This window comes from Amborella trichopoda, chromosome 11 (genome assembly GCF_054954075.1).
Source record: "Amborella trichopoda isolate Santa Cruz 75 chromosome 11, AtrichopodaSantaCruz75HAP2 v2.0, whole genome shotgun sequence".
Classification (NCBI taxonomy): Eukaryota; Viridiplantae; Streptophyta; class Magnoliopsida; order Amborellales; family Amborellaceae; genus Amborella; species Amborella trichopoda.
Window position 1 is genome coordinate 32,522,246 of NC_142346.1, and position 72,089 is coordinate 32,594,334.

Here is a 72,089-nt window from a genome sequence, read left to right on the forward strand (position 1 = left end):
TATGAATGGCATCAAGTAGTTGAGATTTATTTTATTGATGTGTTAGTTATTTTTGGAATATCTATTAATAAGACCATCTGTGAGTGATCTTGTTGCCAAAGTTATAAAGGGTGATTATTATTAAAAAAAAAAAAAATTGTATTTCCCGAGCAAAAGATCACATAGGTCTTTCTTTCAGTTTTGAAGGAGTTGTTGTAGGTGTTTAAGATCTCAAAATCATTTCTTTCAATATTGTTATCTCATTTAGTGATTTCATTATGATTCCCGGGTAAAAAGTGTAAAATTTGTTCCAACGTATGTAATTAAGCTAAGTTTTACAATGTATTTGGCATGTGATGGTAAAATTGTGATCTCCCCATCTTTCTTCTCCTTAAACACATACATATTGTCCCTCTTTTAGTCCGAATGGAAAGGTGCGGCAGGGCAGGCAATGGCCCGGGGTGGCCTGACTGGCCCTAAAAGAGTAGGGCATGGGCAACAAATTGTGGCTTGAAGTTCGGGCTAAGGTAAGTGTCAGCTTGGTTCAGCCTGACCTAAACCTTTTTCTTTTTTCTTGTTTTTTCTTTTATTTTTCATTTTTTGCCCTGGTCCAGCCCGTCTCGGCCCTAATAGTACCTGGGACAGACCTATGAAGCAAGGGCCAGCCATACTCGGGCCCGCCCTATCAACAACCCAATCAAGAAAGATTCTCCAAGAAGTGTAATGTTTGGGTTTCAATTCAATGAGGCCGGTGGGTTGGGCATGATCAATTCATTACCTAAATTCCGTGGAGCAATTTTATATCTCATCCAAAACCTTCAATTTGAAGGAATTATTCAATATATCAAATTAAATTCTCACTCAATGTATGGCCCACCTTAAAAACCCCGTCACAAGTAGGAGCGACTTTTGTTTATGGGCGTGCTTTTGGAGAATTGACCTCCCACTTTCAAACCTTCCTCTCTCTCTAAAATCTTCCTATCTTTTTAATTCCGTGCCTGAGTTCGTAAAATTCAACCCGAACGGTTAATCGGAAATAGGTTTGAAAGTGGTTTAATTGGCCTATATCGGTCGATTCAACTGTTCTAATCGAGCAACTCTCAGGCAGTCAAAAAAATGTTGAGAAAAATACAAAAAAAAAATCTACTAAAATATGAAAAGCATATAAAGAATGATTAAAACAAAATACATTCAAATGAAATTGAAAATTAATGAAAAAAATGGATTTTAACCTATTTTATAATTTTAGGCTATTTTTGAATTTTTTTAAAAAATATGTGAAAATATAAAAGTGAGTATTAATAACCAAAATAATTTTTAATCTTTACCATAATATAAAGAATATTTAAAAATACATTACAAATAAAATTCCTTATTTTTATAGAATTTATATATATATATTTTTATATTTTTTTAAAAAATACCGTTTGATCACCCTAATTGTCTAAAATTGGTCGGTTCCGTTCTAACTGAACGGTTAACGGTTCGATCGAACGATTTTGCGAACAATGCATTTAGCATGTGGCCAAGCCTGCACATGTAGAAATGTAGGTTTGGTAATAAATATATTTTTGAAATATAGTTTGATCCTAATTTTTAATAAATTTATAATCTTTAATATAGAGATAATATTAAAAGATTTAGTAAATTTTAAAAATTAAAAATAAAAATTATTTAAAAAAAATATTTAGATCTTTAATTATAATTATTTTTAGATGAACAACCTATTTGTATCAATCTTTAAGATTTGACGCTTTATACCTGGACTGCATGTTATTGTATAAAAACGTAATTGTTCTTTAATTTCTCTCCTTATAATATAGATCTACAAAAGTGAGGAGAAAAAATGTCATGTAAGGTGAAGCTAGAGGCAACATCAGGAATTGGCATTTTCGCTTTGTAAAGTGAGTCCAATATTTCGGCGAGCTTTTTCCGCAATCAAACGAAAGGAACAACGGCAGAAACGGCATTTCGTCCGAGACCGATTCTTATTTGTCGTTACTAACAAACATAAACGAGGAATCACTTTTATATGAAATCATACTAAGAGGGTATTTATGCTCCTGCGGGAGCATTAATTCGGTTCACTGTTTTCCGACCTCTGCAATCTCGAGATAGCATCCTAAATTTGAAGATATATTCAAAATTTAGATGATCGGATATAAGTATTTAATTGTGGATAAGTTTTTTGTAATGGCTAAGATTTATGAAAATGAAAAACAAGCCTCACCTCAAATGCTAGTCTAAAAAGGATAACCAAAATATATGTGATGGTCCTAAAATCAATTTTCAATACCAACAACGAAATTAGACACTAAAAAAATGATACAGATCTTGCAGATATATGAGCACTTATTTTTAGGGTGAAATGGATGGTTCAGATACTTTGTTACAATAATCATATTTTTAAAGCTTGAAATTTTAAGTTTTTTTTCACAACCATAATGTTCAAGTGAAAATGATCGATGTAAATGTTTTCTGCAATTTCCGATGAGTTATAAAATGAGGATTTACTTATTTTGATAGGACTACAGCCTTATCAAACTATTTTCGAGGAATTGGGTTTGTGCTTTTGAGTGGTTTGTAAGTTACGTTTCACAACATATCTGAAATTCGATTCCTAACACTAAACTGCTCAAAAAGATATTTAAATCTGAAACGTTTTCTTCAAAAAGCAAATTAAAAAGTTTACACAAGGTTGATACATTAAAATGTAGAACTAAGGTGGCCCTCTAAAATCCTTCTACAAAAGGTTGTCTTGAAGTTGGAAAAACATCTAACGAATTATCTCGACATCGAGATATATAGATATGGGAAAAAAAAAAATTCCAAGTCATAAAAATAGTGGATCTTGTAACATATTATCTGAACCATATATTTTCAAGATTTTTATGCGTTTATAGATTTTCTTAATTTGAACTATTTTTAAAGTGTAATATTTTATAACAAGTAATAAAAATAGATTATCATGCCATCTTAAGAATTTTCCACATCAAAATTAAATCTCAGGATAAAGTTTTGATGTGCACCTTAATCTGATTGTTTAAGGTTGGAACCTTATGCAAATCACACCCTTTGTGATTTGAAGATTCTTAAATGCAAAAAGTTTATGTAAATTGTCAACCTCATACTGTACAAGTACGGTGCACCCAAAAAAATTATTGAGAAGGTTTCTCCGATGCTGTAAAACCATCAAATTGATCATCTTGGCCTTAAGATTCATAGATATGAATAAAAAAAAAGAAAAGATCTTTCATCTTCTAATATATTATATGGACCGTCCATTTTCAAGTATTCATAGATTTGCTTGATCATTACCATTTATTGAACTTTAAACTTCATAATTAGGAATAGCAATAAATTTTCATACCATCAGAATACATATCAGAATACTTTGTAACGACAAAATTGAATTTTCAGTATAATTTTAAGGTGCACCTTACTTCAATAGTATAAAGTTGACACCATATACAAACCTCACCCTTCTTAATTAGTCCTTAATTAGTACTTACGCCCGAAGGTGTATGTGTACAGTATTCCCCGCACGCGTTTGATGTAGTGGAGTGGCATGAAATTAAGACACTAAAATTTAGGAGGGGTAAATGTTGTCAACTGCCATTTGTGCCTTGGACTCTACGGTTGTTGAGTTTTGACCCCACACTACCCCTATGTCGCTATCAATGTCGGCTTATTTAATTTGTTTAACTCTAAATTCAATTGAATTTCTAAAAGAACTAAAAGTACCCTAATAGAGGGGAACTAAAAATAAAATATATTTTCATATATATATATATATATAGAAATATATTTGCGGTTCATCCATTACGTAGGTCTATAAAATAATATCAAATGGCTTAGATTGAATCCGACATATATAATGGCTGCCAGGTATTGACATTTTTTTTTACTTTCATTTTTTATCCATGCAATAGGTCTCACTTCAAAACATCTCCCTCAAACTTTGAGCATGAAAGGGTTGAGATTATTTTCCAAAGGTCAGTAAAACTTCATCACAAAACTTATTGAAAATTGTAGTTCTAGCTTCAAAAAAAACTTTTAAATCGATTATATCAACCTTGACCATTATGACTGTGAAAAGAAATTTAAGATTTCAAGTCTTAAAACAGTGAATATTATAATATATTATCTAAACTGTCCATTTCAACCTACAAATAAGTGTTCATTGATCCACAAGATCTATACTAGTTTTTGAGCTTCAAATTTCATACTAAGTTGAAAATTGATTTTAGAGCCATCATAAATAATTTTTGATGCCCAAAGTGCTTTTCAAATGAGGATTTGAGATGAGGTTTTAGTTTGTTTTCAGAATGTTTAGGCCATTGTTCGTAAAATCGCCTGATCTAACCGCTAATCGCTAACTGCCCGGTTAGATTGGAACCGGCCATTAGCTGGTTCCGGTTTTGAGCGGTCAGAGTGATCAACTGGTATTTTAAAAAATTAAATAAAAAAGAATGTATATAAATTCTCAAAAACAAAGAAGTTGATTTGTAATGTATTTTTAAATATTCTTTACATTATGGTAAATATTAAAAATTGTTTTGGTTATTAATACTCGCTTTTATATTTTTCCTTCTTTTTAAAATTTTTTAAAAATAGCCTTTGAAAAATATAAAATGGTTTAAAATCCATTTTTTTCATTAATTTTCAAAGTTATTTGAATGTGTTTTGTTTTAATCATTCTTTATATGCTTTTCATGTTTAGTAGAATTGTTATTTATTTTATTTATTTTTTTAACGCTTTTTTGATCGCCTAGGACTTGTCCGGTTAGAGCGATTGAATCGGTCGTTAGGCCGGTTAAACTGTTTTTAGCCTCACTTCTGATTAACCGTTCCTCTGTTCGATTTTACAAAATAAAAAAAAAAAAAAAAAAGCCTTCTAAACTTCATCATTTTTTCAAAATGTAAGGACGATTTTGTCTTTACTTGTACATATGCCTATTTTGAGAATTATTCCAAAAATAAGCACAAATTCAAGATAGAGTGAAAATCATCGACCAAAAGACAAGCGTACAGTTGTAATTATCCAAAATTACTCAGTCATTTCTCATTGTCTAAATACTCTGAGTCCTTAACCCTCCCATTACGGAGTAACCGCTATGTGTTACTGTTAATTTTACAGTACATTATTCGTAATGTGTTTTTGCATTTCTTTTTCAAAATTTCTCGAGGGAGATGAAGTCGTCGACCTTCTGTAAATGGGTCCCACACTGTTTCCTACGCGCTCCCTATTCTTATTTTCCTCTGCACTCCCTCTCTCTTCTTTTCTCTAATCCTTTTTCTCTCTCCTATGCTCTCTCTCTCTCTCTTCTGCTTTCTTCTTCCCTGCCGTGTAGAGCCCGCAGCCTGCAAATGTGTTTTGGAGTTATTCCTTTGAGTGGAGTTCGGTTGATTCCCCGCATTCAATTGGGGGCCTCGAATTCTGGTTGTCTAAGCGGATTTTCCTTTACATGTAAGTCATCCTCTCCTTAAATCGGTTTTTTGGGTTTGTCTCCTTGCTTTCTCTCTCATCCTTTTTTAGTTTGTTCTTCTTTTATTGAAGAAATTTGGATTTCTCTCTCTGCTTTCAGATCCTTTTGCCACTTGGGCTTCATGATTGAAAGCAAAATTTTTCACTACGTTTTGGGTTTGTGAAATTTGTTAGCTTCCTCTCTCTTGGGAGGGGTTACTTTTTGAATTGGGTTTTTGATTTTGAGGGAGGGAAATGGGACAAATTTGTTTAAGCCGTTGAAAAATCTCAGAAGTAAGGTTGTTTTCAAGGATTAAAACTTTCCTGGAATCAAGGGACGAAAGGTTTCGGGTTCATAGTAGCTTCAAAGTTTCACAATCTTCTGTTAGAGACAACGTGAGAAACTTGGTTGTATTATTCATAATTTCAGGAAACAATCAATGATAGTCAAGCTGCTGATTCTTGGGTGAGATTAAATTCGACCAAGTTGTATACTAACATATGAGATGTGTCACGAATGCGGTCCGGATCCATTGAAATCATGTAACATATGCTCTTGTCGAGTTTCCAGGAAAACCATTTGTGGGGACTTCATAATTTCCAGTTTCTCTTCTGAATTTCACTTCAAAGGAGGGCAAACAAGGCTCCGTAAATTTAATTGGTTCCACCCCTTATTCACCACCTTGTGGTATCGGTCCTGCTAGTTCACTTTCAAGCTACTCGAGTTGCTCATCTGACTTTGGTAACATTTGGTCTTGTTTCTTCATCCTTTGTGATTTCATTTTGGACCTTTGGAAATTGAAACAAAATAAGCGATTCTGTTGAATTTCTCTTTTTCTAATTTCAGGAGAGATTCCTGTTGATCTAATGCAGATCAGGTAGTTCTATATGAGCTGCACATCACTTTCTTATGCAGTTTGTTGTGTCCTTTAGTCTTCTTTCGTGTCTGATTTTAATCTCTTTCTATTTTTGGGTCCTAGGGATGATCATGTTGAAGGATCCAACGATACCATGGATGAAGATGGCTCCAACCATAAATTGCCCATTCATCCACAAGACCATGTGGATGGAGGTGCTGTCAAAAGCATTGACGAGCCCATTTCCAATGATACGAATGGGCATGGTGACTTAAGCAACGGTAGGATCTCAATGTACCATACTAGAGAGGCCAGTAATGGTGATAACACAGAGTATAGCTCAGATGGGACTGAAAATGGGGAACTTGGAAAGAAAGACTCAGAGCTTCCTGAGCCCTTTGATATTGAAACCAATGGCATGATATGGATACCCCCCAAACCTGAAGATGAAGAGGATGACATGGAGTGTAGTGTAGCCAATGATGATGATGATGATGATGACAATTACAGTGATGGTGCAAAGTGGGATAAATCAAGCTCTCTAGGAAGCTTTAGCAAGGATAGCTGTAACAGCTTCAGGTTGAAAGAGGAGCGCCACAAGGCCATGGTGGAGGTGATGAATGGGCATTTTAGGGCACTTGTTGGGCAATTACTCTTGTCTGAGGGCATCCCTCTCAACCATGGGGTGGACCAAGATAAGAGCTGGCTCGATATAGTAACTTCGTTGTCATGGGAAGCTGCAGTTCTTGTTAAACCAGATGCGAATGAGGGAAGAGCCATGGATCCCGGATGCTATGTCAAGGTTAAATGTGTTGCATCTGGTACACGAAGCCAAAGGTATTATTTCTTCCTCTGCATTTATGCTTTGTTATTTGTCTCCTCTATGTTGCTCACTTGCTTGAACAATTGGTATCTTAAAGGTTCCATTTTGTATTTCATCTTGTTTTATTGGGTAGTTAGCTTCGGTTAGATGTTAACCTTAGAATTCATTAGTTCCAATGATAGATCATTTTGGTTCCTTTGATTTGTTTGTCTACAGTGAAGTCATCAAAGGCCTTGTCTTCAAGAAGAATGCAGCGCACAAGCATATGGCAACCAAGTATGGACATCCTAGATTGCTACTTGTTCGTGGTGTGCTTGGGCAACGATCAAGTGGGTTAGCATCATTTGATTCTTTGTTGGAACATGTAAGTTGAGGCATGTGTCATGAGTTATGCTTTTCCACATATTATATATGTATGAACTTCCCACTTGTTCAAATCTCTTAATTTATCCTTCATTACTGGACCAGGAGAAAGAAGACCTTAGATTGATACTTGAGAAGATAGAGTTATGCCAGCCAAATGTGGTTCTCGTAGAGAAAAGTGCTTCTCGTGATGTTCAGGAGTCTCTTTTGGGAAAAGGGGTAACATTGGTGTCGGATATGAAGCTCCAGCGTCTAGAGCGCATCGCTCGATGCACTGGTTCACAGATAGTTTCTTCTGCTGAGAACCTGATGAAGTCGAATTTGAAGCAATGTGATCATTTTCATATTGATAGGTTTGTGGAGGAACATGGCAGTGCTGGTGAAGGGGGTAAATGTTTAAACAAGACACTGATGTTCTTTGAGGGTTGTCCAAGACCTCTGGGCTGTACGGTGAGTCTTGATGTTTACCATGGTGGATCTCTCTCTCTCTCTCTCTCTCTCTCTCTCTCTCTCTCTCTCCCCGACCCTTCGTTCCCCAGTTGGTGGTTCAATGCATTCGAGAGTTTTATTTCTCTTTCGCTAGTTCTTCAAGGTCTTTTTTATAAATATTTTAATTAGCACATGACAATCAAAAGATATTTGATCAGTACATGCTATTTCATGGGACTCTGAAAGTGCAATATTGTTTACCTTGGAGGTTTCAAGGTCAACAGTAGTTGATGATCATGATATATCAGATTAGTTGGAATTAATGACTATATTTAATAATAAATATACTTTAAAATGGCGATGCACACATCGGTGATGTCATTCTCGAGTTGATGCTGAAGACGTCAAATAAAATGTGATGAAAATAGTCTGAAGAACTTAGAGATTAAAGTAAGAAGAAATGACCAGCAACCTGACAAAAATACATGCTGAGAACTTTGGCCAACACTGTTTTTGTTATAGTTCCAACAAATGTTGTTCCTCATATGTTAATTTCAAATAATTGAATGACAAGCCCCCTGTGAAGACAGTTTTATGCTAATTGTTTAAGATGGGCCAAAAGCCTTTCCATGAGCACATAGCATGAAGGAATAATTAATAAATGTCTTCGGTGGCCTGAAGTTTTCTAGGAGAGCAAATCTAGGAAGCTCTTACTGCATCGTAAAATTAATCATCTGGTTTAAGTAGCTTCAAGGTTAAAAGCATGGCTTATGATTTGGTTGAAAGACACATGGATTGTGTGCATAATATTCTTCTCAGGGGGTATGATATCGACAATGAAGAGACATTTGCAGCTGATGCGAAGATTATCTCTGAGGACTCTTTTAGCAATTCCAACTAAAATAACTGCTGTTGTGATAACTGATAGAAAATTCTTTATCAAATGAAGACCTCTCTTTTATTTGTTTTATTTTTTAAATTTCATTTTTTATTTTATGTTTATTTTTTTTGTTTGTTACCTTGGGACCTCGGTAGGATTTGAACTCTAGATGTCATGCTGTGGTACCTTACCATCCTGACCACCCAGGCCCAGAGGTCATTCCTATTAGAAGAGAGAGTTACACATGCCAATTACCATGTATAAAAGAACTTTGGTGATTGGTCAAAAGTGTTTCTTATGTACTCAAGAAGTCCTCGTGCATGACCTCTGATTTTACAAGGTTTCATCTGACTGATTATTCTTCATTAAATAATGTAGATATAGTTGTTTGACTTTTTATGGCAATGATTATTCTCTTCTATGTCAATGATATTTTATTTTTTGGGAGCCCTCTAGATATAGCTATTAGGATGTTTAATATGAAAGTTTTTTGGGAATCTGAAGTATTCCTTGGGGATTGAAGTTATTAGGTCTAAAAAATGTGTATTCGCATCCCAGTTTCAATTTACATCGGATTGCTTGGAACGTTTGTGACTTTTGTGTATATAAGGTAAACGTCTCATGCCTGTGTACACACAGAAACATACATATAGTGATTATGAGGTATTTGACTTTTCATTTTTTCCCAACTTGTTTTTCATAAGGATCAAGGCGAAAACAAGTTATCGCCCTAGATATTTTATTTACTGACTAGTAAGAAGGCTTAGAATAGTGCAATGATATCTTATTGATGGCGAGTTGGAAATCTTATTGTGAAAGAGCATTAAGGTCCATGACGAAAGGACAAATAATACAATTTCTGTTAGGTATATAAACTACAGGTTGAAGTGATAAGAAAACTAAATGATCGAATATGAACAATTAATGTAGATACTCAGGTCTTACCTTCTTCAGCAATTCAAATTCTGGAAGAAAACCAGATGGGAGAATGCGGTTAAAGAAATACATTAGAAACCTTAATAGTGGTGGTTTATATTGGAAACCAATTAAGCAAAGAATGGACCATGATGCCATTTCTGTTGAGGAGTGAAATTATTTATTTAATTTATTCATAATAAAAAGTTTCACTAATGTGTAGTTCAAGGGTGCAGGAAAGTGATGCTTGGAAATTGCTGTTGTAATTTGTCTTACTGTTGCAGTTGATGTTATGTATTATTGGTGGCAGTGGTTGTTATATTACTATTGAGATTGTTCTGTTAATTTGTGTTCCATCCAACATTACAAACTTAGCATTTCTGATGTTTCTTTAATGTTATCCTTACAGACTAAAGTTATTTCTTTTTCTCTTGCATTTGTTAATTGAACAATGTTGTTTCTTAGGTAATGGATTTTTGAGAAAAAAGTTTCTATGTAATGTTTAGTTATATATTCACTTGATTTAATCTCTTTGCAGATTCTGCTGAAGGGAGCCCATGGTGATGAGCTGAAAAAGGTAAAACGTGTGATGCAATATGCTGTATTTGCAGCATATCATCTGATCCTGGAGATTTCATTTCTTGTAGATCAAAGGGCAATGTTTTCTAATGTTCTCCCGAGTTCGGCAGCAAGTAATACCTTAGCGGATAAGCAAATGCCTTCTGGTTGCCCTACTTCTGTGTTTAGTTCAAATATCCATGGTCCAGAAGCACTTCAAGAAAAAATTGCTCAAGAAGATGCGGGCCAAGTATGTATATTTCATCCATCTCCTGTTGAATCCAGTGGAACCCATCATTTAGATGAAGGAAAAAAATCTCGCATCACTGCATTTAATCCTTTGGGAGAAGTCAATACTGACGGAAATGCGCTGGACCCACCAATATCTTCATTTGCCCCATCTTTTGATGATGGCTTTGGGCATCCAGATAAAGTTATAGCTTATGAAAATGTGCCCTCCGTTCTTCCAGACCAATTACTGTCCTCATTGTCATCTTCTATTAGGAAATATCTGGGAGAAAGCTTTGTTCCTCCCCCTTCTTACTACTCAATTTCAAAATACTTTGGCTATAATTTACTGGACCTAGAGAGTGTGAGTCCAAGAACATTGTCTGTTTCTCCATCTCGTGAGACCCTTGCAAGCGAATTACCGTTAGAAGGGGGTAGGAAGAATGAAGAGCAATGCCCTGATGAGATTCATGACGGGGAGGTCATTACTGCAGCCATCTCAGGCCAATGCGAGAATTCAGATGGCAATAGCAATAGTAATGGTAATGGTAATGACAATGATGTCGTGGTGTCTATGGATGCAACCAAACCAGTAATGGATCCCCAAAGCATTTTGGTTTTGCTGTCGAGCCGCTGTATCCTTAAAGGGACTGTTTGTGAGAGGGGCCTTCTTTCTCGTATAAAGTACTATGGAAGCTTTGACAAGTCTCTTGGACGGTTCCTGCATGACAATTTACTCAATCAGGTTTTTCTAGAGGGCCCTTCCATCTAAATTCTTTACGATATATGAAATTTTTCTTAAACCGTTGAAGGGAAGGGAAAATAGGCTATGATCCGATCCAGTGAACTATACTAATAGTCCATTTGATTATTACTGTCCATTGAAATGTTGGATTGTAAGGGAGAGGTAGCAAGGGCAATGAACGAGACATTCACTCTCCATTACTGTCCATCACTTTATTGGATTGCGATGACTCAATGGACTATGATTTCTAACTTATATTTATATTTACCAACTTTTGTGTCCCATGTTTTGAAGGGAGACCACGTGGTTCCACCCACATAGAAAACATGTCTGCCAGTCTCAACTGTCTGATTTAAAGGGACTGTTGGGATAGCTTCAATCACATTGTCATGCATAATAGAATTTTGTTTTTAATTGTTTTCCTATAAATCATTTTGAGATGAAATTTGGAGTGTCCCTTTTCTCACAGGGGCACACCCAACAAATATAATAAATTATTATGAAAAATAGAAAGACCAAAATACCTGCAAATTAGAGGGGCATTTTCATCATTGTTTCTTATTGAAAAATATTTTTTCTTATCTTTGCGCCTCCTTTGGGAAGGGGGATGCCCCAAATTTCACTTCAAAATGATTTATAAAAGAAAAGATTAAAATCAAATACTCTGAGCCGCATGATCAAAATCAGACTCTTAAAGGTTAACTTGTGATTGTAGTCATGTCTTTTTTTTGTGGGTGGTGCCACATGTAAAGGTTTCCTTTTTTTTTTGAACTGGACCATTAAGTACTTATTGTTATTATTGTGGTAGAATCATCGCTGCTCAGTCTGTGGAGAGCCACCTGAAGCTCATGTTCTCTGCTACACTCATCAAAATGGTAGGCTCACAATATTTGTCAAACAACTTCCCCAATCACTCAGCTTACCTGGAGAAGCAGATGGCAAGTTATGGATGTGGACTCGATGCTTGAAATGTAAGAGAGAAAATGGGATTCCACAAGCCACTCCGAGGGTGGTAATGTCAGTCGCTGCTCAAAGCCTTTCATTTGGGAAGTTCTTAGAGCTCAGCTTCTCAAATCACACCGCAGCTCGTAGATTAGCTAGTTGCGGACATTCTCTGCACAGGGATTGCCTTCGTTTCTATGGGTACGAGAGTAGCAATAAACTACTTGTGATAAGGAGAAATTCTACTTAACCCACAAAACGACAAGTAATAGCACTGATTATGTTTTCACCAAGACAGTGAGGTTCAGATTCTCATGCATCTAGCATTTTTTGCATACTGCGCAGGCTTGGGTCTAAGGTGGCACTTTTGACTTATTCTGCTGTTGATGTATATGGTGCATACATGCCACCGCTGATGTTGGAGATCTCGAATCCAAATGGCCAAGAGTGGCTGAAAAGCAAAGCCAAAAATGTATGTTGCTAATTTAGTTCTTATTCCATGAGTTCATATATTATTTTGCAAATTGACTGTTTGAACAATTCCTATTCAGGTGATGGAAAAAGAAAATTTGTTGTTTAAGGAAGTTGAGAACTCCATTCAGAAACTGAAGTCTCAGTATTCTTGTTCACAATCAAAGTATGTTGGGGCATGGGCCGGTCCAGTAAAAGGATTCTTGGAGCTAGAGGAAATGTTGAGGCTGGATAAATCTGTTTTTGAGGTGGGGATTGCTCCCTGAATGAATCATTTTGAGGCTTCTGCACCTTTGCAAGCATGATCTGCAATTTCTGGTTCATACTAGCTCTTTAAATTTGATTGACTTTGTTGATTTTGCAGGCATCTTTGCAGAAGGCCATTTCGAGAACTGGACAGCAAGATCGGATTTTACATGAGATTTTCTTTCTAAATCGCTTGGACTGGGAACTTATGCTTCTCCTCTACATTTGGGATCGTCGTTTGATGTTTGTGAAAAAGTCCCTGAGCACTGCTCATAGTGATGCGCGATTCAATATGGGAGCTTCTGTGGTTCAGGAACCTGACGACAGATGCTCTCTTACTGATGATAAAAGTGATTCCCAGAATTGTGTACAGTTCTTTATAGATGGTGAAGCTGCCAAAAGTAATGATGAGAGGAAAACATTAGAAATTGATTGCGTTTCTGGTCCTGATTTCCATGCAAATTTGGAGAAAGATGCATCTCTATCCTCATTTGATAATCAAGTGGTGCATTATAGCCAAAACTTTAACGAGATGGAGGAGGTTGATGTAGAAAGATTGTCAGAAGGCACAACTATTTGCAATGAATTACCTGATGTTCAGACGCATGCAAAATCCACTGGGAAAGAGATGAACCATCCTTCTTTTGAGACTGAAGCTTCCTTGAACCCTAGAGTGCACTACTTGGAAAGTGACAACTCTGTTGAAGTACCTGGAGAAGAGCACAAATTTTCAGCAGAGAGTGGGGAACTGAATGTACCTGATCCTTCTGCGAGCTTGGCTGATACTGCTGCTACAACCCAAATTAGCAGTGGGGATCATCTAGGACCCACTTCTAATGAATTGGAGGTGGAAAGAGTACCTGATTCAGCACCCATGGTTTCATCATCATCTCATTCTTCATTGTCTGAAAATTTAGAGAACTCTGAAAGTTGGGTCTGGCTTCCTTTTTCAGAATCTTGTAAGGTTTATAGTAGAGACCTTCAGAGAGGGTTTTCACCCAAGTTCGAGTTCATTGGTAAGTATTCTCCAGGTTATCTCTCCTTGGCTAGTGAAACAATCACCCATGAAGGATCCAGGTTGCACTTCCCAACTGGTGTCAATGATAGTGTTGTCTCCCTATACGAAGATGAGGTTACAAGCATAATTGCTTGTGCCTTGTCCTTATTGCAGAATCAATATAACCATTCATCTGATAGGGATTCAAATAGAAGCATGGATGGTAATTTGGATAAAGAAACTGAAAACCTGTTTTTGGCTCCAAGTACCATTAGGGTTTCTTCAATTGGGTCTTTAGATAGTTTGGATACATCAGAGATATCATCTGAAAGAAGTACATCTTCTGAAGAAATGTCTACTTCAGGCTCTGATAGGACAGATTCTTTGCTTGCATCAAAGGCCTTGCATCCTGAGATCTCACTTGGTCATGGAAGGGGAGCTGGGAAAGGGAAGTACTCAGTTGTTTGCTTATATGCCAAAGAATTTGATGCTCTTAGAAGGAAGTGCTACCCTGCTGAACTTGATTTTATCTCTTCCTTAAGCCGTTGTAAGAAATGGAATGCTCAAGGGGGAAAGAGTAAAGTTTTCTTTGCAAAGACATTGGATGATAGATTCATCATAAAGCAAGTGAAAAGGACTGAGTTTGATTCTTTTTTGAAGTTCGCTCCAGGGTACTTCAAGCACATTTCTCACTCTTTTAGCGCAGGGAACCCTACTTGCCTTGCAAAAATTTTAGGCATATATCAGGTTTTGCATTTAATCCTTCTTCTTTTACTGATTTGCTTTCATCCTTGCATTCTTTGTAATAGTAGTAATTTTTATTCCAGGTTGGCATTGTTAATCCAAAAAGTGGGAAGGATCTGAAATTAGATGTGATGGTAATGGAGAACCTGCTATTTGGCCGCAATGTTACACGCTTATATGATCTTAAAGGCGTTCTTCATTCTCGATACACTTCGGATGCTAAAGAAAATGGCAAAGTTCTATTAGATCAGAATTTTGTGGAAGATATGTTGACTTCTCCATTATTTATGGATCGAAAAGCCAAGCATCTTCTCGAACGTGCAGTTTGGAATGACACTTCGTTTCTTACTGTGAGTAATGCATCGGAATAGGGCCCTCTAGTCTTCTAGGAATCATATGCAATAACACGGTACACCAGTATAACTTTAGACCGTAGTTCATTGGGGTCATCACCATTCCAAGGAAAAAGGACAGTGTTGGACAATGGCCCCAGCATTGGGGTTATAACTTTAGACCATTGGGTTCATCCCCATCCCAAGGAAAAAGGACAGTGTTGGAGAATGGCCCCATCATTGGGGTCATCTCATTTTCTTGTTGGTCCCACTGTCCATTTCATTGGATGGTGATGATCTCAGTGGATTAAGCATAACAAATGGATGATGCATAACATAGATCATTTGAATTGCACCATACTTTCCCTTCTTCTACTTGTATTGCAACTATTGCGGCCTTTTTTTGACATTTTTGCAACTTTATGTGCAGTCGATCAATGTCATGGATTATTCTTTACTTGTTGGAGTGGATATGGAGCGACGTGAATTTGTATTTGGTATTATTGATTATATGAGACAATATACGTGGGACAAGCATCTTGAGACATGGGTGAAGGCTTCTCTTGTTGTTCCCAAGAATGCATTGCCCACAGTGATATCACCAAAAGAGTACAAGAAGAGATTTCGAAAGGCTATGTCTACATACTTCTTGACAGTTCCGGATATTTGGTGCCCTAACCAGTCCTGGGGTTATTGTGATGGCAGCAAAATTGGTTGTCATCTAAATCAGTCCGAGACATCACAGTAGTGAAACAATTCACCTACCCAAGTTATACCATGTCAGAATACAGGAATTTTCATCAGATATTTATACTTTTTTTTTTTGAATGTCTGATATTTATACTTTCTTCCACATTCTTTTTTCTCATCTGTTCTTTTGAATATTATTTGTTGTAAGGGTTGTACATAAATAGGTGGCAATTTAAAGCCCCTCAAGTATTTTGCCATCTGTTTTGCATAGTCCAGGGGATGTTTTGTTACCCCACTCGGCTATCAAATATTGATATCTGTGTTTGTTCAACTTGTTTCAATGGCTGTGGAAAAATTGTTTTATAAAGATTGTAATATAATCAAGGTGTCAATATTTCTTCTTCTCCTTTCCTTCTTTCTATGGTCTGTTTTCTTGGTTCTATCTCATGAATTGGAAAAGAAGTGAGAGTTCTTGCATCCTTGATGATTATATGAATTTGTTGTTGCATCCTCGATAATTATAGGAATTTACTCTTGGCATTGTTTGCATACAGTCAGCTTCATAGCACCATAAGGTGAGGATTTCATCAGAAAACATGCAACAGATCTCATCATTGATGTATGATTATGAATATATGTATGTATGTATGTGTGTGTAGATGGGAAATCATAGCATGCTTTGGTTGGGTCAATGAAGTTGGCCTCCACCCATCAGGAGAACCACATTTCCATTGTGGGGGAACCCAAAAAATTTCATACACCTTTAGAATCAGTTGATCTTACGTTTTGAGTTAGTTTGGAGCTCCAAAAACCCTTCAAAGATACTCATTTTATCGCAACTGAAATGGATGTTCCCAATCTGATATTTGAATTGAAGAATATTTGAGGCATTTGTGGGGCTCCAAATCCTTCTTTCCATTAATCTGTTTTTTGGGTGTGAGCATTGATATGGAGTTCTTTCAATCCTCTATGACACCTGAAATGCAGTTCTTTCCTGTGTGTGGAGCTCCAATTTTGGTGATGCGGCCTGTATATCCTATCATTTCCCGCGCGCAGGCACACAGTGACACAAAAGCCAAAATTATATCTGGAAGGGAAATCTCTCTAATGACCATTGGGGTTTTCTTATTTCATCAAGTATGCTGCCCACTATGGCAAAGTTGTTTCTTTATATTGTCTTTGACTGGCATGGAAGCCTGCTTAGTTGATATTTGTTATATATCTAAATGTAACCTTGTCTATTTGTGCTTTGTATTAATGTCATTGTCACTTTAGGCTTAATTATCTGCTTCATGACTTTGTTAACCATCATTTCCCTTTAGAAATTAATTCCATTCGTGATTTCCATTAGAAACCATATGGCCACTTGTCTCATAGCCGCCTTCACTTCACTGACTGTTAAAATGTACGAGCAATCAGTCATTCATTATGGAATTAAGTTTTGCTTTTTCATTTATGCTTTCAAATACAATATGTTGTCTATTCTGTCATTGCCATTGAAATCAATAGTGTTGTTTGGCTATGATTTTCATGTAAAGCGGTTAAAAGAGGCTTTGGCTGTGTGCATCTGATGGGCTTTGGCTGTGTGCATCTGATGGGATCTACCCTAGATTAATCATTTGAAGAGGCTTCGCTTCAATAAGATGGCACATGAGAAATTTTCTGTTTTCTCACCATATATATGCAAGGACATTGCTCATTGGTCTCTTGCCAGATGCATAATACTTGGTTGTTCTCTTACACCCCCTCAAGCAAATAGATGTGGGTCCTCTCCTTGTACCCTTGTATCTCTTTTCCCTCTTAATTCAATGTTAACTTTATCAAAATGGATGTAGGTCATGCTTCTGCCTAATCAAATATAAAAAAAGGCCATCTGCTGGTGGGGTCTCCTTTTCTCATGGGTAGCATAACCTTCCCAATGCTTTATCTCGTGATAATTATTAAGAAGTTCTGTAAAAAATGGAGTGAGATATTCTGTCAATGATTTATTATTATATGATGCTGCCCTCTGCTGACAATAAGTAGGATGTTGGCAATCCAATAGTTTTTCCACGATTTATTTGGGTTTTCAATTAAAACAAAAAAAAAAATTGATTGCTTGCTCATCTGAAACAACAATCCGAACTTCTTAAGAATGAAGTTATTATGAATGACCAACTAAGATTCTTAAGAAAGACATTGACCTTACAGTGAAATCATAGATGACAACCTCTCTCTCTCTCTCGATTGAGTATTGATTTGGGAAGAATGAATTTCTCCAATCATGTTCCATTGAATAAGAGGAAAGCATCATAGTGAACCAGTGATTCAAAATTGGAGGCTCAGCTCAACTTGCTCAAGTTGGCTTTGGGTCGGCTGGGTGCCCTAGAGAATCCCCAAGCCCAATGTTTCAAAGAAAATACTAATTTCTTTGTTTAACAATACCCTGTCCTACTTGGGACTCTCCTGAATCAGATTGGGTGAATTGGGCTCAGGACCTTGGCGACTCCCAGCCTGAGCTTATGCTTTCAAATGCATCAGTGAAAAATGCAAATGGTCCATTTGAAACCACCCAGGGGTTTTGTGTTGCAGGGAAAGAGGTGTGTGTAATGTTACTAATGTATGGTGTCATTATCAGGAAGAAATTATTTTATCCTTATGAATAGAAGTTACCGTGAGCATCAATATAAGTTACCATTATTTTATCTGAATAGAAGTTACCATGAGCACCAATATAAGTTTATGAAATACTTTGAACTTGGTGTGAATTCCATCTATGACTTTATTAGGTACAATCAAGTAATTGTAGAAAACTTATCATTTTAAAGTACAAAATACTCGCAATCAAATAGAAATATCATGTGAGCAGGTCTCCAATCATGTCTAAGTTTATCGGTGAAAAAAAAGTTTCTAAAGGAGCCTCTAGGGATAATTTCTTTGGTATCATTCTGTCTGTCTAGTATCTTATGCATCCACTAACATAATTGTGTTTAACAGTTCACATAAAGAAGACTCAAGACAGTTAAAGACACAAGGATGTGAAGGACCGAACATATGGGGCAGCTCATGCCCTGGAGGATCCAGACGAGCACGGTTGACATTAATACAAATAATTAACATCCCAAGCCAGTGGAGTATAGCTCCAGAATTTAAGATCCTAAGAATAGCTCTAGTAACATTGATTGATAATGAGGGTTTTTTTTTTTCGCTTTCCTCCAGAATGGTGTACTCATAATAGTAAATCTAATAATCCATTGATTAGAACTTTAGAAATTCAACATATTTATTAGAAATTGAATGCATGGATCATCACACAAATAATTACGACAGTAGACTTATGTCACAGTAAATTAGTTACAAGACCATACAAGCATGGTGTTAAAAATCTACAGAACAAATCTTGTTTGTTTTTTGAAACTGTTAACATTCTAAGTATAAGAGTTTACAATATACAAAAACCGCCCACTCCTGGGCCACAAAACAGCCACCTAGGATGTGGCCTAAAATAAAAAACTGCTATACAGATGGATCCATTAAATTCTAAAAGTGTGGTTGGTTGTGCAAACAGAGGGTAAAAGATGCACAGCAGCACAGATTAGGTCAATGCACAGAACAATTCTTGTTTGTTTTTTGGTTGAAATATGCGGCCTTGCTCTAGGACCTTATCTACCTTCATGACAAGGCGCACTTTTCTTCGACCCTTCTTCTGATTACAGAAGATCTTGTAGAATGATCTAATTGAACTCTCATATACCTAAGTTGTATCTTAACTACGTTAAACTGTCAACCAATTTCACTAGCAACCCATGGAGATGAACCTCACCAGAAGTCTCCACAAGAGCACATCCCATTTCTGAAATGATGAAAGCGGCTTGTGTCTCGGATGATGATTTCTCGCCCAACAATCTTAGATATCAGCTTTGCCGCATTATGGCAATCCCCACACACACGCAAATTCTTGAACACCTTAATTGTAGTCCCCAATGCCAAACTGATGAGTCCAAATGAAATGGCCAGCTTCTCGCTATGATAACAGATCATATCTTCTTTTCTTTCTTTCTCTGTGTTGTGGAGAACCAAATCTGTATCAGGTTCATATCCCTCTTTCTTCATCTCCTCTACCAGCTCCGCCAATCTTGCATAAATCTCAGTAGCCTGAGGATGCGACCTATCACCAGCAACAAACTCGTGCAATCCATTATGAATCTCAATCCAACTCTTTCCTGGTACTTTCCTTATTCCTTTCTCTCTCATCAATCTTCTAACCCTTTCAACATCCTCCCACTTCCCATAGGCTGCATAGATATTTGAAAGCAACACATAAGCTGCAGAATCACTAGGATCTAGAGCCAGAATCCTTTCCATGCACCTCTCTCCTCTCACCAGATCACCATGAGTCCTACAAGAACTGAGAAGCATTCGCCAAACGAGGGCATCAGGGTCATGAGGCATATTTTGAATGAACTCTTCGGCATCCTCAAGCCTCCCTGCCCGTCCTAGAATATCTACTACACAGGCATAATGCTCATAATCAGGGGTTATTCCATGGTCTGTAACCATAGAATTGAAATACTTCACACCTTGTTCAGTGAGCCCTGCATGACTACAAGCTGTTAAAACCCCAACAAATGTTATGCCATTTGGCTTCACATTAGAACTTTGCATTTCATGGAAGAGTTTGAGTGCCTCCTTAGATTGCCCATTATGGGCATAACCCATTATCATTGCAGTCCATGAAACTAAATTCCTATAAGGTAGCATGAGGAATACTGTTTGTGCTTCATCTATGCTTCCCATTTTTGAGTACATTGTTATTAAAGCATTTCCTACTGCAACATCCATCGGAAACCTAGCTTTTGTGATCAATGCATGGACCTGTTTGCCTTGATGAACTGCCATTATATTGGCACACCCAGCAAGCACCCCAGCAAAGGTGAAGTTATCAGGTTCTATCTTCTCTTCATTCATTTGACACAGGAGTTTCAGAGCTTCGTCTCCCTGGTCATTATTGGCATAGCCCACAACCATTGCATTCCATGTGATTACGTCTCTCTGCTCAATCCTATCAAATACCTCCTTAGCTTCAGATAGAGCCCCAGATTTGGTATACATATTGATTAGTGCACTTCCTATAAAGGAATCTGATGTGAATCCCTTTTTAACTAAGTCACAATGTAATTGTCTGCCCGTTTTAGCCCAAGCTCCATTTGTACAGGCAGCCAAGGCACCAATAAAGCTGAACCCATCAGGTTCCATCCCTGAAAACTTCATTTTCTGGAACAGGAGAAGGGCCTCACTGGGTCTCTGGTTCTGGATATAAGATTGAATTGTGGAGTTCCAAGAGATAATATCTGCTTCCAAAATATCTTTAAATGCTCGCAAAGAGCTGTAGATCTTCCTGTAAGCAGCATACAAGGTAATAAGAGCATTACCTACTGAGGCATCTGTATATAATCCTGATTTGATGGCAAGCACATGGAATTGCTGTCCCTCTTCTTGAATGGAATCCATTGATAGAGCCTTGAGCACACTGGATAAAGCAAATTCACTCAAACCAATACCATTTTCATGCATTTCCACAAAAAGTTGCAGAGCTCCTGTTACATAACCATTCTCCACATAACCTGAAATCATGGCATTCCAAGAAACGATATTTCGATCTGGCATTCGATAAAAAATCAGGCGAGCAGCTCTGAGATCCCCACATTTTGCAAAAACATCCAAAAGAGCACACCCAACAAATAGATGGAACGCAAGTGCTCCCTTGATTATCTGGGCATAGAGCTCTTTGGCTAGTGAAACATTCCTTAAACTAGCACAAGATTTAAGTGCACTTCCAAATGAAAATTCATCGGGTTTCAGGCCTTGTTTTAGCATATTCACAAATAGCGTCAGAGCTTGTTCATTGAAACCATTTTGAGAATAGGCCGTGATGATAGCATTCCATGAGACCTCATCTCTTTGATCTGCCATTTTGTAAAAAACCATCTCAGCATCTTCCAGATTCCCCAATTTGGCATACAATGTGATCAGGGAATTCAAAATGGGCAAGGAGAGAAACCCCTGTTTAATCACACAATTGAGAATCTGATCTCCATAGAATGAATCGTCCAATCTCGCGCAGGCTCGAAGGGCACTTACATATGTTAAATCATTAGGCCTGGGGCCTTTTGAGCACATCTCCTTGAAAATTTTGAAAGCTTCGTAGTATTTTCCATTTGAGCAATAACCAGCAATCATAACATTCCAAGAAACCAAGTTCTTTAGTGGCATCTCTTCAAATGTCTGGTGTGCGATTTCCACGGCCCCACATTTTGCACAGAGATTGAGAAACTGGTTTTCCATGAAGATTCCAGCCTCTACTTTGAATTTGGCCATGTGGGTTCTTATCCTTATGCCCTCTTGTAAAGCTTTCTTCTCAATACAACACGCCAGAAGGCAGGAATAGGAGCTAACATTGAGATAGGTTCCATTCCTTTCAGTTGAGTCCACAATTTCCATGGCTTCTTCGAGATTGAGTTCCTCACACCGTGAAATCAAGTTGTGTGGAGAGATTTGGCTATGTTTCACATGGAGTGCTTGCAAGTATGTCATTTCTGTACAACAGCTTGGCAGATTAGAGAGAGACGGAGAGTTGCAGAGCGAGAGGAGAACCACGTGAGAATAATGGTGAAGAAATGAATTGGGTGGAGAAGATGGCAGAGCTTTTTTTAAAGGAAAATTGTTAATATGTGTGATGGGTATCACCCCTGCAAAAGAAGAAGCCATCTTTTCTCTCTAAAAGAGACTGCTTGATGGTATATTGAGAGTTTCTCAATCGTGGTGATGGCGTTGAGGAAAAATTGTTGGCTCTGCAATTTCGGGGCCACCCGTTATGGGTTAATAGAGTGGTGGACCTTCTTCGGTTTTTAGAGTTTTGGTGGATTAAAAGGATGATTGTCTCAAAAATCGAGCGTTCAACTGCAGTTTCGGAGGGGTTGTGTCATGCGAGCTCAGCACCATGCAAAGTTTGAAGGTATATTGCTCAGTTGTTCTTCAAAAGACACGCTTTTATCCAGACTCAAATGTAGAAATGCGGCCCTCCTTGTAATAATCTGTTTCAAAAATGGATCTTGATTCAGCTTTTTAAAGCAAGGACACGAGCGAGTCACCTTTTAAAAGTCTATTTGTGTGATGGATTTTTGGATTTAATTTTTAATGAAATTATCATAAATATACTTTAATTTTAGTCTAATTGAAAAAAAAAACTTTCATAAACTTCATTCAAACTATTTTTTTTCAATTTTGACTTTTTTTTTTTTAATACCAAAATAGCTTTTATGGTAGTCGTATTATCGTAATGACTATTGCATTATGGTAGTTAATACTTTAACTACCATGATGACTAGGCTAAACATTAGTACTGTAATGATCAAACTAAGTATTACGGTACTTCAAAGACCGTAATGCTCAGATGTGTCTAATTCGGGATAAAGAGACCCAGTGAGCATTACGGTCTTTAAAGTACCGTAATGCTTAGCCATGTCATTACGTAATATAAAATACCGTAATGCTTAACTTGATTATTACGGTACTTAAAGTACCGCAATGCAGTAGTCATTACGGTAATACAACAACCGTGAAGGCTATTTTGATCTAAAAAATATCAAAATTGAAGAAAAAAGAGTGAGAGTGAGGTTTATGAAAGTTGATGGTTTGTTTTCAATTAGGTAAAAATTAATGTATATTTCTGATAATTTTTCTCTAATTTTTAATGACATGTAATTTCTAACATGGAGATCATGAATATGAAAAAATAAATAAAATTTTAAAATTTAAAGTAATAATTTAATAAAAAAACATTTGTACAGATTCAAATGCTTTTAGATAAACCACTTATTTGCATCCATCTTTAAAATGGATGCTTTATACCTTTGGACCACATGTTTTAGAAATACGGTCCCGCATGCATGACACAATTTTCCTTTAAGTGATATATAATCTCTAACACGAGGATCATTAATATGTAAAAAAAATGAATTTTTGATAATAAAAAATGATAACATTTTGAAGAAAATATTTAGACCGATGATTTCAAATTTTTTTTTTGGAGAGATCACCATTGGCATCAATCTTTGGACGGATAGTTTTTGCCTTGGGGGATGCAAATGTACGAATGCATCTCCAACACATGGCTGACACATGATACTTTTCCATGTTTAAAAAAATGGATCTTTGACCTAGATCGTCATCCTAGAAATTGGTTCAGATGGATTGGCATTTTGAATTGGTGGATCAGCCGGAACGTCTTAATCCGGCCTTAAAAAGATTTTAAAATCATTAAAAAATTTTAAAAATCTTATTTTTAGGTTTCTAAAACAAATGAGGGTTTTGGATTATGGATTTTTATTATTTTATTAAAAATTACATAAATATTGAAAACATGTTTTATGTTGGTTTAAAATACAACTCATTGTTATAAATTAGATCTCTCTAACTCTAAGTTTTTAATTTTTGTTTTTTTATAATTTCTAATGCCACAAATGTTTCACAAGGTACAAAAGAACATGCGCACTGTTTTTTCCATATTCAGAATTTCCAAAGATGCATATACAGGTCATAACAAACCAAAGTAAAAAGCATGCTAGCTAAATTAAACTATTGAATTCATAGGCATCCCAAAACCACTAGGAATAAAAACTGTGGCCACGGGCAGAGCCACAAAGTTGCACAACTCCAAACCGTTCCAGTCAAAATAACCGGTTTCACTGTTACCTCTTCATCAGGGTCTGGCTAGGTATCATCTTGTTGAAGGTAAAGGAGCACCCCTCTTTGATTTTGAATTGGACAAGATGTACAAGGATTGGCTTAGGTTCGACAATTCTGCCACCTATCCCATTTGTCAATACTTCATTCCATAACGGCAACCGTTGGGATGCGGAGGATGATCTGGACATGCTAGATGATCCTTATGTTTGGAATCGTTGTCCTTACGGCCTGGATATTTGGGACCACAAGTCCACCATGATTGGGGCTGAGTTCTGCGAATGTTGGTTACATATGACATACAACAAAGATTCGACTTCCATAGGTTAATGAACTGAGAACTGTCAATAGGGCCCTCAACCATAGTTCCCGTAGTAATGGATTCAAGGTCCTTGAGTGCCCTTAACCAGGTTTCCTCGAGTGAGGAAATCAAGGTCATTGCTTGCTTATCCAGGATGCCCCTAATGTTGGGATTGATGTCCTTGTTCTCTTAGTATTAGAAACGAGCTAGCCTAGTATTGAAATTGTGATTTCGCAGGTTATGTTAGAAAATGGTTGGGCGAAAAAACGGGCAAAAAGGTAGTACGTTATTTTAAAAAATAGCTGGGTTCTTTTTTGTTGTCGGGCACGCAAGACCGCTATCTCAAGACGATATTTGCGCCTTTTCAATATTGTAATTGATGTGCATACGAAGGACAAGTCATCATCGGGATACAAGAAAACATAGAGGTCTCTTGTGATATTCCAACGCTCTATGCATCTGAACTTGGAACCCACACATTAGACACTAGAACCTTACGATGTTTTAGAGAGACAATGAGAGAAAAACAAGTAGAAAGCGAGATGAGTCAACTTTTATGCTTTTTGGACTTTCGCATAGAAAGGTGTGTTGAGAGCAACGCAGGAAAAATCGAATCGAAACGATTAACCGGACATGGGGCCGGAAGCGGTTCAACTGGCCTAACCGAGCAAGTCCCGGATGGTCAAAAGAGGGTTAAAAAAATACAAAAACAAAAGCTAATAAAATATGAAATATATATTTTAAACATGATTAAACAAAAGACATCCAAATAAAAATGAAAATTAATTAAAAAAACAGATTTTAAACAACCAGAGAAAAATAATAAACTAAGAAGAAATTTGCAAAAAGAAAGCACAGACATGGAGTCTGAGTTCTTCATAGTGCACATCATAGCATAGAAAGTAAAAAAATTAACGGACATCAAAGCACATAAAAGAAAAACCTACAAAAAGAACCATATCTCTCTCTGTCTACAATTTTTTTTTTTTTTCTTTATTTAACCAAAAATCCATCCCCATTACAATCGGCGTGCATCCATTTTTTTTTATAAATAGTTCTATCTTTCTAAAGATAGTCTTGCTAGAAAAACAAACTTCTTATCGTCTTACTTGTTATACACACTTCAACATAGCTTTTCTATTTCCATATTCTTCTATCCAACTGTTTAAGAAGATAATTACTGCGGTCTAAATCTTTTTTTTTTTTTTCTTTTGGGTACTTCAGTGGGGAAGACAAACCCTACCGGGTTTTTCATATAGAATAGGAAGTTAGCTATTTTGAAAGTGTCAGTAGGTGGTACCACCACAACGTGATAACTAGGCATGTGGGTGCTACCACCACGACCCAGCTTCTTTCCTTCTGAATCACTATTTCTTATCTAAAAGTCTCTCTTGCATATGAATATCTTTGATTAAAGATCCCTCTTCCGAAATCTGACCACCTGTTTTTTCATCTTAAACCTTTAAAATCAGTTTCTCCCCCAATTTTTAAGTACAAATTTAAAATTAGAATATGTTTTTATGTGACTCCAACAATATGTAAGTTATATGTGACCCTACTTCTTAACCGTTCGATCTTACGATTGTTCATACCACAATGTCACCCCAAATATTGGTTTATTTTTTATTTTTTTTACATAAAATTTTTGGATGAAATTTTGGGCATTCATCATAAAATTAGGGTGAACACAGAGAAAAAAAAAAAAGTATTTTCTGTAAAAATAAATGACCAAAATAACCCTGCAATTTTCAGGGGTATTATGGTAATTTTTATCCCCAGAAAATATTTTTATTTTATTTTTATCATGTGCGGATCTATACATGTCCCAACTTTGCTTCAAAATTATTTACAGAATAAGTATAAGAAATAAAATTATTTGAGCTGATCAAGATAAGACGGTTCGACACAAGCCATTTTAGCCATCCACTGAGACCAAAATCAGTTCCCTCTCCCAATTTTCTTTCTATAGATTTAAAACTTCTCTTTCCAGTGATGATTTCTGATGATCCAAGTGTGAACTCTTTTGAAAGAGAGCGGTTCAAGGTTTTCAAACAAGCGAACCCACCCGGATGTAATCATATGTAGTTTGGTTACCACTCACATTAGTATTGTTATACCCAGAAATATTTTTATTTTATTTTCATCATGTACGTCTATGTTAGATCTATGCATGCCTCAACTTTGCTTAAAACTTATTTATAGAATAAATATAAAAATAGATCTATGGATGCCCCAAGTTTGCTTCAAAATTATTTACAGAATAAATATAAAAAAATAAAATAAAAAACGCAAGCCACCTCCTTCGAACATAATCAGTTCCCTCTCCCAATTTTCTTTTTATAGATTTAAAACCTCTCTTTCAAGAGGACGGTTCAGGTTTTGCGTACCCACCCGTTTTGCCCCGTTTGGTAATTGCAAAATTGGAGAAGATAACTTATTTTCTCCGTTACCATGTTTTTCTCGGTTTGAGAATGGAGAAAAGGAAATTGTAGCACAAATATCATTTGATTGTGTTCCCTCACGTGTATGATTTATCAACTAAAAACTCTATTTTGAATTTTTAAATCAAAAATTTATTTTTAAATATTGATATAATCAAATATCCCTAAATTTTAAATTTACTAAATACTATTAAGTTTTTCAACTTCATGTTGGATTAAGAACACAATATATTCCTTAGGGACCATATTAGACAATATTTTCAACCCCTTGGTTTGTGCTGATGCCACCTGCATCGATCGTTAAATGCCTAAGGTACCGTATTGTGAGCTTCTTTTTGCTACTTCCAAAAATAACCCAAACTTTTATTCTAAAGAACTACTACCGATAACACAGTAACATAAGATTATATAAGGATGCAACTTTATAATGTAGAACTACGGATACACCTAAAAAATCCATCGAAAAAGGTAGTTTTAATGGTGAAAAACCCTTTTGATTTATTATCTCGACATCGTGATGTATGATCATGAAAAATAAAAAGATTTTAAGTCTCATAAATAGTGTATTTTACAATATATTATCTACACTGTCCATTTTTCAAGATTTTCATATGTTTATAGATCTACTTGATTTTAGTCATTTTTGAAATTTAAAGTTTTATAATTAGATATAAAAATAGATTTTAAGATAATCCTAAGAACATTTTACATCAAAATTATATACCATGATAAAATTTGGAGGTGCACCTTACCTCTACAGCTACAGATCTGTATGCCAACTGTACCCATACTTTTATAGTATCATAGTATTATATTATAATAAATATTATTATAAAATAAGAATATTGTTATTGTAAATTGCATTATTTTTGGGATTCAAAATCTTTTTTTTTGAATGTTGACATGATCAATTAGACGTTTTTTCAACATTAAAACAACGTTTTCCAATGGATCTTTTAAGTGATTATGTAATTCTACATTTTAATGTTGCAACCTTGTATAAATATTTTTCTAATATTAATGACGTTGATGATAGATAAATATTTTAAATATAAAAATAATAAATATTCATAATAATAATATTAACAATAACAATAATGACAAATATTAAATATCAAATCTAAAAATTTTAAAAAATCATCCATTCGGAAAAGTTTAAGTGTGGAACTGATAGACCATAAGATGAGAGAGAGCAGACTATTAAAAGGGGCGGCATGCAATCACCCATTTACTCTCATCAATTATCTATCTAAAATTTTCAATATATTTCACAAACTATTAAAAGAACAATCTATTGAAAATTTTAAATTTTAAAAATATATAGATAATTTATTCTTAAAATCATGATGCCAATGTATTAAAAATGAATAAAAAGTTTATTTCTTAAAATAAATTTTTTTAATATGAAAATAGATAATTATAGAAAATATAATTTTAAAAATCAAATAGAAAAATAGTGAATTTCTGACATGTTCAATGATGTCGGATAGGAACACAAAATTGGAGAAAAATAAAAAAAGGGTCGTCCACCCAGGGGGTGATCTTCGTGTAACTTTAGGCAAAATATGGATCAAATCGTAGTATTAGAGAAATACGATTTGTATGTAATTTTGCCTTTCCTTTATGCTTGATAATTAAAAAATTGTATGATCTCTATTTAATAGTTGGTCATTGATTTTTTGTTGTTTTTATAAATATGTAAATACAAGTAAAAACTTGAATTTTACTTTTAAGTACTTTTCTCTCTTACTCATGATATTTTTTAATTTTTTGTAAAGAAAATGACTATTACGTTCTCTTAATTGCTACCACAAAATTGATGCCTTTTGCATTTGATTTCCTTAGATTAGTGATTTTTTATATAAATTAGTTGAAATATGATAAAATCTTATTATGAAACTCTTAGGTTTCTCAAGTAACTTTGGAAACATTGAAGGAAATGAGAGAGAAAAAATAAATAAGAAACAAGACAAAAGAGAAACAAAAGAGAACTCCAAGGTTCTAATCTTTGGGGTCACCATTGAGGAGAGAGAGAGAATAATCAAGCAAAAATTGGAAAAAATTATATGTGATAGGTGTGAGAGAGGGAGGGAGAAATAAAAAAAAACAACTCAAAATTAAAAAAATTATCTAAAGTTTCAAAATTTAAGACAAAAGAGAGAGGCAGATAGATAGAAGTTAGAGAAGGGACAGAGAGAAGAAGATGTCATTTTTTGTGGGCAGAGAGACAGAGATGATGTCGGTAGAAAGAACATTAATGGAAATCAAGAAAATAACTCGAAATCAAAAATATTATCTAAATTTACAAAATTGTACCAAAAACTTCTAAAAAATCTCACTATTGTTCAAGCTTAGGTGCACATTTATAAATCATTCTTTAGCTTGACTTAATTCAAAATTGCTTGATTTCAGTAGGTCCATCTATGTTCAAGCCTATGTTTTTTATGTCAAAATTTCAGTAGGTCCATCTATATTATCTTCATTGATGCCACATTCTTATACTAAAGACTAGATTCTCCTCCTTAGTAATCTTAGATTGCTCTGAACAAATACAGTCTTTTTCTTACTATGATAAAGAAAATCATAAATCATTCTTTTAGCTTGACTTAATATGTTCTTGCTTTGAGTGCAGATGTCATCTGTTACATTGTCACCTCTATTCCTTTTGCTTTATTTATTTGTTTCTTCAAAACTCAATATTTGTTCTCTATTGAACTCTTTTGATAGATCTGTTATTTTACTCAATCTAATGCTTAAATGCTCGGACTCGAGGGTTGCACCAATCACCTACAAGTCCCAAGTCAAAGTGACGAATCATTGAGTCGGCTCTCCAGACTTAGTCAAACATTAAAAAAAATACAACACAAAATGAGAAAAAAATGCAAAAAAAAGAAAAAAAGATCAATAAAAGTATTCAGACATCAAAGAATGGGTATCCAAAACCTTGTTTTAGGGTATCCAAAACCATGTTTTATATACCAGGGTATCTTGCATAAAAACATGTTTGGCAACTATTTTGGATACATAATTTGAAAGTTGGACTTCTGTGATCTAGCACAGAGTATATAAATTTTTTTCTTTTTATTTTTCTTCTATTTTACTATTTCTTTTCGGCTATGTTACTAACAAATAGTCCGCTACAATAATTGACTTGAAAGAAATAAAAAAAAACAAGACTAGATCTTTAAACTTGATGTTACTAAAACCACTCTTTTATAAATCAATAAAAAACCACAATACTAAGCTTGGGAATAATAAAAAACAAAAACATTAAATTTGATAAGAAACAATAAATAGGATGCCAGAGATTACATTAACTGGGTTTAATGCATCCCACACCGAGTCACCACTGCCAATGTCGTGAGATTAATGGTCAACCTCAATCTCCAAGATGAGAAAGCATATGAGTCAAACCTCCAATAAAACAAGAACTCTTTATAATGCTTATATCTCAAACCTAAGGTTTACCCATTGATAACCTAAATGAGAGAGATAAGATTCTTAATACTAAACCTTTAACCCAAAAGGCTTTAACCCAAAAGGCATGAGAGAAGAGATATCTTAATTAAGGCTAAGTGGGGTGTGCCCCTTTGGATGAAAGAGAGCTTCTACCAAGTGGGGCATGCCCCTTGTGGGAGACGAAAGAGGGAGATTTCCTACTATATGTGGGGTGTGCCCCTCTATGAGGGATATGAGAGAGGGAAGAGAGAGATCATGTGTGTTTAAATATGTAGGGAACACCCCTTTATATGGTGCTTCAATGAGATTAGGACCTCTTAGGGTTTCCAAACGATTGGTCACTTTAGTGCGATTGAATTTACACAATTAATTGTGATTTGTGGGGTGAGAAATGTGAGCCATCTATTCTATAGATTAGTCATCAAAATCTTATGAAAAATACTAGAACTTTTATCCCTCATTTTCTAAACCAATTTTCCATCAATTAAATTAAATATAAAAATATCAATAATAATATTGTGCTTTCTATTATTAAACACAAGCCTCTTCATACTTTCTTTGTTTGGTTTCAAAATCTCCATAAAATCAAATCTTTCCAAAACATAATATTTTAAGCCTCAAGCCATCTTTGCTTGAACATACAATATAGAAAGGGGTGGGGTGTGCCACCCTAGGTGGCTCTCATGGGCCCCTCCATAACATGTGTATTAATGGGTCCTCATGCATGAATAAATTATTTCTAAAATTAAATAAATATTTTCATGAAGCATTAATTCCAATTAAACAATGAAAATTCAATATCTCTAGTTTTATAAATCTAAATTACATAAACAAAATACCCAAAGATTTTTTAAAAAAGTAAATAATATTTTTAAAAATCAAATAATATCAAAACAATTATAATTAAATATTTTTGATGAGAATTGAATCCAAATGGTCCATGAATAATTAAAACTCTAGAGCACCCCACATTCTACTGTGGACCACAATCCACACTTACCTTCTCAAACTGATCCAACGGTTCCCATGACCAACAGTGTATTGCAGGGGCTTATGATTGGACCGTTAAAGTCAATCAATTGTCAAGGGGACATAATCACAGTATGTAGATTTCAGGTTCTCCCCTGAAGACAAACCAATGTCACCTAGACCTGATACAACCACAACTCTATGGTGCATATAGGTAATCTTTCGTAAAATGCACATACTTCACATTGAAAGGTGGTTTGCTTTCTTGATACGGCTATCATATGTGCATGCCGTGTGATGGTGTATGGATGAGGCTTTGGCTCCTGTCTCTGAAGGTCACCATCACACACAAGGGTCATACAGTAACTTGGTTCATTCATCCGAGCATACTTTAACGTCATCAAGGGAAGACTCATTACAACCCTTATTGGTTTAATTTATATTTCTAAGTAACATGAGTTTTTTTCCAACCGACTGGTCTAGCATATCAATCACAGTCTGATATCAGCAAACACCATTTACTTAGGATGATCAACATAGAGCCATACTCTCATTGAATTCAAGTTCCATTGTATTAAATATTTTAATTACAAGCACTCGTAAGGCCTTTAATGGCTACACTCATCCAACATAATCATGTTTTTTGTAAGCAAGAAAGAGGGCCAAACTATGGGTACACAAAATTAAGAAAAAAAATAAAATGATGTAAAACATGATTTTATGTAAGCATGAAAGAAGGAGCACAATATATATAATACACTTGATCATAATACTATTTTCACACATCAGAGATGCCCACTTTATTAAATGCAATCAATTATGACAAAAACATCCCCATAAATTAAAGAGAAATTATCTCAAATTTTAAGCTATAGAGAAAGAATGTATTTAAAAGTTTTAGAAGGAGAAACTACATCAAATTTTAGAGAAAAAAACTACTAAATTTTTTAGAAAAAGAAACTATCTCAAATTTTTAGAGAGAGAAACTTTATAAAATTTCAAGTTTTTGAGAGAGAAAGTATCTTAAATTTGTAGAGAGAGAAACTATATAAAATCTTAGAGAGAGAAATTATCTGAAAATGTTTAGACATAAATCTTTTCAAAATTTTTAGAGAGAGAAATTATATCAAATTTTAATTTTTGAATTGATAAAGTATATTAAAATTTTAGAGAGAAAAATTATATTAAATTTTAAAGAGAAAAACTATATCAAATTTTAGAGTGAGAAACAACTTGAAACTTTTTAGAGAGAGAAACTATCTCAAGAACTGTCGAGAGAGAGAAACTGTCTCAAATTTAAAGGTTTAGAGATAGAAAGTATCTTAAATTTTTTTAGAGAGAAACATTATCAAATTTTAGAGAGAGACATTATCTGAATTTTTTTAAAGAGAGAACTATATTAAAATTTTAGAGAGAGAAACTATCCTTATCAAAATTTAGAGAGAGAAATTGCCTGAAAAGTTTTAGAGAAAAACTATCTCAAATTAAAATTTTAGAGATAAAGTATCATAAAACTTTAGAGAGTGAAACTATATCAAATTTTAGAAAGAGAAACTACCCAAAAATTTTTAAAGAGAGAAACTATCTTAAAATTTTTAGAGAGAGAAACTATCTCAAAATTTCAGATTTTAGAGAGAGAAAGTATCTTAAAATTTAGAGATAGAAACTATCATTATCAATTTTTACTGAGAGAAATTGGCTGAATTTTTTTAGAGAGAAACTATATCAAATTTCTAGTTTTAGAGAGAAAATATCGTTAAATTTTAGAGAGTAAAACTATATCAAATTTTAGATAGAGAAACTACCTAAAATTTGTAGAGAGAGAAACTATATCAAAATTTCAAGTTTTAGAAAGATAAAGTATTTTAAAATTTTTAAAAGAGAAACTATATCAAATTTTAGCAAGAGATAAACTCTAAAAAAATTTAGCGAGAGCAACTATCTCAAAATTTTTAGAGAGAGAAACTATCTAAAAATTTTAAGTTTTAGAGAGAGTAAGTATCTTAAAATTTTAGAGAGAGATATACCAAATTTTAGAGAGAGAAACTATTTAAATTTTTTTAATGAGAAACGATATCAAATTTTAAGTTTTAGAGAGAGAAAGTTCTTAAAATTTATCTTAAAATTTTAGATAGAGAAACTATATCAAATTTTAGAGAGAGAAATTACTTAAATTTTTTTTAGAGAAAAACAATTTCAAATTTTTTAGAGAGAAAAACTATATCAAATTTCAAGTTTTAAAGAGAGAAACTATATCAAAATTTACAAAGAGAAACAACCTGAAACTTTATAGAGAGAATATCTCAAAAATTTTAGCCAGAGAAACGATATCAAATTTCAAGCTTTAGAGAGAGAAAGTTCTTAAAATTTTAGGGAGTTAAACTATATCAAATTTTAGAGAAAGAAATTGCCTAAAACTTTTTAGAGAGAAATTATCTCAAATGTTTTAGAGAGACCATCTCAAATTTTAAGGTTTAGGGAGGGAAAGTATCTTAAAATTTTAATGAGAGAAGCTATATCAAATTTTAGAGAGAGAAACTACTTAAAATTTTTTGGACATAGAAATTATATCAAAATTTTTAGAAAGACAAATTGTCAACTATTTGAACTTTCAAATTTTTAGATAGAGAACTTGTCTCAAAATTTTTTGAAAAAGAAACTATCAAATTTAATTTTTTTAGAGAGAGAAACTATCTCAAATTTTGAAGTTTGATATATTCTCTCTGTGTATAACAAACGAGGTTATACAAAAAGTAATCCAAACATGAGATTTGTATAATCTAGGTACCATTCAAAGCCACCAAACGTGTCTTATTTGAGTAACCAAGGTTTTAATATAATCAATGTTTGACATAACAAAGTTTTTTTTTCTTTTATTTGTTTTTTTTTTGGTTTGTTTTGGGTAATTTAGTGGGAAAGTCAAGCCCCTAATCAATTTTTCAAATAGATTAGGAGTTAGCATTGTGAAGGTATCAGTGGGGTGGCGTTAGCAGTAAAAATGAAAATCACAATGTGATAATTAAGGTGTGGGGTGCTATCACCACGATCCAAACCCCTTTTCAAAGTTTTGATTCGAAACCTGTGTTTGTTAACCCATGGAGCCAAACGAGCCCTAAGTATTTTATCTCCTATGGATATTTTTTATTTTGATATTTTTTTTTAAAATAATATGATCCAATGTTCATAACAATACCATGACCTAATAGACTTAGAGCCGTATAACCAATTGGTTAGATGGTGATGTGGAGGAAAGAAAGCCATGCAGTTTACTGCTTCAATTTGTAGGATGGACCCATTTGCCTCAAGGGAAAGCACATAATGAGACTTTATTTTTTATACAAAGGTGGCTGCATCTATTTTATTGATCAAGCTCAAAATTCAAAAGAAATTTATTCCAATTTAATGATGCTATTAGATTTCACATCTATTTTATTGATCAAGCTCAAAATTCAAAAGAAATTTATTCCAATTTAATGATGCTATTAGATTTCACATCAAGTTCAAAAAAATTGTTTTCCAATTTGATGACCCTCTTGGATTTCACATCGGATGTAATAAGTAATCGTCACCCCACAGTAAAAGTAAATGGTGTTTGTATACAATCCCCACCGTCCAAGCTATTATTAAGACGGTCGTGAATGATTTGACGACCACAAGGATTATATTGTACCGGCGAGGAGCACAAAACTATATCGTCATTGAGGAGAAAAAAGAACCATGAATTAACAGAAATACGGAGTCGACTTACATGAGTTAAATCCAGGAACAAAGGGTCCACTTACATGAGTTAAATCCAGGAACTTGATGGTGAGTTCATGTTTTGATTGAGAAAAATGGGAGAGGTGGTGAATTTGGTGTTCCCCTCTTGCTTTTTTACAGAAAGGCTTGCGACCCAATTGAAGAAGAAGAGTTTTAAATTGGGTTCATGCTCAGGATTTCACAATCAAAGCATTTCGCATTGTCCATGGAGAAAACATTGGTCAGGGGGCTTCATCAGAGCCACCCAAGATGGCGGAGCTCTGAAATCTGATGAAGAGAGTGAGAGAAAGGGAAATAATAGCAAAAGGAGGAAAAGGGCCTTCTTTTTAGACGTGAATCCTCTTTGCTATAAAGGGAGTGAGCCAAGCCCCTCTTCCTTTGCTCAGTGGATGCATTTGTTCTTCTCAGATGTCAGTCATCAAGACCCTGTCATCGCTGTAAGCTTTTGAAGCCACCACCTCCTCTCTCTCTCTCTGTCTTTCTCTCTCATCTTTTAGGATTGCTTAAGTTTGCTTGGCGATTGGTAGTAAATTCCGTTTTACTGCATTTACTATTTATTGTCTGTTGAGATATTTTTTTTTGGGTAGATATTGTCTGTAGAGAATTGGGGAGGTAAATGGGCAAGAAATGCTGTATAATTTGTATATAAAGATTTTGATTTCTGATTTGTCCATGACTGTTTATCTGATGCTTTTTTCTGGGTTGGTTTCTTAAAATTTGGGTTTTGTTGATTAAAGTGTTTTCGATTGCCATTTGAATGTGATACGAACCAAATAAGTTGTTTTTTATGGGAAGGTTTCAAAACAAAGACAAATTTTGACAGAATTTCAGCTGCTTATTTATCTAAATTTCCAGAGGACTACCTGAAATTGTCTTATGTTGGACGAGTGTAGAAAATTATATTTCGAGACTCAGGATCAAATTCAGATAATATTACAGTTTGAAGGTGGTGCAGTGACCAACATTTAATTTCCGATATCAACAAATTTGGGTTCTGCAAAGGGTGAATCCAAATTTACGCTGAAACCTGACACTATGGTAAAAGTGTGTGATTATTTTTTGTTCAGCTATCAATATGCCTGCATGCAGTGCTAAATGAGCTTAAGTAAAGAGAAGACAGCTTGTCATCGAATATGGAGTGGAAATGTAAAACTCTGAATATAAATTCCTAGTTGTTACCACTATATTTAGCTATATATCTGTTTAATTGGCAATACATTGGTGGAATGGAATTTTGAATTCGTTTAGCTTTTGATTACTTACATTAAACTGGAATTTTATTGTTTGGCTTGAAATTTAATACCTGCCCTCTTTTTTGACTAAAAAGCACAGAAAAGTGCACAATAACGGTCCTTTTAACCTACATCTTTGTGGGACAAAGACTCTTCCAGTTCTTTTCAGACAACATTTTTCTGGTACATTATCTATTTGACTCCTTTTTACTTTGTTTCTTCAGACCAAAAAACATTTTTGTTTACTAATACCAACTGAATACTAACTTCTTTTTATTTTTTATTTTAACTAATGATCAATGGTATACCAATTTTCCCTTGGGGGTTTATTTTCGTTACACATGTTACCAGCCAACCATGATTACCATGTGATGCCAATGCTTGAGGAAGAGTTGTCTTCTGAGCTCAAGGGCACGAGAGAATAAACCTATAGCCATGAATTGTCTAATTGGCGCATATCACATGGTAGATGCCAAAGAAAGATGTTTCCTAAGATACCTATGACACTGCCCTTGGTTGAAGAAGAAATTGTTATTTATTGTTAAGCTTACACTCAGTTCTGACTGCAAGCCTCTATGGGGATATTGGGGAAGGATGCCATAGATTTCGCGACAACCCAAATATTTTCCAGGTGGCAAGCACACTTCTTTTTGTTTGACTTTGAAATGGAACATAGCCTTATAAATAAGAATTTCTCCCTGGATTTCCTCACTAGGAATACGTAATGGAGGAATAGAGAAGATCGGAATGATGAGAGAAGAAACCTAAGGAGTATGGGTTCAAAATGTGTATGACTGTGTTCTGTCCACCATTCTGGTGGTTGACTATTTCAAAACTCCGTGAAAGAAATTGTACTGCCTTCTGGCACCAGATTACTATATGTCCGATTGGAGTCTTATGACACAGGAAATTGCTGAAAGAATTCTATTATATACTGCGTCAAGTTGATAAAAAGGCACCACTTGGAGAATGGTGCTCTAGGTCCATATGCACCCTAAGGAAGACCATGAATTTTAGGGCTTGTTTGATAACCGGAAGCAAGTTCATGAACTGTAAGTTGGAAGTTCTTGAAGAACTGTAACTTAGAAGTTACTTAAGAAGTTCATGGTTTCTGTGTTTGATAACCTCCCTGGGAAGTTAAGATGTTCACAGTTTCTGTGTTTGATAACTCTAGGTCCATATGCACCCTAAGGAAGACCATGAATTTTAGGGCTTGTTTGATAACCGGAAGCAAGTTCACGAATTGTAAGTTGGAAGCTCCTGAAGAACTGTAACTTAGAAGTTACTTAAGAAGTTCATGGTTTCTGTGTTTGATAACTTCCCTGGGAAGTTAAGATGTTCATAGTTTCTGTGTTTGATAACTCCTGGGATATATGGTAAATATCTTATATTTATATTTACATTGATAATAATTTAAATATAAATATATAATATTTATGACATACTATAATATATGATATTCTGTATTTTATATTTATTTTTAATATATATATATATATGAAAATATCTTATATTACATAAATATAAAATATATAAATATATGTTTTATATAATATATAATATAGTGTATTTTATATATATTTTATTATATAATATATAATATATTATATAATAAAATATATTATATTACATAGATTTATACTATATAACATAATAATGTACTTTGTATTTATTTTATTATTATATATTTACATAAAATAATATAGTATATTGTACATTGTATTTTATATTTATTCTATTAATAAATATTTTTATTATATAATATTATAAATATCTATTATCTTTTATAATATTTATAACATACTATAATATATAATATACTGTATTTTATATTTATTTTTAATATATATATATATATATATATATATATATATGAAAGTATCTTATATTACATAAATATATATTTTATATAATACATATAACATAGTATAGTATATAATGGGAAAAGATGGGATTAGCCTACTAGCTCATATGAACATATGAGCCCAACGTCCGAGATTGAATCTGGGCCGATCTGACGATCACAGATGTCTGGTAGTGTTTGAATTTTAGTTTTTTTTTTACAAATCTAAATCACTTTAAATTTTAGGCGTATGTTCATCAAAATATGTGAATCTTAGAAAAATATCAAAAAAATATTTTACACAAAAAACTTGATCAAAATACCCCCAAAATGTTTCGGGGGGTATTTTGGTCATTTTTTGGAGAATAATTTTTTCTTTTTATATTTTTATCAGGTGCGCCTTGATGAGAATAACACACAGCTAAAATTTCAAGTGATTTGGATCTGTAGAAAAATAAATAAAATTCAAGTACTACCAGACATCCGTGATCGTCAGATCGGCCCAGATTCAATCTGGGCCGTTAGTCTCATATGTTCATATGAGCTAGTGGGCTAATCCCATCTTTTTCCATATATAATATAGTGTATTTTATATTTATTTTATTATATAATATATAATGTATATTATATAATGAAATATTTTATATTACATAAATGTATAATATATATAACATAATAATGTTTTTTATTTTATTTTATTATATAATATATATTTATATAAAATAATATAGTATATTATACATTGTATTTTATATTTATTCTATTAATATATATTTTTATTATATAATATTATAAATATCTATTATATAAATAAAATATGATATATAATGAAATATATAATATATTATACAAAAAAGTATATTATATATTATACAATAAAATATATACATATATCATATATAACGTAATTCAAAATATAATATAGTGTATTTTATATTTATTTTATTGATATATATTTGTATTATATAATATATATTATATAGTGAATTATTTTATTAATCTTTATTTTTATTATATAATATACATAAAATAATATTATAATATCTATATATATATATATATATATATATGTATGTATAACATAATATTGTACTTTTTTTTTATTATATAATATATAAATATATATATTTATTTTTATAAAATAATATATATTTATATAAAATAATATAATATATTATACATTGTATATATTTTTATTATATAATATTATAAATAAAATATAATATATAATAAAATATGTTATATATTATACAATAAATTATATTGTATATTATACAATTAAATATATACATTTTATATATGGGGGGGGGGGGGTTGTTCATAAAAAAATAGTTCCAAATTTAAAGCAAGATTAGAACTTGAACAGTTCCTTGAAGTTTTGTTTGAAGTTAAATTTTTTACCAAACACGAAACTTGAACAGTATTAAGAAGTTCTAAACTTCCAGAAAGACACTTGCTGTTATCAAACACGCCCTTTGAGAATGGAATACCAAGACTTGAATAGGGTTGAAAGATTTCGGAGCATCCATGTGCTCCTATCTAGATTATAAGACTGCCTCTTTGAGGTCTTCTTTCTCAATGATCCTGGGAGTATACATTCCTGGTGCATGATTTGGGGTAGTTCTTTGTGCCCTAAGACAGGCCACTTTGGTTCGATGATGATGGCCCGCTTTGGGGAAAATGAGATTCTGATTCTGGTACATTTTAGAGTTTCTTCCTTACAGGATACTAACTTTAGTGTTGCAGGTTTAGGGTTTTGGTTCTAGAGGGTCTCTCGTTTTCCCTCATATATATGTCTGATGAGTTACTACTGTTAGAGATGGTTTGTTGGATAACATTAGCATAGGTCCAACTAGCTGGAATTTGTTTGTTAATCGAACTTTTCAGCCAGTAGCTGTTGCAGGTGGAATTCAGGGAAATGCACTTTATGTTAAAATTTTTAAAGTGTATTTTCTAGAAATTATGGTAGCTTTTATTTTATTTTATTTTATTTGGAGTGATGTAGTGAGTGTTACTTGTAATCTTGTGTAATGGGAAATTGTAGAACTAATAGGTGGTTGGTAGTTTTTTTTATTTTTTTTGTTTTTTAAAAATAGGTATTTATTGCTGTAAAAAATAGTTGTTGTAAATGGGTAGTTTAATTTAGTTGTAGGAACCTCTATTTCAAAAAGAAGTGTGTGGTGGGAAATGTGGTTATCTTGTGTGTCAAGTGTAACACCTTATTGTACACCATTTTCAGTTTTTTGAATTGAAGTTTTTCTTCCATCTCATCTCGGTGCTTCTTCTTCTTCTTTCTATTTGCTTGTGAGTCTTAGGCTAGTGTAATATTGTTACACTAATTGAGAAGCCGATATTTCTGGGATTGTGGAATCCGTCATTCTCTACATGGTATTAGAGCCACAAGGGTGGTGGTTATGTGGTCTTGACTCCCTTGGTGAAGAAGACTGATTTTTTTCTTAAGATGAATTCGGGTGGAAGGATGAATGGTTTTAGCATTGAGTTGCTCAACCAATCAAACTATAAGATATGGAGGTCATGTATGGAGTCTTACCTTGTTGGTGAAGACTTATGGGAAGTGGTTGGTGGAAATGATAAGGATGCTCCTAACACAGGAAATATTGATGCATTCAAAAAATGGAGGGTAACGAATGCAAGGGCTGAGTCCATCTTGAAGAGATCTATTTCTCAGAGTCTATTTGATCATATTGTGAACTACGAATCGGCTTGTGATATTTGGACTACTCTTGATGGGTTATTCAATAGGAAAGAAGTGGCTCGATTGCAATTGTTGGAGAATGAGTTGGCTAACTCAACTCAAGGTGATCTTTCCATTTCCCAATTCTTTTTGAAGATCAAGAATCTTTGTTCGGAGATTCCTCTTCTTGATTCGAAAGAACCCATTTCGGAGGCACGAATGAAGCGGCACATCATTCATGGTCTAAAGAGGGAGTATACTCCCTATGTCACTTCTATTCAAGGGTGGGCTGGGCAGCCATCCTTAGTAGAGTTTGAGAATCTTCTTACTTCACAAGAATCTTTGGCCTGTCAAATGGCTGGATTTTCAATTTCGGGAAGTGATGGAGATGCCTTGTTTACTAGTGGCAACAAATATTCTCACAAGGAGAAAGATAGAAGTAAAGGTTCCAATGATCATGATGATGGAAAATCGTCCGGTAGAGGTGATGGAAACCAGGAATATGTCAAGTGTTATCGGTGTGGTAAACTTGGACACATAAAAAAGAACTGTTGTGTTAAATTGAAAGGTGGAAATGTAGCCAAGAACGAAAGTGGACCAAATTGTGATGAGGAATGGGGAAAGTGTTTCTTGGCTGGTACCACAACAATTGAAGCATTAGCCTCTATTAATTTTGAGGATGATTGGATCATAGATTCCGGTTCTCAAGCTTTCGAGATTACAATGGCAATGATACTATCATTAATACTATCATTACTGCTAATAATTCCATTCATCTTGTGAAAAAAGAAGGAGTCGTCACTATTAATAGGGATGATGATTGCATCACACTTAAAGAGTGTGTTCCAAGTACCGGGTATGAAGACGAACCTTTCTCTGTTGACAATGCTGTGGATTTGGGGCAATATGTTCTATTTGGGCCTAAAGACGTGAATTTCCTAAGGAACATTACAAGTTTGAAGGCGGATGTTGTTCATACTGGTAAGATAGTTAAAGATTTGTTTGTTTTATCATCTACCATGTCATATGTTGATAAAATGAGTACAAATGGTGGGGCTCAATTTGGCATGCTAGATTGGAGCATCTTAGCATGGACAAATTGAAAGTTATGGTGCTGAAAAATTTAGTAAATGGATTGCCTAAACTGAGTACATTTGGTAAAGATGAACTATGTGAAGGGTGTCAATATGGTAAGGCACATCGTCTTCCATTTGACAAGTCCTTTTCAAAGTGCAAGGCCCCATGGGTGCTCATCCATAGTAATTTGATGGGACCTTGTGTTACACCTTCATATTCGGGTTTTTGCTACATGGTATTGTTTGTTGATGACTTTACAAAATTCAAGGAGTTTAAGATGATTGTTGAAGGTATTCTAAACATGAAGATTAAGAGGTTGAGGACTGATATCGGGGGGAGTTTAACTCTAATAACTTCTCTTCATTTTGCCGTATACATGCCATTAAAAGGGAGCTTTCTTGTGCCTACACACCACAGCAAAATGGTATGGCTGAAAGAAAGATTAGGCACATTATAGAAACATGCAAAAGTTGGCGTCAAGGAAAGAATTTACCTAAAGCCTTATGGGCAAAGGGTATGGCATGTGCAACTTGTGTGATTAACCGGGTGCCTCGTAGTCCGGTTAATATGAAGACCCCTTATGAAATGATGTTTGGGGAGAAGCCTAATGTCAAATATTTCAAAGTTTTTGGTTCAATTTTCTATGTTCATGTGCCGGATGCAGAAAGAACCAAGTTGGATGCTAAGGCAAAGAAATGCATTTTCAGTGGTTATGACGAAAGGAAGAAAGGATGGAAGTGCATGGATCCAGAAACTCATAATTTTACAATTTCTAGGGATGTAATATTTGATGAGGTATCTTTATATTATAAAATGAATGGTACTTCCATGGGGAGTGTTCGTAATAACACTCAAGTTTGTGATGAGAAGCAAAAGGAAGTTAGTTTACCTACAACTCCAAATGCTCCAATATTGACTGTTGGTTCTTGGTGCTTCCATGGGGAGCGTTCGCGATAACACTCAAGTTTGTGATGAGAAGCAAAAGGAAGTTAGTTTACCTACAACTCCAAATGCTCCAATATTGACTGTTGGTTCTTCTTCTTCATCTATGGGGGAGCAATGTGATAGGGGGAGTAGAGTTGACTGTCATGAAATGCATGAGCAACAATCCAGTCATAATATTGCCAAGGATGTGGAAAGTGCAATACCTCTAAGGAGGTCTAAGAGGCAGATTGTTTTGCCTGCTCGTTATAAGGACGGAAATTTTGTAAGTGTGCATTCATGTTTTTATGCTAACCCTATTGATGATTGTGAGCCTTCTTGTTTCTATGAAGCAAGAGGCATCAAAGAATGGGATTCTGCAATGGATGAGGAGATGCATACTCTCATAAAAAATCAAACTTGGGATCTTGGGCCTAAACCCAAGGTTGTGAAGCCTATAACATGTAAGTGGGTGTACAAAATTAAGCCTAAGGCAGATGGAAGTGTGGATAGATTTAAGGCAAGGCTTGTTGCTAGAGGTTTCTCTCAAAAGTGCGGGGATGATTATGAGGAGATCTTCAGTCTTGTTGCAAAAATGACTTCTGTGAGGGTTTTAATTTCTTTGGCAGCTTGCTATGGATGGAAGTTATGGCAGCTTGATGTTAAAAATGCCTTTTTATATGGTGAGATTGTTAAAGATATCTACATGGACCAACCACTTGGTTATGTATCTCATAGTCATCTGGGGTATGTTTGCAAACTTAAGAAGGCTCTTTATGGGCTAAAGCAAGCCCCTAGAGCGTGGTATGGTAAGATTGCTGAATATTTACAATTTTGCAATTATTTTGCTTCTAACTCAGATTGTAGCTTGTTTGTTAAGAAGCAAGGAGGATTGCATGTGATTGTTCTTTTGTATGTAGATGACCTGATAATTACTGGCAAGGATGATGGAGAAATTGTAAAGCTTCGGGCTGAACTTTCTATCTGGTTTGAAATGAAAGATTTCGGCGAGTCTAGTCACTTCCTTGGCTTGGAAGTGGAAAATTTGAAGGATGGAACACTTGTTTCTTAAAAGGGCTATGCTGAAAAAGTTGTTTTCAAGTTTGGTTTGAACCAAAGCAAGCGGTGTTCCACCCCTCTTGATGTTAACATAAAGTTAAGTTGTGAAGAAGACAAGCTTCTTCCAGATCCTTGACCTTATCGTGCTCTTGTTGGTAGTCTCATATGCTTGACTATTACAAGACTTTGATATTGCAGTTTCTGTTGGGCTGGTCAGTCGTTATATGCAAGCCCCATGTAAACCACACTTGGAGGTAGCAAAACGTATTTTGAAATATGTATTCTTCACTCTTGATATGGGCTTTATGTTCAAGAAGGGAGTTAGATTTAAATTGAATGGATTTTCTGATGCTGATTTTGGTGGTGATTTAGATGACCGCAAGTCTACATCAGGTTATGTTTTCTCATGTGGCTCAGTATGTGTTTCATGGTGTAGCAAAAAGCAAGATTCAGTGTCTCTCTCTACAACGGAGGCAGAATAGAAGGTTGCTTCTCTTGCTGCACAAGAATGTGTGTGGCTACGGCGGTTGATCGATGATGTTTATTCACCAATTAAAAAGCCAACTATCATTCATTGTGACAGCCAATGTGCTCTCAAGCGTGCAACAAATCCAGTTTGTCACGCACGAACCAAGCATATTGAAATTGAGCATCATTTCATTCGTGAGAAAGTGCTAAATGGAACAATTGAAGTTGTGTAGGCGCGAAGCAATGACAATATTGCCGACATTTTCACCAAGTCACTATCCAAAGGCTCATTTGAGTTTATTAGAGCTAAGATTGGTCTTATTTCTAGAAAATCACTTTAAGGGGGAGTGTTAAAATTTTTGAAGTGTATTTTCTAGAAACTATGTTAGCTTTTATTTTATTTTATTTTATTTGGAGTGATGTACTGAGTGTTATTTGTAATCTTGTGTAATGGGAAGTTGTAGAACTAATAGGTGGTTGGTAGTTTTTTTTTTAAATAGGTAGTTATTGCTGTAAAAAAATAGTTGTTGTAAATGGGTAAGTTTAATTTTAGTTGTAGGAACCTCTATTTCAAAAACAGGTGTGTGGTGGGAAATGTGGTTATCTTGTGTGTCAAGTGTAACACCTTATTGTACTCCATTTTCAGTTTTTTGAATGCAAGTTTTTCTTCCATCTCATCTTGGTTCTTCTTCTTCTTCTTCTTTCTTTTTGCTTGTGAGTCTTGGGCTAGTGTAACATTGTTACACTAATTGAGAAGTGGATATTTCTGGGATTGTGGAATCTGTCGTTCTCTACACTTTAGTCTAGATTTCTAGTGGCTTTTGGACAAGCATTTTGAAGATTTCCCTAAATTTAATCTCCTGTAGGGTAAAAACCCCGAGATGTATTAGGACTAAAATGAAATAGCCAAAATAGTGAGCCAAAATTTGATTTTCTTTCTACATTAGTAGTTATGCTAAACACTTTCTTTTCAGACTAACTGCAGGGAACATTCTTCCAACAATACATGACCGAACAGACGCATTAAAGGACTGCTAGTGAATTTATCTTTTACATAACCAACTAGAAAAGCAGTCTTGATATCATGATTCTCTTTCAGCCTTTCAATCCTGTAGTGAGATGGCTAGGCGAGAACCAATGCAATGAAATGGTCCCTTCAGAGGGATATTCAAAATGAATTGGAAATTAAAAAAAAATAAAATGAAAGGGTCCAATCCATATTGGGATAGACGGTTAAACTAATAAAGACGTAAATAAATTTCCTCAGCTGGTCGTTCACCTACCCAATTTATCCGATGATCTTTACAACTTTGTAAGTTGCTTTATTCTTTTCGCAAATCCTTTTAAATATTGTTCTCCCTCATCCAGAAAAGACTTGGTTTTTACAACCTCCTTATGAGCATCGAATTCCATACCAAGTTGAGCATAGTTGGCCCGTTGATTTTCTCGAAGTTGTTTCTCTTGCGAATGGTTTTAATTTCTGATTGACCTCAATTCCTGATTGGAGATTGTTGAACTTGACTTTAAGATCTATTAGCTTTTTTTCAATCACTACTCTTGCTGCCCTTTATAGTGTTTAACCTTTCTTTTGTTGGGAAACTTTATGTAACATTTCATTTGCAAGTTCTGTGAATCTTTTAATTTCTGCTTTCGCGTGTACCATTTGCCCCATTTTTGTTTTCTGCCATCATAGGCCTTTTGCTTTTAATTACCACTTTGCACATGTTCACCATTTTACTTATTGTAATCTGGCCGGCAATTGAGCTAATTCTTCCACAGCCAATCTTTTGTCATTGATTAGGTGATAATCCCATCTAAATACATATGGCTTTGCTCTTCACGCCTTTCTGAAATTACCTCATTGTGGGTGATATCATTTACCCTGATCCCTATTTAGAGTGATTTACTCTTTAGGAATCGCTTCCCTTGGTAGCCACCTAAAGTGGGCCGCCATTTATCATCAAACCAAAGGGGCCTGTCTTGGGTAAGAACTGCTCAAAAACATGGACCAGGAACGTGTTCTTTTACAGATTATTGGGAGAGAAGACCTTGATAGAGGCTGTCTTGCGATCTTATATAGGAGCAAATGGATGCTTCTAACTCTTTCAATTCTGTCTTAGTCCTGATTCCCCATTCTCCGAAGGTCAAGACCTTTCTCAGGATAAAGATGGATTTAGAGTTTGCACCATTCTCCAAGTGGTGATATTGGCCGCCTTGATATGTCACATGATTCTTTCAACAGTTTTCTGTGTCATTGGATTTCATTTGGTTGTATTGCTCAACTTTTCAGTTACAGCATTCTGTGGACGGTTTTCTTGTGTCATGGAATTTCTTTGGGTCATGTAGCATATTTTTTTCAGTCGTTACCTGTGTCATGGGACTCCATTCGGTCATGTAGCAATAGAAACAAAATCCAGCACTCCTTGTTTGAGAATTATCTACATAGGCATTCTTCAGACATTTCCATACTTCTGCAAAAGTCTTAAGAACAACAACAAGATAGAGACACTCTTTTGATAATGTCCCTGTGATCCAAGCTTTAAGAACCCGCTATGACTTCAGCCATGATATGTAATCTGGGTTTTTTGATTTCGCTCTTACCATCAGGAGAGCAAATCTTTTGACTTGGTATAGTGAAAGCATCATTAATGAATCCAAAAAGGTTCCTGACTCTCAATCAGCAAAAGCATTTGGGTTTCCCATAACAAATAGTTGTTATGTATAAATTTAATAGACACAAAATTTCCTACATCAAGGGTGGATGGATAGGCCACTTGTTTGATGAGGATGAGTTGTGCATTGGGAGAAGAGGTATTTGAGGTTTAGATGGGTTGTGGAAAACAATGAAGTGACAAAAAGTAAAAAATAAAAAAATGAGAATGCTTTGAAGATGAGAGTATGGAGTTGGATAAGACAAAAATTTTCTTAGAGTGAAAAGGTCATTGACCAAGTAAAAACGATGAAGCTGGATAATATAACAATTTATGGAGAAGTGAAGAAAGGGTTTAAGGAATACAGGAGAGATGAAAGCATGCTTTAACGAATAATGGAAAAATGAAGAGAGGCTTTGATAAATTCGTTGGCTGATCAATGGTGGAAGGAAAAGTAGGAGTGCATAGAAATTGGATTGCTAAACAGTTAGTGCGTAGAGATAATTTCTGGTAGAGGATGACTTACATATAGAAGGCTTAAATACAAGGATCTGATACCAAAATGAAATTTTAGAGAGAGGAACATCTTGAAAGAAAAATTGAGCCCCACACAATTGTGGTGGTTCTTTTATTGTATATATAATGGTGATACAATAGTAAAGGGATATAACTAATGTACATTTTACATGGTCAGCACTTTCCTATATATTACACATGCATTATGTACTTTCCTATCTTGTTACATTCGCTCAGATTTTCTTGCATGTGTTGTGCAATATTGCCTTTAAAAAGGAAATGGCAATATTTCTTTCCTGTGGCCTTTATAAAAACTAGGAGTGCTGAATTTTGTTTCTATTATGTAGTATTCTGGTCCTAGAAGATGGTCTGCTGTCTCCCGTAGCATTCTGGCACATTTCACCACCATAATGGTGGCTAGAACGTTCCATAGACTCTTTGGTCCATTCTTTGACTCACGTTTGCTAAAGAGAAGCTACTATGGAAAAAGACCCTGGAAGGGCCCTTTTCAGTTAAAGTAAAGGTTTTTATTTATTTTTCCCTCTTCTGTTTTTCCACTTTGGTCAGAATTTGTGGGAGTAAAGTTCTCCTTAAGTTAATTTTAGCCCCTCAAATCTATTGGGCTGTTTTCAAGCAGCAAACCCTTTCTTGTACATAAAATAGTTATAGTTTTCTCATACTTCAATTTTCCTTTTACTTAGAAGTTGCAGATGTAAAATGCTATTGTCCCTTAATGTAAATGACCTTGTCCTTTGCCAAAATATAAAATATGTCCCTAGCAGTTGATAATTTTTGTTTCTTTTTTTTTTTTGGTTCTATTTCTTTGTAAGTTGACAAGTAACAAAACTTACCCTTGAAAAACTAGGCCTACTGAAGGGCTGAGGGCACCGGACACACAAGATTGAACGTGGTTCACCCTATGGGCTCTGTCCTTGGAGAGTGACGATCAACTCCACTCTATGTTCCAGGATTGGCTGAGTCCACTTGGACTTGGACAAGTTACGGCTAGTTTCTGCTGAGTTGGCTGTACACCATGTATGTAGATCTTATATACAATAATATGTCTATTTCAACTCAAAATCGTTCAAAATGCTTGTCGGTAGCATGCATGCTTACTTCCCATTATGTTGGGGGTTGGAGCCCCCTCACAAGCACTGCCTCATTTTTTTAAACTCAACCCTTTCTTGAGGAGATCAAAGAACGAGCGATTCCAAAAAGGGTGTGACCCATGACCTATCGGGCAAAGAGGCATATCAAGAGAGCGGCATAGCTACCCAATAAGCCATTTTGCATTTGACGTTATAAGATGAGAGGTTATTGAATATATACTATTGTTTTTGTTCTTTATTTTTATTTTTTAAGTCGGGAGTAACTTGGCCGAGGCGAGTCCCGGGACCTGGATTCCACTAAAAACAATGAAAGTTACAAGGATCAATTAGAAAATAACACTTACCCTCTCAAAATACACTCTTCTTCTCCTTCTCTTTACACAAAGGATATAAGATTGAGAAGAGATATGGCTGATTTGGGGCTTTCTCTCACACAAAAACTTTCTACACCTCTCCAAGAGGCTATTTCTCTCTCTTTGGATTTCTTCTTCAAGAAGGTTTTTGATTTCTTCTTCAAGAAGGTTTTACTCTTACTCTCTTCAATCTCTCTCTCTCTCCAGAGTCTCTCTTCTCTCTCTAGGTTTCTCTCTTCAAGGGATTCTCTCTCTCTCTCTCTTCCCTTGGGTCTGAAGTCAATTCCCCAACACTTTCTCTACCTCTCAAGTTGAGGATGTAAGGTTGCATGTTCATGGAGCTGATGGCATATACTTGAGTTGTCCTTTTGGTGGAGTGCCTGATTTCAGCATGAATTCTGTTTAGTCATGTCTATCTGGTCAACAAGATACTATGGATGGTAGTTTGATATATTATTCCAATTCTGTCCACTATAATTGAAATGCTCGAGCAGGATTATTTGAAAGAGTTTCAAAGGTGAGCATTACAGTTTCCCTCATGTTAAGTATCAACAAATTTGAAGTTTGTTTTCTAGAGAATTGAATTGATTTAATTACTGCATTCCATCAATAACTCATTGCATTATTCACTATACTGAGAAGGCTATCTATTTGATGCATTGAACATGAACATAGAGTTGTTCATTTATTGACCCAACTCACATTGCTGATTCACGTGTTCCTACTTATACCGCAGCAATTCACGTGTCGAATATATGGAAACCAGTTTTGAGCTGCTAACTATGTCATTTTCTAAACTAGAGAAAGAGGTCCATCTAAAGCATACATTATATAAATTTATTTAATATTTTCTCATTCAGAAATTCCAGTTGGGGATCCAACTTGGTCCATCATTTGATGTGATCTTGTTAATTGAGATTTAATGATTTATTGGAATTTTGTTAGTAAATATGGACCAATTATCACAGGAAAGGAGCAACATGCAGCCTTAGTCTTGTATCTATTGTTGGTTCCTAGCTAAGATTTGGTTTTCAAGAACTTCTGATGTTCAAAATGAGAAGTGTATCTCCATTATCTGTTTGGAAGTTGTCTAATGTGAGTATAATCTCCAGAACATGATATCTTTTTAGTTGATACAATTGAGGTTGGCAGTATCGTTTGTAACAGATCTAAAGGGATTCTTTTATTCTATTACCTTCTTCTTCCAGCCTGGTAGTGGTTTGTGTATGATATAATTGTTGCTTCTTGCTATTTATCTTGGTTGTTATTCATATATTCAGGTTCTTGATGGGGAAAACGGGAATGACTACCGAAGACAAATATTGCCATCCTATAAAGCACATAGGAGGAAGTTTTCCGGCTTATCGTCAATATATCAAAGATCTGGTCGAGCAACTGATTCTGACTCGCATTATGTTGCAGCATGTATCATGAATCTCCTTCAAATGTGCAATGTGCCAGTAGGTGAAGTTCGCTTTTTTCTTCCGCTGCTGGCTCATTATTTTAGACAAATAATATTTTAGAAATTTGAGTGCTGCCTTAGAGTATTATGTATGCATAAACAATGTATCATTTAAGAAAATATCATTAACCATTTTAATTGATCTAAAAGTCCAAACTTTTGTCTTAGCTTATGTGATCACTACATAGTCTATGAATTTGGGACTTGAACTGACAAGGCGAGTCACTAAGATGAACATGGTTTGTAAACCGTGTGATCAAACTTGATTTAACCAGAACTGTATTGACATGTTGATTATAATGCATTAGCTTCTTGCATGAGTTTATTGCTGAGTCAACTGTGTCACAGAGGGCGTCAGCCAACTTATTTAATGAGTTGACAACTTAGTCAAAGGTGAGTCCACTAAGTTATATTATGGTTCGACATGACTGAGATAAATTTTTGGCGGTGCCTTTGCATGTTGGCTTTATGGCATGCTGATATGTACACCTGATGAGTTGATTTGATTTGGGTGGGTCACTAGTTGTGGATTGACTACCTCGTGTGAACTGATGCAAGTGCTTTATACTGCAAATCTATAAAGTGAATATAGTCTACTATAAATTGAGAAGATGATTCACATACTAAAATTGCATTGTAAAGCTGCTCGTAAATATTGCATGGCACCATGGTGAGCCAAATATGATGAAATTATATGACCATATAATTTGCTACACAAAGATTATTTCCAGAATGCAGGATACTGTGGAAATTATTTCCAAACATCTTTGAACAAGTAGTAGATAGGAAATTTTGTCCTGTCCAAAATCAATGTATACAACATCATGTTGTGGGATACTTATTGTTTATTCTGAAGTTTATGAAATCAATTGCCTTGGAACATGAGCTTATGACATGTATATTCTAAATGTATGGCCACATGTTCTCGCATATTAAATCAGGTAAAAAATATACTCAAGAGGTCTGACTTCTATTTGCTGGATATTCTTGAGTAAAGTTCCGTTAACGTCTGGTTGAATGTACAGGTGATCAAAATTAATGGTTCTGAAGCTGACGATGTGGTGGCTACGCTTGTTGATCAAGCCCTACGAAGGGGATTGCGAGTTGTGGTTGCATCACCTGATAAAGATTTCAAGCAATTGATATCTGAGGATGTGCAAATTGTGATTCCCATGCCAGAATTTGGGCGTTGGTCATTCTATGCTTTGAAGCATTACCTAGCTCAATACAATTGTGATCCAAGTGTTGACTTAAGCCTCCGTAAGTATTGGATTATGCGACTTTGTGATGTATGCAGGACAAGTTTATCACCTTTAGGAATTGGACCCTATCTTCTCTGTTCATATGAACTTGTTTACCCTTATCCCTTGAGTGTTTGATTATATTTTTCCTAAAGCAAAAATACTGAATCTGCTCTGTGGATCCTACTTTCTGTGTACATATAAATTTGTTTACATTTTTTTCTTGGACTGTTCAAACATCACAGCACATATGCTAATTGGATGTGCCTTTCAAGTATTTTCAAATATCCTTGGTTTGTTGTATTTACATATCTTACTCTTGGCAGATCAGGATATGCATCAAAATATTCCTGCTTCTGTATCTAATGACAAGTTGTAATGAAAGAATTAGAGTATGTTAAGCAGTAATTTGTAAAAATTAGACAAAATATGCTATAAGCTTTGTTTTTTTTTTTTAGTTTTTTGAGAGGTTAACTAGTATTGAATGTAAAAGAGTTACACAAAAGGAATCGGGCAGCCCACAGTATGGGTGCTCATTACAGCTTCCAAAAAAGGCAGGTCTAAGTAATGTATAATAAAATGGGTGGTAGAGCCCTGTACATCTGAAAATAAAGAACAGAAGTTACTTTCCAAGTGTCCAAAAAACAAGAAATGGGATTGGAACTCAAAAAATTGCCAAGGAGATCCCGCTGGTAGGAGCATTTACTCCTGGTCTGGAACTAGCACCACCTCTAGGTTTTCCTTGCGCCACGTATGTCGATAAGAGATGTGCATTACAATGGCAAATATGGGAATATCTCCATTAAGTAATGCAGCATGCCTGTGACTTTTCTTTACCACCCCTGTGAACTGAACTTAAAACTGAGTCAACAAAAATCATCTCTCTCTCTCTCTTCTCTCTCTCTCTCTCTCTCTCTCTATATATATATATATATATATATATATATATATATATATATAATGTCCGTCTTTCATTGTTTCCCATTGTAAATGATGATCTTCATGCTATCTAATGTTCAATGAACTTGTTTAGGTTGCATATTGGGTGATGAAGTTGATGGTGTGCCTGGACTTCAACATGTGGCTCCTGGATTTGGCAGAAAGACAGCTCTGAAACTCCTAAAGAAACATGGCTCATTGGAAAACTTGCTCAATGCTGCCTCAATTAGAACAGTTGGAAAACCATACGCACAAGAAGCTCTTACCAAGCATGCTGATTATCTCCGAAGAAATTTTCAGGTTCTTAGCTTAAGGAGGTAGGTAACAGGGTTTGTCATTTTATGATCACTGCTGGAACTATGTTTATGTATCATATTTTTTGCCCGTCATAAATATAAATCTAGCGATCTTTTTTATCCCCTAAGTTTTTGTACTTGAATTTAGTCATTGGTGATCTTTACTCAACCTGATCATGTAGGGACATTGATGTACACTTGGAGGATGAATGGTTATCTGGTAGAGATGACCGTAACGACTCGTTGGCCATTTCAAGATTTATGGAGAATTTGAGAGAGAACCAAAAGTTGCAATTACACTAATTTTGGTTACCAACTGAAAATTTCTTCTATGGTGAGGCCAATTTCTTTGAGTCCTTTTTTCGTAGAATGTGATACTATATTCTAAGGCATATTAACTGAGTTGATCATTCAGATCTGCAGGAGGTGGGAATACGGGTAAAACGAGCATCCAGGAACCTACAAAACATTCAAATGCTTGGACTGATTCGACCCATTATTTGCATGATCATCTCTTTAAACCTGGCACCAAATCATTCCCAGTTCTATACAATTCTGCCCAGTTCTACACCAATTCTGTGTGCTTGGTTCTCAATGCGCTGGTACGCCTGTGAGGAGTGCATGAATTTTTAATAATCAAGCTGATCAACGATGTGTACTTTGGTTTTTTGCAAGGGAAATTGGAGCTCATGTCCCCCTAATTTTCCTTTATTTTAAAAATCCCCTGGGTATGTCGTATGTTAGATTGATAGTTTTTATTTTATTTTTCATTAAAATGCCCACACCTATAAGATCCGAAGTCACTATTTATATAATGATTTGAGATCTTGAAGCTCTGAAGCAAATTCTTTAAATTATAACTTCAAACCATCATGATCCGAAATCATATGCGGGCTTTAACCTTGAAGATCCGAAGGCAATCAAAGCTAAGACTTTAAAAGAATTTTATAGGTTCCCCTATGGATTTTGTCGTGTTTCAATATTGAACTGTTTGTAAGAGTGAATATTTAATGGGTGTGGTTTCTCTAAGGTTGCAACCCTAAACAATCCAATAAAAGCGTACTTCCAAATTTTATCATAATATGTAATGTTGGTGTAAAAAAGTATTAGGCTTATCTTAAAATCTATTTGCATATCTAATTATAAAATTTTAGACTCCTAAAATGGTTAAAATCAAGTAGATCTATAAACATATGAAAATCTTGAAAATGGACTGTCTAGATAATGTGTTGTAAGATGCACTATTTTTGGTACTCAATATTTTTTTTTTTTTTTTTTTCATATTCATACATCTCGATATCGAGATGATCAATTAGAGGGTTTTTCAATATGAAAACAACATTTTTCGATAGATTTTTGAGGTGGATATGTAATTCTACATTTTAAGGTTGCAACCTTATATAAACTTTTTCCATATTTAATTATTCCAAAGTGATAAGGCATATCTATTGTGGGGAAAAAGTTTATATAAAGATACAACTTTATAATGTAGAACTATGGTGCACCTCAAACATCCATCGAAAAAGGTAGTTTTAATGTTGAAAAACCCTTTGATTGATCATCTCGACATCTAGATGTATGACCATGAAAAATAAAAAGATTTTAAATTTAAAAAATAGTGTATTTTACAACATATTATCTACACTGTCCATTTTCAAGATTTTCATATATTTATAGATCTACTTGATTTTAACCATTTTTGAAATTTAAAATTTTATAATTAGATATAAAAATAGAATTTGAAATAACCCTAAGAGCCTTTTACATCAAAATTATTTTTTGAAATTTAAAATTTTATAATTAGATATAAAAAATAGATTTTGAAATAATCCTAAGAGCCTTTTACATCAAAATTATATACCATGATAAAAATTTGAAGGTGCTAGTTATCTCTACAGCTACTGATGCACCCCTAGTGCAACTTATTTCTACAGCTACGAATGCATCTGTATGCCAACTGCACCCCTACCATGGCGGTCATTCTGTTTTTATTTTTTGTTTTTATTTTTGATTTTATAGTTACAATTTATGCCACGTCATCTTATGATGTCGATCAACAAGTTTGTACTAAGATAAGACGGTTTAGCTTTGGCACACGAACATAATTGTCCATTGTTGGATGTAAAATTAGATGGATAGGTGGGGATGTGATCGAACTTCAAGAAAGCTGTTCTCAAACTTTGTGAGGTGGCCTTAACACCCTATTTCACATCCGATGATGAAGGGTGATTATGACTTGGCACTAAGGCCAAATGTTTTTAAGTATTCAATCTCCATTCTATTTTGGAAAAAGTTTATACGGAGCTGATGCTATGAACAATCAAATCATAGTGTACCTCAAAAATTTTATTAGAAGAAGTGGTTTTGATGTCCAAATGTCTTCAAATTTATCATCTCAACATCAAGATGCATGGCATGGGAAGCATCCGAGGCCCATCGAATTACATTTTTAGAATGGCCCTCTACAAATATAGTTTGGCTCCATTGAGGGTTGAACAGTTTGAGGCCTTTGAGAAGAAGTAAGGCCTTGGCCGTTTGAGAATCTGAACATTCGATATGTTTGGAGAAAGAGGCGATGGTGTCGCCCTCATGATTCCTAAAGACTCCACATATATAGGGCTTGGAGGGATGGCTAGACTAGGTGAACCGGGCGCCGTGAAGAAAAAGATGTCACATATATACGGGTTGGAGGAATGGCTAGACCAGGTGAACTGGGCACTGTGGCGAGGGCCATCAAAGAGGTTATTCCTAGATATGAAATTAGAAAACTCGAGCATTTCTAGGGAAATATTAGAACTACAATTGTGCTCGAAAGACCAAAAAATAACATTAAAATCTCCCCTAATACACCAAACTAGATGGGAAAGGAAGCCACAAGATATAGTTCTTCCCAAAACTACTGCCTATTGCTATCTGTATTAGTATCATAAACCACCATGAACTTTAACATGAAGCCGTTGAAAGTTCTGGTGACCACTACTGTAACCGAAAAGAAAGCAATATAGGAAGAGGCAAGGGCATGAATTGTTGGGTCCACCATCTAGATTGTTGAATATCAGGATAACCCAAGATGCAATTACAACACTCAAATAAAATGCCCAAGATGCAATTACAAGTGCAATATAATTGAAAAAAATAAATAAACAAGAAGGCAAGCAATATGGAAAATCATCAAAGAACAACACAAATGAAAGTAGATATGGACATGGACATATACGTGGTTCACCCAAGATGGGCTACGTCCACGGGTAAGATGGCAAAGATGTATTCACTATCAAGACGAAAACTTACAAATTTGGGGTTATGTAGAGTTACTTTATATAATTTCAAGGAAAGCTCAAACAAAAGAACTTTCTACCCCAAAACCACCCACAATCGACTCATTTATTTGATTCACCGATGCCACGAATAAATGCTGATAAAATGGCCCAACTCGAACCCAAATGGTGGTGTTAGGGTTTTCTTGCAAAATCCCAAATTTCCAATCCCAAGCTTCTCTCTAAGTTTCCTTCTCCACACAAGAGCTCATCACTCTTCAAATCACGTTTCTCTATAAAAAAAGGCCCTTTCATGAGCCTTCACTAAAAATCTTGTTTTAGTGACAAAAATACCCCTCACCATAGTGAGAATACCATAGGTATGATCTTTGCATCACATCCCAACAATCTCCACCTTGATGCAAAATCACATCCTTTCCCCCACTTTTTTCCTTTCTTTAAATCAAGCGAAGTTAGGCTCCATTATAACTTCCCTACTTGGATGAGCTTCGTAAGCATATCCGCAAGGTTATATTCGGTCTTGATCTTGACCAATTAAACTCTTCTATCTTTAACAACTTGCCGGATATAGTGATATTGAACCGATATGTGTCTTGACCTCTTGTGGTGAGCTGGGTTCTTGGCCAAATGGATAACACTCATATTGTCACAAAATAGTTCTATGGGCTTACACACAATGCCCATCTCACCCATCAAACCTTGAAGCCACACAACTTCTTTTGATGCTTCTGTTGCTGCCATGTACTCGGCTTTGGTAGTTGACAATGCTATAATGTCTTGGAGCTTTGACATCCAACTTACCGGTCCATTTACAAATAAAAAAACAAATGCGGTAGTTGACATACTTCTATCAAGATCACCTACAAAATTTGCATCCACAAAACCTTACATTTGGGTTGAGCCCTTGCCAAATGTGATTGCATAACTAGTTGTGCCTCTTAAGTATCAAAGCACCCATTTTGTTGCTTCCAAATGAACCTTTCTGGGGTTTGCCATAAACTGACTTAGAACACCAACCGCATACACGATATCAAGTCTTTACATACCATGTCAAACATTAAACTTCCAATTGCATTTGCATAGGGCACCTTAGCCATGCTTTTTCTTTCTTCTTCTATCTTCGGACTTTGCCTTGAAGACAATTTGAAGTGAGGCGCTAGAGGTATCTTCACCGGCTTTGTATTTTTCATGCCAAAATTTTTAAGCACCATTTCTATGTAACCCTTGTGAGATAGTGACAAAATTCCATTTTGTCTATTCTTTTAAATTTCAATACCAAGGATTTGCCTTGCCAGCCCAAGATCCTTTATCTCAAATCTTTTGCTCAAAGATGTTTTGAGCTCATCAATTTTAGGTTTATCTTTGCATACCAAAAGCATGTCATCCATATATAAAACTAAAATCAAGTATGTACCATTATCAAAGAACTTTAAATAGATGCAATGGTCATACTTACTTCTTGTGTACCCGAGGCTCTTCATGAACATATCAAATATTCTAAATACCATTGTCTTGATGCTTGCTTGAGCTCATACAAGAACTTCTTCAATTTGCACACAAGTCATTCTTTGCCCTTCTCTATGAAACCTTCCGGTTGTTGCATGTGCACTTCCTCTTCGAGTTCTCCATGGAAAAATGATGTCTTCACATCCATTTTCTCAAGCTTAGTCAAGCTTTGTCCCGACCTCGTGGGGGAATGCGAGGACAACTTCTTAGAAGAAGGTTGGAGTAGTCCAAGAGGGGAAATGCCATCAGCTAGCGTCAGTCGAAAGATTGCCAGCTTAGTGTGAAAAAGTTCTTCTTGGGCCGGGTTTGGGGTAACGTCTTTAGATTCGTTGTAGAGGCCTAGATGACCGAGGGGCTCTTCCACTGCCGGAGGAGGCTCTATTATCGCAGGTGGGGGGATCGTCGCGGAAGTAGAGTTAAAGAAGTTGGGAATAGAGAAGGGTTAAGACTAGCAAAAGGGGAGAGTCCTGTGAGGGAAGACTTTAGGGAGGCAACTTCTTTCGGGGTGGGAGTGAGGGGGGAGTAAGGGGCCAGGATGATCACTAAAGGAGGTGGGGCCTCCAGTAATGGGGATTAGCCTGGAGGGATGTTAGTAAGGCCAGAGGGGGAGGGGAAAGAGACACAAAGCCGAGTACCTCCGTCATAAGAAAGGACATGAGGGGGGAAACAATAGGGGATTGTAACAATGACAAGGTCATCGTTGTAAGGGTTTGTAGGTATTTCTACTCGAAAAGGCATGAGAGAAGGGTCCACCAGGAACCGAGGGTCCATGTTGGGGGGTTGCTTCTTGGGTAGGAGTTCGTTGTAAGGGTTTGTAGGTATTTCGACTCGAATAGGCATGAGAGAAGGGTCAACTAGGAACCGAGGGTCCGTGTTGGGGGGTTGCTCCTTGGGTAGGAGTTCGAGGGAGGCCTTCCTTAGCCAAGAGAAGAGGAATTTCAGAAAAAGGGGAGGGGAGAGAAATGGTTGCATGGGAGCAGGGAGAGAGCGGGTCAGAGTTGAAGGGAGCTAGAGAGAGAGGGGAATGAGAAAAACGTGGGGATAAAGGAAAATATGGAGAAAGAGTGGAGATACTAAGAATGAGAGGGATCTTGGGGGCAGGAGAAGAAGTAAGAGAGGCTGAGGGCCATGACAGAGGTGACAAACCCAGGGCACAAAGAGATGACAATCAGGAGGCCCAGGGAGAGAGCCGAAGGAGATAACCGGGAGGGGAGAAGAGAACGACGGCAATAACCGAAGACGGAGGTGGAGGAAACGAGGGGGGAGGGCGAGAAGAAAGGGGCAGAGAAGGAGGTAGAGGAAGAGAAGAAGAGGGAGGGAGAGGGGGAGAAGAGAGAGGATGGGTCCCAAAATCGAGGATGGAAGTCCTTCTGTCGGCAAAGGGTTGAGGCTGTCTGGACAGAGGATAGCATTGTATTGTCCAGAGGGTGAGGTGGCTCTGCTATTGATGGTTCAACAACAGGAGCAAGAGAAAACCGCTGGGAGGCTGGGGGTACGTTTTCACGAAAAGAGAAAGCGACCCGATTTGAGTGGAAGACGGCAGGGTAGGTGGGCTCACCGCTCGATGAGCTGCGGAATTGGCAAGTGGTTGCGAAGCTTCTGTAGGGGGTGAGATGTGTCCAGTAGGTGGAAAGGCTTTGCTGAGGTACCCAGATCGCGAGGGATCTCGATTCCCTCCCGAGGTGGACCTTGATGGAATCGTGGGTTAGGTGGCTGAAATTGACTGTCCTTTTTCTTTATAAAAATCACCGTCCACTAGTTTCATCTCTTCGGAACGTGTAGCGTCGGCTTCTGAAGATTGGGCTCCCAAACCTGCTTCCGCCTGGAGGCATCGAAGAAATGAGGGGAAGGAGGGGAGGCTGAGGACCAGGACAAAAACACATGGTAAAAATGACCTCCAATCTCCAATTAGAGGAAAGGGGTGATCGTTAGAGGATTCAAAACATCGATGATGATGAGTACAGTGCCCAATGGAAGATGTTCCAAGGACTGCTAGTGAACAACAACGAACGACCCGCAAGCATTGCCGATGGCCTTGAACGTTTTGGAGCTCCAAGAGTAAAAGGGAATGCCAGAAGCAGTTAGCCAAATCATTTTGCTCCTATATGATCCCAGATCTACGGATCATCTGGAGAGCGAGAGTGAAGCCCCCCGAAAGAGAGGAGGGGATGAGTTCAGTGCCCTAAGAGTACTATCTTATGAAGAGAGAGAATAACAATGAGCCATTAGATAGTTTTCTGCAGAGCAAAGAAGAGTTTGCCCAGAAAGCTTTTCCCCATCTCTCTATGCCACAGGAGTCATCTTGTCGAGGAAAGAAGACCCCAACTAAAGAGGTTTTGAGCTTGTCTGCAAGGAGAAGAGAGGGCTCCTGGGAACGAAGATTAACCTCGGCGAAGGAGAGAGGGAGGGGAAGGAGGGTTTAAGGGGGGAAGAGGGCTTAGGATTCATAGGTTTTCCTGATGATAACATGATCATAGAATGCAATGATGTATGAACCACAATTACCTATGAGCAGATCAATAAATTCCAAGGATCGACATTTGAATTATTGTGAAATAACATTGTTCACAACCTCTCAAATTGACCACTGGGGGGACCTGTTTGAGCTCCATTTGTTATCATCTGCCAATAAGATCTTAAAAGATAGCAGTGTTAAAAGACAGCTGTGATAGCAAGTTGTTATAGCGAGCTGCCAACAAGATCTTGTTTTCAATAATTTTAATAATATTAAAATAATTTTTTAGAACTTTCTGGATATTTTATTTCATCAAAATTAAATTTTAAATAACTTTGAACTATATTTTTATGTTTTTAATACTTCGAGAGAGAATAAAAATACTAATAATTTTCTAAAAATCATTTTATAAGTTTCAAAATAACTTAATTACTATGAGGGCCCATAATATATAAGGGCCACCATATTGGGTCCACCTTGGTAAGGGTGTGGGGCCCAATATACAACGAAGGGGGTGGGATACCCCACGTTTCTCACCTTCTATTTTTGTGGCTTGTGCCATAAGTCAAGCAAGATGATTTGAAAAAAAAATAAAAAGGATTTGAAAAAGAGGCTAATTGATTTAAAAAAGAGAATGAGTAGAGACTTATTGAAAAGAAAATGAAAGGTTTGTCATTGTTTCTCTAAATTTAATATAGGTCAAGGAAGTTGAGGGATGATATTCTAACACTTTCTATTAGATCAGAATGGCTGATAAATGGATTGTGTGACTAAGATCTCTCATCCCACAGGTCACCTTTGATTAATAGTTAAGCTAAAATCTGATAAGGATGCCAAACCATAAAAAATCCTAACCCTAACCTCGGGGGGGGGGGGGGGGGGGGGGCACACGCCCTAAGGTTTTCCTGAAACAAAGAAAGGGGCACACCCCACAGTGTCAGCTGCAAAGGGGTCCCATATTGTGTGATTTCCCTCTAATAACTAGTAGGGTTTTGGCGTTATTTTCTATTTGTTGAGATTCAAGAAAGACCTAGGTCTTGTGTGCCATCGGTGGAGGAGTCTTGATGTGGGGGCATAAAAAGTCCATTAGAGGTAATCTTTTGGCATCTGTTTTCTTGCTCCCAGATTTCATTTGATGTAATTTATTTATGTAATGAAGAGTTTTGAAAGTGGCAGCAAATGAGAATTGTATTTTTTTTTCTTTATTTGAGTTTAATTTATAATATTGAAACATATGTAAGTGTTACAAGCCGATATCACAAAAGACAATTTTAAACCATATGGATTGTGCTAGTTCACGTCATCCACTTTCATTCATATTAGAGAGGTTTTTTGCTGCTAATATTTTATTTTATTCGTTATTTTGTACTTTTTGGGACAAGAAAACATGGTAGCAAGACGTTTCATCACTAAAATTTTAAAGATGGAGAGATTAGCTTGAGATGGTAGCGATTTGATCTAGGCTTGCGACACCTAGAGCCCAGGGTCCAAGGGGATAGTCTTACCATGCTCCACAGTCTGGATATGGCGGTCGGAGGGAAGCAAAGTGAAATCCCAAGTGAGAGAGATGCAGTAGAAGCATCCCACAACTTCAGGCCAAATGATGCGGGAGGGGGGAGTAACCTTCAGATCAAGGACCTCTGCCAATAACTGGATGGTGCCCAAAGGAAAGAATTCGGCGAATTTCCAGTGGATGGCAATGAAAGAGCCACAACTATTGCTGATGAGTTTGAAGATATCTGGGTTCCAGGTATAGAGAGGGATGCAGGCGGCCCTGACCCACATTCTTTGTTTCTTAAAAGCCCTGGTGTCCTGCGACCAGCAGCAAAGGGTGAGTGTTGTGCCCTTAGAGGACCAAGGTGAGGAGGATTGAAGGATCCCTAGCGCACAGTTCTCAAGTGGGAAACTGGAAAGAATAGTTCCGTCCGAAAGCTTTCGGCATGCAAGGTCAGGTGTGTTGTCCCTATTTTTCAATATTTCTGAAGTCATCCGACGGGGATGAATGATGCCAACTGGGTATCTGAGAAGCTTTCGTTTTTGTTCCAATGTTTTCTCAGGAGGGATGGAGATGAGATAGGGGTTCTGAGGGAGAGGGGAAATGAAGAAGGGGTATGGAACGAGCCATGTGGATATGGAATAGGAGGGATAACTGAAGGTGTAAGGTGGGAGGAGGATGGAAAGATGGGAGTACAGCTGACGAAGAAAAAGTTGGACGTTGGTAAGCGGGAGGTTCAGGAAACGAGAATGGTTTTTGTGGAGTGCTGGGTAGGGCATGCCCACAACCTGCGGAACAGCCTGAGACAGGCGGTGCTAAATTCCACCGGATTTGCGCTCAGGCGGTCCTAATTTGGTTAAAGATGGCCCATCTGCTTGTTAATGGTTTCAAATATAAGAAGACCTCAATTTCCTACTAAACTGCGACATTATAGCCAGAACTCTCAACACTTGGTCCTCTGCTAATATCAATGACAGGGCGCGGGAGCGTCTTCTCTCTCTCTCTGTCTTGGATGGGTATGCTCAGATTTGATCTGATGTGATCATGATTAGTTTTTTTTACCAATTCCTGGTATTCCACAAAATTCTTCCAATTTTATTTTCTTCTTGTGAAACATTGAAGCAAAAAAGGACAAAAAGACAAAAGCTCTTTAGCAGACACCGATTATGGCTAAAGATCTTTCCCTCGATAAATAATGCATAGGCAATGATACATCATCACGAAATATGGGAAAAAACGACAACAATGACTTCATAAGACAGATTAATTACATGATAACCATGTCTCAAAGTTGTGGCTACCTTGAGACCGGGCAAAATGAGAAAAACCACCACACATGGCAAAATCTTCTAGAGGAAACCCATGGCGACTACAAACATTTCGGTGCTTCTATAGAAGTTGTACAGCTGCAATAGCTGGTATCTTTTCCCTCAACTTCTGTGTAACTGCCACTCTCACAGTCATTACCCCTGCAGCAGGCCCTGAGAGTCGAATTTTCACAATAGGTTCTTCGATCTTGACAAGTTCAAGCTCTCCCCCACCCGTTCCTACAAGGTAAGGTCTTATTTCTTCAAGTACCTGTTAAGACAATAAAAGAAATATCTTTGAACATGTTGATTATTGGATACTAATGCGGAAGGTTCCAAAGTATGATAACGCGTTATGGACATGAGATATTCAGCTTAACATGAACAGAGAAGTGATCCACAATGTTGTTTTTCATTTATTATTTTTTTTGCTCATTGAATGGCACAAATTATTACTTGAAATTGTTAAAATGGAAGCCCTTCCAAAGAGCATTAGTTTAAAATTGAATCAACTAATAATAGCCAAGGAAAGATTGGTTATGGGAGTACGGTATAAGGTTCTTGCAGCTCAACTTATAGTTACGAAAGTATATATTAAGATACAATCGGCTACTTCAAGTCAGAAATGCTCATGATGAAGTTTTTACTGACTCATAAAATCTAAGGACCGTCCTCAAGTTCTCCACTTTGATCGAGAGAAATATCACAAAGAACCATGTCATCAACAAACTGAAGGGGTGCCCTTGTCAAATTAGTACCTTCCACTCTCTCTCTCTCTCTGACCTTTTCAAATTAGTAACTCTCTCTCTCTCTCTCTCTCTCTCTCTCTCTCCATCACATGGACTGCATACTTGTGAGATTCTTTTAAAATAAGCTGCAAGGATATAATAGAGGTACCTTAAATGATACACCTAGTCCAAGCATTATAAGCCTCTTCAATACATCATGTACTCCAAGAATCCCCAATCAACACGGTCCAATGCCATCTCGATAACAGCCTTGACAACAATACCTAGCGTTCTGCCATCTAGAATCTGCCTTTTCTTTCATTCTTTTTTTTTTTCTCCCTGAGATTTTAACTTGTATCGTATTCAATTTTGTATACAAAATACTGTCAGAGATGAGAGGATGTACAAGGTTAATATTGTAAGAAGCTCCTCGCCTTGTACATAAAGTACAAAAAACGGAAAAAGAGGCCTTGGTTATATATGGAATAGACCAGGGGAAGTTCTAGGAAATTTTGAGTGGATAAAGCAGTTATAGACTGGGCTTATGAATCCCCTCCTTGGCCAAAGTCTGCAACAGAGGTTTGAGTCCGTCCCGCTGTGATTAAGGACACCTGAAAAGGGTGAGACAGTCGAGAGAGATTGTTGACTCCTTCATCAAGTCTCCAAAGGATGGACATCGAATTTGAAGAATAGCTGTGAGCCCTATCCACAATCAAAATGTCTCAGCCCATTAAGGAGGTCCAAAGATTCGACACAGTCTGCGACACCAGCCAGGCCTGAGTGTGACAATAAGATCATGCCTCGATGGTCTCAGAATGCAACCCCAACCCCTACCAGACTGGAATTGCCAAAAGAGCACCCATTGAATTTTAAACTTGGTGGTACCAATGGACGGTGGTGTTGGAACAGCAGATCTCGTAAAGGAAGCTTGACAGGTGAGAAACATGTTACTGATATGTAACAAACTCGGTGGAGGAGACCCACAAAATTCCCTGCAAGCAAGTGCCCTAGAGGTGTTCGGCGCCGGTCAATGAGGACTTTGAATTCTTAGTTCAACATTTTGGAAGGTTCTCCCATTTCTCTCACAAAAAGGACCAGAAAATGGAAAGAACAATGAACCGCCAAAGGGTGTGGTCAGCAGTGTTATCCAGACATGTGGTTCATCCTCTTAGTGTTGCGTGTTGATACGTGTTGGCCTATACACATGTCAACACCTCCAAGTACGGGGTAAAAAAGTTGGAGGTTTTAACGTGAGGCCCAAGGTTGGAATTCAAGACCTATGGAGAGAGAGTAAGTGAAGTCTACTGCTATGAAACTAACACAGATGCGTGCACAATATAAAAAGTTTTTGCTATGTAATACTAAAAAGCATTATTTTTTTTGGGTAAGTAAAAAATAAAACATTATTTCATATACAAACTAATGTGAAGCTCAATTCTTAAGGATCAAACTTGGAGCTTCTCCATGATGCATACTACGCTCTAGCACTATGAACTTCACAGAGTATGGACTGAGGCATTTGGAACAAGGGCATTGGGAAAATAGTGGTATTAGACATAGTAGCTTTGATCATGGTGAATTTTACCTCTAAAGCGGTAGACAGTGACACATCTGCCACCCGGCCTTCTCTCAAAATTTTCTCCAAGGCCTACATATTGGCATCTTGGCTTGCCAATATATGGCAGTAGGACAAGGTATTTAGAGGGAAGATGGTCAAGGACGCATCCTACTCTATCCGCCAAGGTTCCAACAAACTCATAACTGGAGACCATACTGTTAAGTTTGATCTTGCCCATGTTGATGTGAAGACCAGAAGCAAGTTCAAAATACCCAACAAAGAGCTAGAGATTGTCGTCCTCTTGAGGAATTGTGTCACAGAACACCAGCGTGTCATCAGTGTATTGCAGAGAAGAGATAGTAGTCCCGTTTTGGGAAATCGTGAAGCCATGGAGTAGGTTCTTGTTATTGAGGCGATTAATGGACCTCCTGAAGCTTCCAGCCAACACAACTGCAAACAGCAAGGTCCATAATGGGTAGCTTTGGCATTGCCCTCAAGAGGATTGAGAATAGAGCTCATAAAGATTTGGGAGTGTTGCTGTTTGTTGGATCACTGCTCTATGATGGGATAGTACTTTAGCCTTGATGGGATGGTCTGCTGACCATCACCACATCTCATTTCCAGGCCTATCTCTGATATATTCCAGAATCCGGCTTCCCTCCACAAAGGCAACTCGTAAAGGAGAAGTGGAATTGCATAACAATTCCTCAGTTTGGTAGATATGATATTAAATGTACTACCCACAGGCGAATGGGTTTAAAATCCTTCATTAACTTGGAGTCTCATGTAACTATGGGTCTAAAATCCTTCATTAACTTGGAGTCTCATGTAACTACCATGTCCCACATGGGTCTAAACTCTAAAGTCTTGACGTAAATGCAGGTCTTAACTGCATCACCTCAACAGTCAACCCCCCACCCCTATCCCATATATAAAAAGATAGAAAAAATAAAAAAAGCTCTACCATACTTACACGCAAAACCAAATAAATGCAAATAATCATCAGTGCAATGGAATAACAAGAGAGATTTACCTTCTCTATATTTTCTTCATTTAGATCAAGGCCTGTCTCCTCATCTGCAATAGGTTCAACTGCAACAATTTCTGGAATCTTCTCCATTAGACGACGTTCGATTCCCATCTTCAGTGTCATCACAGAACTAGGGCAGGAGCCACACGCCCCTTGCAGCTTCAATTTCACAACATTCCCATCAATTTCATGCAATGCAACATTACCCCCATCTGACATTAAATAAGGGCGAACTTCATCCAACACACTCTCAACATTTTCTTCAGTTAATGGCAATGTCACTTCTGAATCTGGAGTAGCAACAGCTTCAATGACTGCAAAATGGAGTAGGAGGAATCATGATGAGCCATGATTTATGACATGGTCAACCTTTACTTAGTAGAAATAAATTACAACAAAATTCAATAACATCAGAAACACATGGAAAAACTGCAATATGAAATGACAACACCCCAAGAACCTTGATATTACATTTCTGTTCATTCATCATCATTAAGTTTTTAGGTGTTTTTTGACGTGTCCATTACCAATGCTACAGTCAGGAAGCACCTCTTTAAGTTTTCCTGTTTTACTGTAGGTAAGAGAAAGAAGATGAGCAAAGGTCTCATTAGAAAGGTAAAATGGTTTGGGGCAATGGACCAGAAATAAACTGGAGAAAAAAATTTAAGACTTAAGACCTTTCAAAAGGGAATCATCATCATCATCATCCAAACATTTATCCCAACTAGCCGGGATCGGCTATATGAATCCCATTCCTCCTTCAGAATTCATGATAAGATGTGGCAAAATTTTATGTTGGCTACCCACCTAATGCAACCCTCCTCTTTTACCCGGGCTTGGAACGGGTTAAGGGAAAGTTTAAGGTCCTCAACCCTCTTAGACCACTATCAAACACACTACTTAACACTAATTTTATAAAAAGATAAAAAAATCCAACATTATTTGCCAGTATATATTTCATGATGACTAGCCAAAACTCGATATTGCCTTAGTAGAATTGATACATTTCAAAGTTCATATGTGTCTATTTAAAATACAAAAGAAGATCAAAGTCCAAATGAATGATTTATCAATGTTCAGTGAACAAGAAGAAGGATCGAGAAAAATCTGTTTCACTAAGTGTGCTGATATGTGTCTGACATGAGGATGGCACCCAAACAAAGAAACGATATAACAAACTAATAATAAAATGCAGGCTAAAAATAGGGTATCACGAAAAGGTTGTTACACCTGAAAAATTGAATTAGACAAATCTTGATCATTTTTTGTTTCTTTTATGGCGAATGAAATTGAGGTTGATAAAACCTTCTCACATTCAGGTAGGCTTAACAACTCACTCATGATTTATGAGCTCTCATATTAAATACGTAGTTAAGCTCAAAACTAATATAACCAAATAATATTGTTGTTGGATGCCATTTCCAAAGTGAAAAAGACCAACATCATGTAACCTCATTGATCATACTAACTTATTTTTTGGAACTTTTGATCATTTGGATTTCCCATTCACCTTAAAACTGGACTCAGTTGCATAATTGCTAATAATTTTTCAGAAAAAATAAATCATAACAAACAATTAATTTGATCATTATAATAAAAAATATATTACTTGTTTGAACATTATATTTAATAATACATTCAAATGTAATATTAAGATTTTGTCTAAGTGAAGGTTAGCAGCAGTCAAGCACTACTGATGTAGAAAATAACTTGAGACTGAGTTAGTGAAAGATGACTATAAGAGACTGAGTTAGTGAAAGATGACTATAACCACACATAAAAAATGGTATTGAGGATATTGACGATCGTACAAAGAGTAAAACTGTAATTATATTCAGTCCTACTGAGAATCATAACTCACAGAGCACCAAGCACCAGTTCAAATAAAACGAGTTTTCCTTGAAGATAATTATTCAGGCATCATAATGTAGTTTTGCAGAGATGGGTATCTAGTTAGACTCAAGTTATCCAAATCTCAGCAATAGCTCCGAATGAGTTGGAGTCAATCTCGAGCTTGTGAAACCTATAGTCTAAGTTATCCAACAAAATAGCTCGGAATGAGTTGGAGTCAATCTTGAGCTTGTGAAACCTATTCCCATTCTTTGTTCAGCACCACCAATTGCAATGGCATAAGTTAAGGGTTAATCCCACATGATATAATATCTTATTATCAAAAGAATCTGGAGTTATTTCGGTGTTAAACATTACATGTTTCTCAATCCCTGCTTTCAGTGTTTTTGCCACTGCAAATTTTAAGCTCGATATAAGTTACCAAAGATGTTTTCAGCATATCAAGCTATTAAAAATGTAAGCTCAAAAGAGTTATAGTCAAGTCCCAAGCTTATGAACCCTCTCCCATTCTTTGTTCTGCCTCACAACTTACAATGGCATATGTTATGGGCTAAATCCCATATGATATATAAAATCATATTATCAACACTTCTTGGCATTATCTTGGTGTTAAGCAATACATTTTTCTCAACCCTTGCTCAATTCTTTTGGAACTGCAAATTTTAAGCTCAATATTGAGTTATCAAAGATGCCAAGAATTTTTTAAGCTCAATAGTGAGTACAGAATGTGAGAAGAGCGGGGGCAGGATACCCACAGACAGGTTCTGCCCAAAAAATAGGCAACCCACAAACGGGTGTGTTTAAGGGTATTTTTTAACACTGGTATCCCCGTTGCGAATGCCCTGTACAGAACCAAGGGTATATAAAAAACGCTTTACATGAATTGAGTCATTACATCAATTCCAAACTGTGATAGGAGCTCGAGTAGAGGTTTTTCAAGGGTTGCTCAGGTTGGCTTGAGACAAGGTTGCGGTTGCTTTTGCTATAGGAATCAACCCCACCATTTGCTTCTCTCCAAAAGTGATTCCACGAGATTTGTAGATTCCTTGTGAGTTGACAGATTTCTTCAAAGATGCTGTCGAGCCTCCAAAGCCAGGGGGCAGTGCCTGAGGCCTAGGCTATAACACTGTAAGAGTCGCCTTCAATGGTTACATACTGCCCCCAGCTAGTGTCTAACTTCCTGAGGCCTTCTTGGAGGGTAGAGGCCTCCACAATTGTCGAATCAGAGACACCAATGGGAATAGAAAAGGAGCAAAGGGTATTGTTGTTGTGGTTGCGGAACAAGCCACCTATGCCTGCATGGCCTGAGTTTCATAGAGAACACCCGTCAAAGTTAAGCTTGACGTGGCCCACTTCGGGTGGTCTCCAAAGGGAAGAGTCTGGTGGCCTATGAGTTTTGAAGGAGAGAATGGGAGTCCAGCTGTGGAGAAAGTCAGAGTGGCAAAGATTTTTGAACTGTTTGTGGTGAGTGGCCCAGAAGATGACTGCTTCTCTGACCTTTTCTACTAGGGCATTCATCGGAGATGACAGGCTTCGAAAAATTCTGGCATTTCTCTCATTCCAGATTGTCCAAAGGGTGGCAGCCACCGAGGCCTGCCACAGCAGCGTGCCGGCCTTAGGCCAGGGGGTTGAGAAGGTAGAACATATGAGATGAGGGACATCAGGTGGTGTCACCCACTACCATTGGAATAACTGAAGGATATCAGCCCATATAGACGAGGCTACCTTGCAATGGATGAAGAGGTCAGCATTGGTCTCCTCGTCCTCAGTGCACATAATGCATCTATTTGGGATTTGGAGACCCTTTCTCTGTAATTGATCCACCGTAAGGGTTCTCTCGGATCCAGCTATCCAATTGAAGAATTGAATCCCAAAGTGATCCAAACTTTGTTTACAATAGAAGTGGGGCAAGCAGGGGGGCTTCTGGGATGAGCTAGAGCAGAGTAGAAAGAGGCCACCAAGAAGGAACCCGAGTGGTTGGGGGTCCAGATGAGGCTATCTTGGCCTCGAAGGGGCGGGAAGACAGAGTTTAGAGTGATGGAAAGGTAATTCCTGAAATTCTGGGTCCAAGAGTGGTCATCTGAGGGTACGACTCCACACCCTCCTGTTGCCCATCAGCTGAAACTGGGATTCCACAGTTGCATTAAAGTCACTGGCCAGTAGGAGAAGTCTAGGGTATAGGTCTTAAGGGGTGCATTCTCCAGCCAAGTATTGATCCAGAACAGCATTTTGTCGCCCTGCTTAGGCCTGTACATGATCATGGACTGAAAGTGTGGATAAGCACGCAGTATGGACTACCATATCCCCGAGGAGTTGCTATGCGCTTGTCGTGAGGGGACCCAAGAGGGGTCAGAGCTGCGGTATTTCGAGTTGATCACCTCCTGCCAGAGATGGTTGTTTTGGGTAGCTAAGCACCACCACCATTTCCCAAATAGAGCAAGACTATTTTCTTTGAGGGTTTGAATGCCCAGCCCCCCTAGAGATTTAGGTTTGCAGACATTCTTCCAAGATATAAGATGGATCTTCCTATCCCCATTACTGGACCACAAAAAGTTTCCAATTAGCTGCTCCAAACGGTGAGCCACCAAGGCTGGCATATGAAAAAGTGACATCTGAAAAATAGGGGTGCTAGAGAGAGTGGCTTTAATCAAAGTAAGGCGGCCTGCCGGAGATAGGAATCTGCCTTTCCACCGTGCCAATCTACGGTCATATGTGTCAATGATATGGCTCCAAAGATTCAGTCCAAGCTTACCTATGCAGAGGGGCAGTCCCAGATATGTGGAGGGCAAGTCCTCCTCCGAGCAGCCTCAAATTGCAGCAAAATTTCTCACGATAGAAAGGTCCAATGCTACACCACTCATCTTAGATTTGACCTTATTTACCTTAAGTCCTGTGGTCATCTCAAATACGTTGAGGAAAAGATGAAGAGTGTTAAGTTGTGCCTGCGATACCTCACAGAACAACAAGGTATCGTTGGCATATTGTAGGTGAGTTATCAATGGTCCCGAGTTGCTAATCTTAAATCCTTTGAGCAAGCCGGTATGGTAAACTCGAGAGATTCATCTGCTGAAAACTTCAGCTACAATCGCGAATAAAAAGGGGAAAAGAGGATCTCCCTGGTGGAGTCCCCTGGAGGATGGAAAGAAACCTATGGGAGATCTGTTGATAAGAATAAAGAAGTGTGGGCTTGAAATGCAACCTTTGATCCAAGCTCTCCATCGACAACCAAAACCAATGAGACGAAACGTCTCGTCAACGATGGACCAATCAACATGGTCATAGGCTTTCTCCTAATCGAGTTTGATGATTAAACTGGGTAACTTGGCATGATGTTGAGAGAGGATGGCCTCATGAGCAACAAATGCACCATCAAGAATTTGACGCTCTTTAACAAAAGCTCCTTGAGTTGGCGAGATCACCGTGCTAAGGACCTCTCACAGTCTCGAAGCGAGCAGTTTGACGAGAATCTTATAAGCGCTATTGATCAAACTAATAGGTCTAAAGTCTTCGAGTTCTTTTGTACCCTCGAATTTAGGAATGAGCGCAATAAAGGTGGCATTCATTGCACGATGAATGATTCTTCTAGAATGGAATTCATGGAAGAAGGCCGGAATATCCTCTTTTAAGGAGTCCCAAAAAATCATAAAGATAGCGATTGGAAATCCGTCAGAACCCGGGGCTCGGTCTTGGCCAAGATCTG

The 72,089-nt window shown here is 36.4% G+C and overlaps 3 protein-coding genes and 1 pseudogene across 10 annotated transcripts in view; 2 read left to right on the forward strand and 2 right to left on the reverse strand.

The window, feature by feature from the left end:
• The first annotated feature begins 5,273 nt into the window (after positions 1–5,273).
• On the forward strand, positions 5,274–16,068 carry LOC18449112 (putative 1-phosphatidylinositol-3-phosphate 5-kinase FAB1D). Of its 6 annotated transcripts, XM_088851635.1 has the most exons (14): positions 5,274–5,449; positions 5,877–5,912; positions 6,018–6,188; positions 6,294–6,324; positions 6,427–7,140; positions 7,343–7,490; positions 7,595–7,939; positions 10,252–11,244; positions 12,053–12,387; positions 12,532–12,658; positions 12,738–12,905; positions 13,022–14,647; positions 14,728–14,994; positions 15,407–16,068. In XM_088851635.1, the coding sequence occupies exons 4-14, from the start codon at positions 6,314–6,316 to the stop codon at positions 15,722–15,724; spliced, it is 5,052 nt and encodes a 1,683-aa protein (XP_088707761.1). In that variant the 5' UTR covers positions 5,274–5,449; positions 5,877–5,912; positions 6,018–6,188; positions 6,294–6,313; the 3' UTR covers positions 15,725–16,068. The 6 variants fall into 6 exon arrangements, with proteins under 6 accessions (XP_088707761.1, XP_006859220.1, XP_020532159.1 ...); XM_006859158.4 differs by having other exon boundaries at positions 5,877–6,188; XM_020676500.2 differs by lacking the exon at positions 5,877–5,912.
• Positions 16,069–19,048: 2,980 nt separating this feature from the next.
• Positions 19,049–23,444, reverse strand: LOC105421795 (pentatricopeptide repeat-containing protein At2g27610 pseudogene; annotated as a pseudogene). The gene has a single exon (XR_016044199.1). The product of XR_016044199.1 is annotated as a pentatricopeptide repeat-containing protein At2g27610 pseudogene (transcript).
• An 11,933-nt stretch (positions 23,445–35,377) lies between these two features.
• Positions 35,378–54,017, forward strand: LOC18449113 (5'-3' exonuclease family protein). Of its 2 annotated transcripts, none has more exons than XM_011630576.3 (6): positions 35,378–35,756; positions 50,524–50,703; positions 51,731–51,965; positions 52,980–53,202; positions 53,364–53,515; positions 53,597–54,017. In XM_011630576.3, the coding sequence occupies exons 1-5, from the start codon at positions 35,394–35,396 to the stop codon at positions 53,482–53,484; spliced, it is 1,122 nt and encodes a 373-aa protein (XP_011628878.1). In that variant the 5' UTR covers positions 35,378–35,393; the 3' UTR covers positions 53,485–53,515; positions 53,597–54,017. The 2 variants fall into 2 exon arrangements, with proteins under 2 accessions (XP_011628878.1, XP_011628879.1); XM_011630577.3 differs by having other exon boundaries at positions 53,605–54,017.
• Positions 54,018–63,082: 9,065 nt separating this feature from the next.
• Positions 63,083–72,089, reverse strand: part of LOC18449116 (nifU-like protein 2, chloroplastic) — a 13,564-nt gene continuing 4,557 nt past the window's right edge. The window contains exons 3-4 of the mRNA XM_006859162.4: positions 66,542–66,852; positions 63,083–63,493 (exon numbers count right to left, since the gene is read on the reverse strand). Coding sequence (XP_006859224.1) covers positions 63,305–63,493; positions 66,542–66,852 — 500 coding nt within the window. The 3' untranslated portion in view covers positions 63,083–63,304. The remainder of the gene's footprint in view (positions 63,494–66,541; positions 66,853–72,089) is intronic.

Bases quoted from the DNA above. Each gene is read 5' to 3' on its own strand.
- LOC18449112 (XM_006859158.4), top strand. The intron at 12,659-12,737 runs GTATGTTGCTAA...ATTCCTATTCAG, and splicing joins TGAAAAGCAAAGCCAAAAAT to GTGATGGAAAAAGAAAATTT. The intron at 14,995-15,406 runs GTGAGTAATGCA...CTTTATGTGCAG, and splicing joins ATGACACTTCGTTTCTTACT to TCGATCAATGTCATGGATTA.
- LOC18449113 (XM_011630576.3), top strand. From the start codon at position 35,394: ATGGGAGAGGTGGTGAATTTGGTGTTCCCCTCTTGCTTTTTTACAGAA. The intron at 35,757-50,523 runs GTAAGCTTTTGA...TCATATATTCAG, and splicing joins ATCAAGACCCTGTCATCGCT to GTTCTTGATGGGGAAAACGG. The intron at 50,704-51,730 runs GTAGGTGAAGTT...TTGAATGTACAG, and splicing joins TTCAAATGTGCAATGTGCCA to GTGATCAAAATTAATGGTTC.